At 39.3% G+C, this 72,089-nt stretch overlaps 4 protein-coding genes across 6 annotated transcripts; 1 reads left to right on the forward strand and 3 right to left on the reverse strand.

Moving 5' to 3' along the window:
- Window positions 1-20,717: 20,717 nt before the first annotated feature.
- On the forward strand, window positions 20,718-22,968 carry klf2b (Kruppel like factor 2b). Its single transcript, XM_083907529.1, has 3 exons — window positions 20,718-20,905; window positions 21,085-22,042; window positions 22,152-22,968. Exons 1-3 carry the CDS (start codon window positions 20,834-20,836, stop codon window positions 22,325-22,327), a joined length of 1,206 nt encoding a protein of 401 aa, XP_083763655.1. The 5' UTR covers window positions 20,718-20,833; the 3' UTR covers window positions 22,328-22,968.
- Window positions 22,969-23,932: 964 nt separating this feature from the next.
- Window positions 23,933-46,188, reverse strand: LOC310942340 (epidermal growth factor receptor substrate 15-like 1). Of its 3 annotated transcripts, none has more exons than XM_083907717.1 (23): window positions 46,140-46,188; window positions 45,700-45,741; window positions 42,985-43,074; window positions 42,860-42,907; window positions 42,675-42,770; window positions 42,477-42,536; window positions 42,256-42,381; window positions 42,081-42,140; window positions 41,431-41,709; window positions 38,986-39,143; window positions 36,502-36,661; window positions 34,592-34,677; window positions 34,097-34,169; window positions 33,744-33,905; window positions 33,332-33,529; window positions 32,897-33,061; window positions 32,536-32,644; window positions 31,942-32,081; window positions 31,680-31,740; window positions 28,559-28,644; window positions 28,224-28,290; window positions 26,051-26,067; window positions 23,933-25,579 (listed from the first exon to the last, which is right to left on the reverse strand). In XM_083907717.1, exons 1-23 carry the CDS (start codon window positions 46,164-46,166, stop codon window positions 25,433-25,435), a joined length of 2,457 nt encoding a protein of 818 aa, XP_083763843.1. In that variant the 5' UTR covers window positions 46,167-46,188; the 3' UTR covers window positions 23,933-25,432. The 3 variants fall into 3 exon arrangements, with proteins under 3 accessions (XP_083763843.1, XP_083763842.1, XP_083763844.1); XM_083907716.1 differs by lacking the exon at window positions 26,051-26,067 and adding an exon at window positions 26,836-26,969; XM_083907718.1 differs by lacking the exon at window positions 26,051-26,067 and having other exon boundaries at window positions 25,438-25,579.
- Window positions 46,189-48,144: 1,956 nt separating this feature from the next.
- On the reverse strand, window positions 48,145-52,197 carry calr3b (calreticulin 3b). The gene is made up of 9 exons (XM_083907934.1): window positions 52,067-52,197; window positions 51,280-51,381; window positions 50,476-50,679; window positions 50,298-50,392; window positions 49,976-50,185; window positions 49,680-49,793; window positions 49,415-49,558; window positions 49,234-49,326; window positions 48,145-49,107 (listed from the first exon to the last, which is right to left on the reverse strand). Exons 1-9 carry the CDS (start codon window positions 52,152-52,154, stop codon window positions 48,886-48,888), a joined length of 1,272 nt encoding a protein of 423 aa, XP_083764060.1. The 5' UTR covers window positions 52,155-52,197; the 3' UTR covers window positions 48,145-48,885.
- Window positions 52,198-61,959: 9,762 nt separating this feature from the next.
- Window positions 61,960-65,714, reverse strand: rx2 (retinal homeobox gene 2; the record flags this gene model as incomplete). The annotated part of the gene is made up of 3 exons (XM_083907432.1): window positions 61,960-62,397; window positions 63,112-63,368; window positions 65,432-65,714. The coding sequence occupies 3 exons, from the start codon at window positions 65,712-65,714 to the stop codon at window positions 61,960-61,962; spliced, it is 978 nt and encodes a 325-aa protein (XP_083763558.1).
- Between the last annotated feature and the right edge of the window lie 6,375 nt (window positions 65,715-72,089).

Here is a 72,089-nt window from a genome sequence, read left to right on the forward strand (position 1 = left end):
CTTTAAGCTCAAGAGACAGCACCAACAGTCCCACTTTCTAAGTGTAGATAGAGATATTCCCAGATGAGGCTAAGACAGGCCTAACCCCAGAATGATGAATTAGGTTATTCACCTCTCTGGAGTCCACACAGACCTCTGTGTGTTTTGTCACATGAAAACACAAGGTTGCCTCTTGTACCCCAGGCCCAAGTATGTAAAAACAGAGGAAATAGCTGAAAGAAAAGGTGTCATTTTTCTTCATCTTTGTGTGTGTGTGTGTGCTGAGACAGTGAGAGTGAGAAGAAGTGAGAGTGCCTACATGCGTGAGAAGCATATGGATGAAAAGTGAGAGTGCGAAGGGAGAAAGAGAAACCGGCCTCCAATTTGCTGATCTCAGCTGATTACATTTTCCCGTCCAGACGGTAGACATTCCTTCAACCTGTGGCCGCAACCATCGGGCCCCTCGGTTTTTAACTCTGCAGCAGAGTCCTATTAGACGTAAACAAGCGTGAGTATATGCAGGCTGCAAAAACAGGTAGCTGTACGGAGAGAGACTGGTCAGTGGTCAGCAGACAAAAGCTTTTTTTTTTAGTTTTGAGAGATAACATGAGGAAGCAGGCATCAAGGATTTTTTTTTTACCTTCAATACATCAAATTTTCTCACAGACATCAAAAGAATAAAAGATCCCCTGTGGTTTCTCTCTGTTTAGATGGCTACAAAAACACATCATCGCCTCAAAGAGTTAAACACCAGATCTGTTGGTTGCTGTAAATACAACCTTGGAATTTCATCTGTCGGAGTTGATCCAAGTGAAGCTGTCACTCCCACAGGGAGAAAACCACTTCACTTCTCTAAGGTTGGCACTGACACGTGAAACAGCAGAGTTTGCTGTCAGCCTCGACTCGTGACACGGCAAAGCTGTTACATGGCAGAAATGAGTCAGATTCACTGTTGAAAGACGACTGATATCACATCAGAGGTTCACACTGTCAGTACATTTCCATGCACAGGTAAGGTGCCTTTGTCCTAGTGTAAAAGCATTCGTGGGGAATCAATTTATTACATGATCCATGGTGGGTTCCATTTAGGAACTCAGAATTTCCAAGGTTCTTACTTTTACCATCAATAGCACTTCTGTTGTAATTGTTTAAAGGTGAAGTAAGTAGTTTATAGTCACATCTAGAGGAGAGGCTGAAATTTACAACAAAGAACTGCTCCTCTGCTCACCCCCTCCCTTCCCTGAGCGCTACGGTATCCTCAGCTGGTCAAATGTCGTCCTCTTCGTCTTTCTCCGTGTCAGCAGATGAGGTTCGTGAGGCGAGGGAGAGGGCGAGCTACCGCGGCCGTAGCAGACGAAGCGGAGAGAGTGGAGGCGGGACTTCCGCTACAAGTAAAGCGACGCTTGATTTGTTCTCTCGCGTTTGTCCTTACTAATCCTAGTAATCCTAACAAAGACTCATTGTTCTTGTGGGCACCAGGAAAATAGTGACTCAGCGCTGGGTTATAAAACAACCCAAATTGGGTTATTTTTAACCCATCATTTTTCTGTGTGATATCAGTAATCGTTAGTGTTGATAAAATTAAAAAATACCTCACCTTTTTTTGTCCTTTGGTAGAAGGATGATTCTCTCTGAAGTCTCTGTTTGACCTTTGACCCAGCTCACAGTAAAAAAAATCCATTCATGGACCCTTAACCAGCAATGGTGACCAGCTCGATTATTCTTCCTTCATCCTTGAACTACCCGGATGTCTGTCACAGTGATTTGAATCTGAATTTTGAGAACTGAATCTGAATTTTGAGAACTGAACGCGAAGACATATGGAGTGTTGAATTTGAAAAATTAAGATTCAGATATTAAGATTCAGTTTTTCGTTGCAATAATTCAAATTAAACAATAAAAATTCAAATGTAAATGATTCAAACTCAGTTTTTTTTAATGCAATTATTCAAGTTTAGCAATTCAAATTCAACTTGAACAATTTTGAAAAAAAACGGGAATCCCTCATTTTGAAAAATAAAATAATCAGCTTTTCCTCGTCTTTTGCACTGGGCCGACTTTCGCCCTCTTTAAACCAACTAAAAAGTCCTGTTTTAGTTGGACTTATTTAATCATTTTATTTTTTCTTAATGATATGTAAATGTACTGATTGAATCTCATTTTTAAAACATACATTTTATAAATAAATGTCACATTCAAACAATTCACTTATAGTTTCCACCATTGCTGTACACTAACTAACACACATACACAAAGCATTAAAACACACACTCCAACGACAGGCATCAGTTTTTCCACCATGAAAGCCACAAAGGTCAGAGAAACACTGGCCCCTACCCCTCCCTCCCCTCTGCTCCTCAGCAGGCCACACATTTACTATCAACAGGAAACATCTTTCACGGTAAAGGAAGTGTTACTCTCTAATTGGCCTGATGTGATTCAATGGCCGGACAGCTCTCAGCCAATGGGAGGGGGGCTTATTTTAAGAGGAGGTATATAAGGGAACAAATGGCCTTCCAGAAAGCTGAGATGACACTGAGTTCTCACACGGACTGCATGGTGTGTTCTCAGGCTCCACTTCTGCAAAGTTGCTAAGACTGTACACAGACACATTACTAAGCACATCTGGTTTCTTTGTTGTTTCATGGATCCCATAACACATCGTGAAACCACAGTCTAAGCAAAAGAAGTGAGTGGGGGGAAACCCAGAGTGTGAAAAAAAAAAAATATATGACTTCATTTTGATTATTCAGTCTTGGTGAATGAGTTTTTCCTCACACATTTTGTGATCCATGTATTCAGTGGACTCACAATGATAAATCATACAGGAGCTAACAGGCATTTGAAGGTTAGATTAAGATGGGTTTACTTGAGTCTTTATTTCGTTCATTTTTGGAGCTGTGCCCTCTCAGCTGCCACCAATGTCACAACCTCTTTTTTTTACCCTGCACATTCCTAAAGGTTCTTGCCAACTTTGACTTTTTTCTCTTTTTTTTACTTCAGCAGACTGTGAGAGGCATGAGAGCATTGCCAAAAATATCATTACACAGAGGGTGACATTAGAAGAGAACGGCTGAGCGACGGGGAGCTATGACGGAGTTCCCTGATTAGTGACTTACCATACAAAGACAAAGGGCCTCTGAAATCACAGGAAACAGAAACAATCAAAGAGCCAGTGCACATTCCAAGAAAAGCAGCGTGGCACAAAAACACAATGTGATCCAGGACATTGCTGTGTCTGAACATCTGATGAAAGCTTAAGCTTAGCAAGTACGGAGAAAACTTTGTAAAGAATGACACCAAGGACGGCGGAAATCAGATGCTATCTTTGATCACTGCGTGTTACTTGCATTTTCCTGCTGAGAGAGGGAAACTTCACAAAAAGAAATGAAACAAAGTCATAGTTGGAGAGGAATAGACTTTAATTATAACCACTGCTTGAATCTGTCTTTTAATTTCAGGTATTTTTTAATACACATGCAGAAGCAAAATCTCCAGACTTTCAAAAGTGTAGGGTCCAGTCCCCCCCATCCCCCATGATGCATCAGATCTCAGCCTGGACACAGGAAATAACTGGCTCCTTCCCTTACTCCAAAATGGCAGCTCTGTTTCCGCAGCATTGGTTTGCTGGATTAGAACAATTCCTCTACCAGTCCATAATTTGTGGGATTCTCATAACGGGACACACCCTGCCATATATTTCCATTATAATTCCATTCTCTTCTGTGATGAGGATATTTCAGTATAATAGTAGGCATATTATCTACTTTCTGGTGAGGGACCCTCCAGTTTGTGGGGGCCTGCTTTAGGTCATAGGTTTCCCCAGATGAGTGATTTCTCCTGAGTTGTTTAGTTAGCAGGTAACAGCATCGTTGGTTAAAAAAAAAACCCTCCAATGTGGTCACAAGCAGAGATGAAGGGGATCTATTTTCAGTCCTGTGCTGTTTATCTCTGTGTCAAACGAGTGGGGAACCTCTTCCCCTACAAGTCAGGCCCACTTCTCTAATTTGTGGTTTTTGTGTTTCTACCTTTGTGATGCGGCTGCTCCATTATCTGTTTTCTCTTTTTTGCACAGCCAGTATGATTGGCAATAACTGCTTCAGTATAATGTGAATCTCTCACCAGATGCAGAGAACAGAACAAGCTGTGAGGCCTTTCTCTGTATTTCCTCTCCAACTGTGCATCAGTCAGGCTTGTGCAACGCAATGGGACAGGAGCGAAAACTGCCAGATGAGTATAAATCTTAACACGGTCGACCTCAGAGTCTGCAAAAACAAATTAGGGCCCAGTGGCTCGCCTGGCTCAATGGCACTCACACAATATATACACAACTGGTGTACATGTGTTCCTGTTAATCCCCAACTTTGAAAGACAACATTCAACATGGACCTGAGCGTGAGCAAGTTGTCCCTGTTGGGTTTCTGCATGCACATGGCTGAGCTGACTGTAGCCAAAAGCACAAAGGAGAGGATGAAGAGAGAAGAAACAAACACAGATATGTTTAGTGATCTAAGACTAGCAGGTTTCATCACATGTCACTCAGCAGTAAAACCTTGCTCGTTTTATTCCATTACACCATTACTTCAAAAACACAACCACATCATTCACACATGAAGCTGCAGGAGAACTTACATTTGCATAACTGCATAGGCACAAGCAAACACATACACACACACACAGGGCTAAATATAATAGGTGCATTCGTCCTTCGACTTTAGATTGCTCCGAAAGGTGCACCACACTGGGTAGCGGGGAACTGTGATTGTTCATTGCAACGTGCAAGCCACCTCAGTTTGCGTTAGGCCACAACACACAAACGCTCACACACACACACACACACACGCACACACACACACACACACACACACACACACACACACACACACACACGCACACGATACTCACACTTCAGGAAATTATGGCCAAACTGTGAGAAGATTCACTGTTTGAAAAACAGGAAGTGGTAAGCAGCTGCATTAAACCAGAGAAGACTGTAATACTACTTTTAAAACACACTGACAGTCATTTTTCCACACCCCGTCACATCCAATGTATACTTGATTTTTGTTTTATTTGAACAAAAGACAGGTGAATGTACAAACAAGCACTGTGATTAAGGAGTCTTGTTTGTGTTGGAATGCAGCCCCCTCAAGAAGCTTTCTTTTGTCACTGGAAAAGTTGTACCCACTTACAAGCATCCAGGCCTTTGTTAAGGAACATTTCTATCCCTTTAACAAAAGAATGTCTGAACTGCATAAAATGCCGGGCAGGTAGATTAGCAGGGGCTTATTCTCCTTCACCGTGTCTGTGCCTCAGGTTAAACAAAGCAGCTGCATCTGAGAATGTCACCCAGACCTGCAGGCTTTCCTTCCAAATGAGAGCACATGCATTTATGGATCAAGTGTGTTTATCCACTCGCTCTGCTGCAGGTTGAAGTGCATGACCCGTGCTGTTGCAGAGAAGTGTCCAGGCACGCTGTGACAGATTTGTGGTGGGGGGGGGGGGGGGGGGGGGCGGATCGGACTGGAACAAAAACAAGACGGGCATCAATTGAGCCAAGAGTCATTACCTGACAGGATAATATTAAAGGACAACACAGGCAGCGGGTCGTGTGACAGGCTGGTGTGGAAACAGGTTATGACAGTTAAGCTGAGCTGCAAACAAGATGAACCTGATAAGTGCTTATGGGAGAGCTCAGGTGAGTTTTAAGTGGTCAGTCAAGGTTGAGAAGGTTGGGACCTCAAAGCCTCTGGAGGTCATGACTCAGAGAAGCAGCCACTTTGACCTATGACCCTTAAAGAAGCCTTCGAGATATGGTCACAGTGCTCAGATGTTGTTGAGAAGTGAGAGTTGCTCTGTGTGGGCTTCCTCCACATGCCGCGGTTGCTAAGCACTGTGTGTGTGTGTGTGTGTGTGTGTGTGTGTGTGTGTGTGTGTGTGTGTGTGTGTGTGTGTGTGTGTGTGTGCACATCGTCTTACACTAGTAGCTGTGACAGCGCTAGACAGTGAATAGTTGGTGATGAATAAGACATCCACTCACGCCACGTCATGGGTACGTCAACCCTCCCTCGATGTAGTAATAACCTCGGCCATTACCAAACAGACCTGACCTCGCCTACACAGATTACCAAAAAAATGCATTGAAACCTGAATGTGGACATGCTGGTTAATTATACAGCTCTGTAATCACCATCTAACATATGTCAAATGATTTCAACTGTGCTCTTAGGTGCTCCTTTCAACCCCACTAAAAACGCCCATAAATTATAGCCTGATCAATGGTGGGCCCCATTCAGGAAGTGAGTGAGGAGGTACAGATGATACAAGAGATACAGGTTATTAAAGAGCAGCAGGAAAGGGGGGGGGGTGAAGTTAACCAGTTTGGTGAGGCCCCTAAGCCATTGCAGTAGGTTAATTATACCTTAGTTGAAGTGTTAAATAGACTAGTAACCTGTCCTTTGGTGCCATTCATTGAAGCCAGGTGTAGTAAATAAATCAATTAGGTGTGTGCCGTCACCCTACTCCTTGGGGGAGATTTCAAAGCTGCCTTTGACTTTTGTTCAAAAGCGTCTGACTGTTTTCAATGAATATAACATTAAATGAATCAGAAAATACACTCTATACATTGTTAATGTGGTAAACAACTATTCTAGCTGCAAACGTCTGGTTTTTGTACATAGGTGTACAGAGGCCCATTTCCAGTTCTAATGGTACATTGTGTTTGCTAATGGCATTAGAAGGCTATTGGATGATTAGAAAACCCTTGTGCAATGATGTTAGCACAGCTGAAAACAGTTTTGCTGGTTCTTTGACAAAAGTATTTTGAAGAAAAATCATTATTTCTAATCTTGTCAATGTCTTGACTATATTTTTTCGATTCATGTTGCAACTCTTTTGATGAATAAAAATGTGACTTTTAATGGAAAACACGAACAAATTGTATAGGTGACCCCAAACTTTTGAATGGTAGTGTATATTGAGCACTGTGGGTATTTTCATTTCCCCACTACAGTATTACACCACCGTATTTAAAATAGATGGAAATCCTCACAACTGTAAACGTCTTTCTACAGATTTAAATCAGGTAACATCATTGCACTGCACACATCCACAAAAGCAACAGTTGAAACTTGGAAAGGAAACCGACGTGTGGCTCTCAATAACCACTCTCTCCGTACTACACTTCACTCGTGATGAACTGACTCATTTGCATTGGTGTGGCTTCACACTGTGCATCGTGGACCCACCTGGTTAGTTAAAAAAAACCACACTCATAACATCAATTCCTGTCAGCAGCCTCAGAGTGAAAGAGGGACACATCAGAATCTGAATGCTGCGCGTGCCAAATGGTCGCAAAACACCGGATCTCGTTTGTTTTTTAACCACAGATGTTATCCTCTCTGCATTTTTGCAACCCAACCCCAAAATCACAATTACTCAGTGGAAGATACACCCTTAACACCTGAACACTCCCTTTAACTGTTCTAACTGACTATATGTTTTTTTTGTTTTAAATATTCAGATGTAGCAATTTAAAAATCCGATGCAATCCCATATTGCTGTTACCTCACACTGTGAAACCCAACAATAAATGATACTCTCTGTCAGCATCACCCCTCACCCACATTTTACGGTAGTTTGACTCAGGGTTAAAGTCCTTGTGCTCCTTTGAGATCGTATCTGTAATGTTCAGGGTGATATGTCTGCTCCCCTAAGTGCCACAGCTTAGGCACTTATCAATGCTGAATGGCTTGCAGGTAAATTTCACGATGTGTCTCATCCTTGAAAGAAAGAGGAGAACAGACTTCTACCATGTGGATTTGAATTTGTTTTTCTTTTCTCTTTTAACCAAGGAAGCTAGAAGAATAATCACATTCAAAATGTTTTTTCTGCATTTATATTCATGATTGAAGTATAGATATCACCATAGATTACATTCACATTGACTAATCATCAATATGTTTACATGTTTTTGTTATTTGGACACACCAGTATAGATACTACACTTGCACACACTCACATGCAAAACAATGTCTAATGTCTCCCAAAGACTATCTGGATTAGTCCAACTGCTTTTTCCAATTCATTATTTCAGAGTTTAGAAACCATAGCCATTCTTACAAACTAACATTAAAAAAAACTATGATCTTTTTGTTACAAGAGAAAAGTGGAGTAAAATCAATAAAGATCAGCACATGAGACTTTGAAGAATATGATGGTCCATCTGAGGCATCCAAGTTAAGAAACTCTCTTCAAACACATTCAGGCATTGTTTAGACTGCAGACCAATTTGTTGAAATCTGATCAGGGCCCGTATTTATCAAGCGTCTTAGAATTACTCCTAAGAACCCTGCTAAGAGTAGACGTATGAGTAAAAAAAATTATTCGCTGAAAGTTGCACTTAAAAGTTAGTTATCAAGCGTCTTACTCACACTTTCAGCGAAGTGTAGGACTGAATCTTAAGTGTCACTCTCAGAGCTGAATTACGACAGTACTATGTGCCGTAAACTGAAATTTAGGTGACGTCACTTCCGTGTCCATAGAAATGACCAATCGCGGAAGGGAATCCCTTGTCTAAGAATAAAGAAATATCGCCAATATTCACTTGATATTTGGCGATATACAAGTATACAGTAGGCTATAACAAGTGTCACTCACTTGTTATAGCCTACTGTGGTACTATGTTTTAAAGGATGTGTCGGAATGGTTTTGAATTGTGGATTTGGTCCATGATTTGCGGTTATTTGAGCCGTTTTGCTGTAGTTTTGGTGGTTGTGATTATTTCTTTCCTGGTGTGTGTAGTTAGTAACACTTTAGATTTAACCTACATTTGTGTCATTAAAGCCAGTTGTGATCCCAGTTGTGAACCCACCAGCAAAAACATAAATCGGTGCCCCTGACGTTTGATCAGCTGCTCGTCATCTAACAAAGTCAGGACATCCTTCTCACCTCAGTGCCATCCCCTGCTGGCAACTCCTAACCACTTAAGACACCTCTGCAGGTCTCTTAAATATCTGGGAGAGTAGGAGTGATTCTTAGACTTAGGAAAGTTGATGAATAGCTTTTATTCTTAAGTTTGAGAGTAGGACTAAATTTCACAAATTCTCAGGACTTAAGTGTAAAAATGGCACTCTAAGACACTTGATAATACGGCCCCAGACTTTTAGAGATCTGTTTCTATCTGAACATCTCAGTCACTCAGACTGGATTTCAAAATGTGTCCTGTGTCACTCACAGCACGACTCGAAAGACAACAACAACAATGGTGTAGATCCCGAGAAAAGGAAGTCAGTTGGAGGTGCATTAAACAACCGACACAGTGGAAGACAACAGTTTTAAATGCCATAAAAGCGTGGAAGATAACAGCATTGCATCAAACGTCCAAACCACGTGATTTCAGCGGGCATCGCTGGTCTTTCTGTAACACACACCCTGCTCCACTGTCACTCCAGTGGTGATGGCAGCACAGACAGCGCCTCAACTCAGCAGTCTCCTCTGTTATCGCGGCTCCACATAATCGTTTGGGACAGAAACAGGTACAGATTTCTTATGGCCATTTTATTTTGTTTAGACTACAATGTTTTTCCAGCACTGTGCCTCTCAGCAAGAAGGTTGCCAGTTCACGTCCCGGTCTGGACCTTCCTGTGTGGTGTTTGCATGTTCTCTGGGATTTGGACACTCTGGACGAGTGACTTGTTTCGGGTGTATCCCGCCTTTCACCCTGAAGACAATGAATTGGAAACACTGCAAATCTTTGATTGATCAAGAGCACGTCGATGGCAAAAAAAGCTTCATGGATTCCGAGAACATAATTGTTCTCACCCATGTCACATATATACAAATCGTATATACTGATCAAGGACCACATACTGAAGTGACACGGATCTGATTTCTGTGTCCACACAGTCGTGAAAAAATCTGATCTGAGTCAGTGGAAAGAAAATCAGTAGCCTTAGTAGCCTTAGTAGTGGTTGTAGCCTTGTCATATTTAACACTATGTTCCCCCTCACTGACCTTTTGACCATTGAACATGACGCTCTATCTCCACTACGTAGTTCATTTCACCATCACCAACTAACTCATAGTCACTTGCTTCACAAAAAAACCCCAAACACACATCCACCATTAACTCCTGACAGCTTGGGCTAAAATTGCATCAGGCTTTTTGCCTTTTAAGTGACCCACGCTGTCAATGTCATTCATTTAGCAAAACACGACCCTGTTCACGAGTACAGGATCAGTATCCACTCTGAAAGACCATGGTTCTGTAAAAACAGACGAGTGCACTCAAGGAATCGTAACCAGGTGTAGGAAAGGAAATACCTGGAGCATTCCTTACTGCAGGAATGTTTTTATTAGCCTTTTACAAATGTCGCCATTTCGAGGTGTGTACACTATAAAGCGCACTGCAGGCTGGATCACTCAATCAACCAGAGCATGGTTTCAATGGGTAACCTGTGTTGAAGCCGGGGTTATGCTATTTGAACAGCTGGCACAGTTTAGTTCGGCATGTTCAAATGTGCACCGGTCTGAGGCTGTCGTACCACGCGGAGGGAAAAAAACACAGACCTACCCTGCAGCTTTCAGCAGCATAGACTCCCCTTTATACACTGTCTTTGTAGTCAAAGTGTTGATCGAACAGTTGGGTTAACATACTGACACTAGATGGGCAGGAAAAAGAAAAAAACAGAAGGAAAAAAAAGGGCCAAATGTTTAAATGGACATGTCTTATTTTCACCAAAATTATTTTCACATTCACAGTTTAAAACTTTAACTTTAAAGGGATAGTTCAACACAATTGCTTTCACATCAACAGTTAAATCAGAATTATGCCACTTTGCCATTTATGGATACAGCCATCAGCTACACAGACTGGACATGTGGGGAAAGTCTCATTCTTTCCCATTAAATAACATTGAATACTGTTTTTACACACAGTTTAAACAACAAGATATAAAGTGTGTAACAGAGGGTTTACTCACAGAATTGAGTATAACTGTATTATCACTTTTAAATGAAAAAAAACAAAAAAACTGGTTATTGTAGCCCTAGAATAAGTATTTTATATAAGGCAAGGGCCTTGCTTTAAAGAGGCTGCCATTTTGTTCTTTTTTTTGCAGCCCCAATGGACATTTTGAAGTGGAAACTATAACTACACATGCACTCACACAGTATATCCAGGACTTCAAATCAAAATGTCATGAAATATAACGAAAGTCAGATTTTCCTGATTTCACTTTAAATAGATCTCTCATCAATTAGAAAAACAGTATAAAGTGACTTAAAGGGATAATATGTAGTATTTATGGGTTTATATTACCCAAAATCCACTTTTGTATACATATTATGTGCTCCTGCATTGTCTAGTCGCTGTATAATATTCTTTGTTTCATTTTCGTAGTGTTTCAAAAAGTCATGTAAAATAACATGGTCACGGGCCGCGGTTGCATAGCCACTGTTAGCAGTGAGACGCCATGTTTCTACCGGAGCCTGTAAGGACAAACGCGAGAGAACAAATCAAGCGTCTCTTTACTTGTAGCGGAAGTCCCGCCTCCACTCTCTCCACTTCGTCTGCTACGGCCGCGGTAGCTCGCCCTCTCCCTCGCCTCACGAACCTCATCTGCTGACACGGAGAAAGACGACGAGGACGACATTTGACCGGCTGCGGATACCGTAGCGCTCAGGGAAGGGAGGGAGTGAGCAGAGCAGCAGTTCTTTGTTGTAAATTTCAGCCTCTCCTCTAGATGGCACTATAAACTACTTACTTCACCTTTAAGACTGCTGATTGAAGGGCAGCGTTTTAGAGGTTGCAAAACTCGCTAACTTCAGAAAACGCCAAGTTACCTGTTTCCTGGTGTCCATTCATTTTAAAACATTGGCTCCAAGTATGAGAGGGGCCTTAATCGCATTTTCAACTCTTGCTGAGAAAGAGACGAACTATTCAAGGGGACATGACAAACATGCTGAATGGTAAAATAACTTGTATTTCTTGACGTGTGAGTTGAGCCTGACAAACTCTTGGAATTGTCAGTCTGAAAATGTTGTGGGTTCTCTCAGAGTGGCCCACTTCAAGCCCTCGCTAACCTGCCCTTTCTCATTTTATCAAATAAAATGAACATTTCTTTGCACATTGGAGAGAAAACAACATTTTCATAGTCAGTGAAGCCATGTGTGTGTGGTGTGGTGAGTGGGACCCGTATGATTCCTGGTGTTAACAGCTAATAAATTGGGGCCCATCCCCCTGGTGCTCTTCTGGCTCAATTATATCCACATGTAGCCATTATCCGTGCCATGCTGGCCAGAGTGTGCTGCATACCACATAACACTTGCTGAAAAGCTACCCTGCTTGTTGAGACATACTGTTTGTTTTGGTTCTGTGGAAGCCAGACGCTTGCTCTTTTCATGGAGGGGCTGTGGAACACACACATATATATATGTATATTTAGTGTATCTTTAGTTATATCAGTTGTTAGTAACATTTCTGTATGTGATTCCATAACTCTACTCTCATTACCTCTATCAAAGAGTTGTGTGTCTATTAGTAATAGTTATTAGATAGTTCAAAAAGTAAAGGCCAGATTTGAGTGAACACTTCTGTGAATGTAGGTGATAAGAGGAAGAAATTATTTGAATTTATTGGTGATCCAGATTCGGGATTTTATTTAAACTGTTAACCTTGTAAGAATGGGGAGCATGCTGACACTGAAAGTGATCGGCCTTGGCAGAGGTTTGCAATGGTCTGTTAGCGTTTTCTGTTGTTTTTGTGTGAATTTCAATCAAATATAAGAAAGAAACCTCAAATTCAGTTGAAGTAGAGACTTACAAAACGGTGCAAGCATTGTCTGATTGAAGATATGTGGTTTCTGTTTGAGTGTGTGTATCTATGGTCCCCAGTATCTATAGTTTACTTTGCTTCTTTACCATGTAAACAACCCAGCAGTGTCATGCAACACATTATTCAAATTATAACAGTGCAATTAACTATTGTTTATATTGTCATTTACTGGTAGCAGTGTTTGGTGACAGTTATCTTAAACAGTGAAACTCAACTGTCCCTTTTTCATGTTAATTGACTAAAGAAACAGCTAAATGCATCTCAGCAGGTTTAATGTGGGCTCCCAGTGCTGTTTTTTTAACCACTGTTTGAAGGTATTTGAAATGAGAGTAGGACTGGAGCCAGCTCTTTGAGTGTCACAGTGTTGGCGCGTGCCAACCTTTTCTGCTGAACATTTCTCCCCCCCTCTCTTTTTCCTAAAGGGGGGATGGAGAGCCTCAATGGTATCATTCTTTGATTCTGTTTGAATCTGGCCGCGTGTGAGCAGGAAAAGGAGCCAAACGTGCTTCCTGAGTGTTCCAGGGGGGAAACGCTGTAATAAGCGAGGGGTGGGTGGTTAAAAATAACTGGGCTATATAAGCCCAGAGCAGGCTCCCTCTCACTCTCAAACTCTCACTGACTCTCGCTCAGTCAGGACGTCCCTCGCAGGCCCAGCGCTAACTCACACTTCCACACTGTTTTTCCATGGAGGTACGTGGAGTGTGCCACATGAGGCACCGCTGATGTGTCCAAATTCTCAGGAAGGTGACGGCTCACAGACCTGACGTAGACATGATGCAGGCCTGTGTTCATGTCAGTGACAGATCAATAACAGTTTATGACACAGGATCTCATCATGGAGAATGTGCGGCATACTGTAGACCAGGGGTTGGCAAATAATTGTAAAAGCTGGGCCAAAATGTCATATTTTCATCAGGGAAAACTTTAAGAGATGTGTTGGTTCAAAAAGTAACTTGAATTTTCTGTCAGAATGTTAGTAGTATCTTAGAACTGCTCTTTTTTTCCAGAATAAAGGTTTAACTTTTTTGGCTGTTCATTTTAAAATAGAAGATTTTAGATTTTGCATTTAAAGCCATAAATTCCCATGAGGTCAAAGGTTACTGGTTGTCCCCAGGTCAAGATACAAATGGTGGGGTGACCATTCCTTTGTTGTTGCTGCTCCTAAGCCTCTGGAACAGGTTATCCCATGATTTGCTTTCCATTACTCACCTGGGAATTTTTAAAAGTAAACTCAAAACATATTTATTTTGAATGGCTTTTAATATTCAGTGGCACAGTGTTGCATATCTGAGGTCACTGAATCCCTACCATCTCCAATGTGTTTGTCCTATTTTTGACCTTTGATCTATGTGTTGAAACATTAATGATTATATATTCATTCCATCAACAAATTTGACCAGTTCATGGACATAGATGGTTAACACAGGATTAAAAACATTGTCTAACACCAACATCTGGCTTTAGACTTTGGTGTGAAAGGGTACTTACTCTGAGGTCACAGGTGTTTATGGGCTGGAGCCATGATTAGAATGATGTAAACACGACTCTGATCTCCCCCCACTATCCAGCTCTGACGTCTTTTTGGTTGCACTGTAAACACGACTGTCACCTATACGCCTCATTTTTTATAGTCTACACACAGCACTGCATGGTTGTGCTAATGATGCTAGTCGAGCTAACAAGTTAAATGCACGGCTCGGGGACCGACAGCAAACCAGAGATGTGACACAGGACACTGGTGTGTGGCAGATCACTGCCACTCCTAACAGGAAGGAAGATCACAAGCATTAAGCAGGAAAGGAGTGTTTTTACGGACCATGGTTTGTGTAGTGGTGAGTACTCCACAGCCTTTGCAGCAAGAAGAGCCAAGTTTGTGGCCCGGTTGACACAAGGGCCTTTTCTGCATGTTCTCCCCATGTGTGTGTGTGGTTTCTGGATTGGCACCAGTGACCCCTGTGACCCTCATGTGGAGGATAAAGCTGTAGAAGATGGATGATGGTGTCTTTGTAAAAGCTTTTTGAAGTTTGTATAATGACGGTGCAGGCTAATTTTGGTGTTAATATTTTACTAGATGCAAAGGTCAGTCATTTTTACCAAAGATTTTGGAAATGCAATAAATTAGCCACAATAGAAACCATACACAGGCGGTGCAGTGTTGCTTTATCTAAAATACAGAATGTACTGTATAATATTTTATTTTCTCGACACATATTGCCCATGGTTCAATTCAGGAACTATACTGTTTATTATAGAACAATTATGTTCAATTTGATTCCTTTACATTTAATTCAATGCCATCATATTTGATATAATACAATTCTTTGTCTTTTTAATGAAGCCTTTTATAAAAGCATCACAGTTTACTTTCAGTTGATATTTCATAAAAGTCCAGAATTCTATTTCAAATCTTTTCCACTTTATGACACACGAAAAAGGGAATACAATTATTTCAGTGCGACCTACATGTCATTGTGTGTATTACTTAAACACAAACAGAAAAATAACATCTTTGTCGTTGGGAGGGAACAGACTCCTCCTCAGACAGTTCAGTCAGTAATACTTTTTCTGAGGAGGAATGACAAGATACAAATCTGATTCCAAGAAGGTCAGCAGTGGATTAAGTTCCTTAAATGTAACTTTCGGAGCATTACAAATCCTTAAAGGTAGTCAAAATGGGAAGCGAGAGATTGCTCACTCTCACTGGTAACAGAGCAGAGCAGGACTGCTGCACAGAGCAGGGGTCAGAGTCAGTGGTCAGGGGTTCAGACATCAGGCCGGCTGCTTGCTCTGCTGCCACTAAACACACACTTCCTCTCCGGCCTTACTGGACTCCTGCCGTGTGACGCACTTTACACAGAACACACATACAGTGCAGATCAGGGATCAGGATGTGGAAACCTCACAGCTGCAGCAACAGGGTTTGATGGTGATTGTGGTTGTGACAGCTCAATGAGAGGTGATGGATCTGACATGAGGAGCAGAGCTTCGCTGTTTTCGACCTGTTTGTTCAGATGATCACACTTCAGTGTTTTGTTTTGTTACCTTTGACAAGCAGGTTATGTTTTTACCCACTTTTGTCTGTGTTTGTGAGAAGGATAACACAAATGAATGATGATGATGATGGAGTTTTCTGAGGATGTTTATCATGGAAGGAATTATAAATACATTGGTGGTGATCTGGATATTCGTGATTAATATTGAATAATATTTATTGATCTACTTCATCAACTTGGTTCAATTGTGTCTACATACATGTGTTCAGTTTTCAAAAACAAAGCAAAGTTCACAGCAGTAGCAAACTTAGGATTAAGAATGAAATCCCCTCATGAATGATACCTTCATAATGTATCATAATATAATACGAATCCAAAGCACTATCATATTTTCAGAGCCTCTTCTATGTCCCCATTTCTGATCAATTCCAAAACTCCAGTAAAATTCAGCGATCATCTTCCTCATTTCATATGTGAGTTTCTCAAGCACCAAACTTGATGTCACGTTTTTTACACCATAGTCTGATAGAGGAGCCAATAACATTGTTCCAACACAAAGCAATTGAATATCTGACTTGAAGTCAGCACAGGCAGCACACATTTACTTTCCCTCATTTGATAGAAGATAATTCTCAGAATAAATGCTAATTATGCACAGTTTAGGATATAGACACAGTGATGTGATTTCATGTTTCTTCTTTTAAAAACAGTTTAAAATTGTCGCTTTCCATTATTCAATATATGAAAAATCAGGTCGTACCCCCGAAACGAAAAGGCTACCCAGCTCCTAGTACAGGCTTTGGTCATCTCCCCCCTCGACTACTGCAATGTCCTGCTAACAGGCCTCCCAGAACGCATGGATTGGCCTGGTCTTCAATCAGCCTAAAAGGGTATGTCACCCCTCTGTTCATTGAGCTCCACTGGCTACTCTTAGCTACCCTCGTCTGGCGGTGACACAAGACAACCCAGACTCTTTTCGTGTGTTGCTCCACGCTGGCGCCCCATGTCAACCCCTTCCATGAACCATCTCCTTCTGCACTTGGATCCACCTCAGCACTCTCACCCTCTATCAGTCCACTGTTCATATCTAGTGGATTTATCTCCAAGATTTCTTCTATGTAGCTTATTCTTCTTTGTAAGCTGTTTTGGATAAAAGCTCCATGCTGAAATTTAAATGTAAACTACAGATAGAGGAGTGTATTGTCACTGTGGGAAACTGTAACTGCTGCATATTGAATGGGTGTGTGTCCCTTTGTGGAGTTCCAGATTTAATGATGATTTGCTGGTATGTACCGTGTTCCAATTGGTGGTAATTAGGACACGTTGACATGGTGTACTTTAAACAATTAAACTTGTACCTCACCACCGTTCTGTACTTTATAATTAAACTTTGAGGGAATTATAAAACACAAAGACAATGACATGATTTATTGGTGGATGTAAGACATGAGACGAACTCATTACCCAAGACATTAAAATAGATTTTAATTAGATTTTTTTTCCCACACTCAAGCATTTATGCAAATTAGAGTTTGTTATTTTTGCACACACACACACACACACGCTAATTAGTGATAGTGAATTTGACCTCTGCATGTAAGCTATTGTTATTAAACACCAGCCAGTGAGCACTTATCTGCCCCTGGCGAGCAATAGGGGGGAGAGGGTGCATTGCTCCAGGTTTGATTTGAACCAGTAACTCTTCAGTTACAACCCCAGTTCCCTTCCTCTTGACCATAGCTGCACATAAATGATTGTTATGTTACCTACAGTATGACAGGTGCTGTTCTATCAGCATAATCATCATTTAAGCGCGTTTTCTGATTCAAAAGAATTGTTGAACCAGGAATCTAAACTCTCCCTCCAAGTTTCTGATGGATAAAATAAAACTGAAATCAATGAAAAAACATGAGCTTACTTACATGTATATGTATACATGTATATATATATATATATATATATATATATATATATATATATATATATATATATATATATAACACATATATGGTATTTTGATGTGTTAATTCTGGTTATCTATGATGATGATCTTAAGTGATTTCAAATCACAGGAAAACTGTTGAATATGTTTTACAAAAAAATAAAAAATAACAAAAAATGAAGATCCAGATCCCTCAGCAGAAACAACAACAACAACAACAGGGAGGCGGGGAATGTTGGTGACCACGGTCGAATCCGCATTCCCCCACGACACGTACACACGTACACACACACACACACACACACAGCCATTTACACCTGAATGGGACGTGACCTCAAATAATGTTTACATCACGACAGGTTAGAGCATTAAAACAGCCGTGAAAAGCGCTTTCAGACGACCGTGGCGCCTGTTTGGACAAGCCTGCTGCGGGACAACAAAAACCCATGTTCCATGAATGATAATGAGCCGAGAGCGAGACGCTCGTTAACAGGTGGAGACACCAAGAAAAAAACAGATGACATGTCTCTGTTGTCTCTGTTTGAATGCGCTGCTGCCTGAGACTTTAATCTCTATGGGGCTTTGATGGTTAAATAATACATAATAAATGACATGCGTTTTTAGACATTGATCTGACTGAAAGGACAGAAAGATTCTTGCCGGAACTGTACGGTGTCGTGCCAAAAAAGGGATCGGAATCCTCAAACTGATTCGGAATCCGTTTAAGGATTGTTATTATTATTATTATTGTTATTATTATTATTATTATTATTATTATTATTATTATTATTATTATTATTATTATTATTATTATTATTATTATTATTATACATTATTATTTATTGTTAAAAAACACAATCTATTAGACATGCTTCCAGACTTCTAGCCTCCATTTGACAACATCATAACAGGACACCCAATACTATAGATCAGGGGTCACCAACCTTTTTGAGTCAGAGAGCTACCTTAAGGGTAAAAAATAATATGGAGGGCTACCATATAATATTTTTTTGTTTGTTTACCATTTAAATGATTAATATTATGCATTCAACTGCATACACATTCATTCCAGTGCTTACTCCTAACGATTACCAGTTTTTATAAACAATATCAAAGATATTTTACTGACAAATCATACGGATACATGCAAGTGAGGTGAAGTGAAGTAAGCCCGCGGGCACCGTATTGGCTGCCTGCGGGCTACCAGGTGCCCGCGGGCACCACGTTGGTGACCCCTGCTATAGATAGACTGTGTGAATGAACTTTGAAGTCCACCTTTTAATAATTATTTTAATATGGCCTAGATTTTAAATACAGATCAGATCAACATGGACATCTTCTGGTATATTTTATGGACTGAAAATGTCGATCATTTTGTGTTTAGTCAAACTGACAGGGAAGAAGATTGGGCAGCTTTTGTCATTATAATAGAGAGAAACATGCTGACCTGAAACTTGTCTTGAGGAGAAACTTGGGGAGAATTAAAGGTCCAGTGTGTAAAAAATTGAAATTAAACTGTATTGAAATTATTGTAATTTAACAGAAACATAATATAAAATAATTATAATGATTGTTTTTGTTGTTGTTGTTTTTTAATAGGTGTCTAATCACCTAATTGTACAAATTTTTGTTTTTCATGACCCCAGAATGTGGTCAGCTCTGTAGGGACCACCATGTTTTAACAACGGATAAAGTCAACATCTTTTGAGCTTTGATGCTAACTGAAAGGTTTCAGGTGAGGGATCTGCTAATGGCTTTTCTGTTATACAGCATGACTCGGCTCAACTTTTCTTTTTTTTTTCGCTTTCCATCAGTGAAAGTACCTGGTGCTTTTTTCTTAGTACCTGCTCTGGCAAGGTTCCAACAGAGCTGTGACGTCAGCAGATTGCCAGTTACTGATTAGTCATAGAGTGTCTCACACAATAATGATAATAGTAATAATAATAATAATAATAAGACATCTGACACAAGAATCAAGCACACTATTTTTACAAACTGGCAAGATTGTTACACATATAAAAGGCGCAGACATGTGTTTGTGCTGTTTATGTGTCGCGTGTAAAACAATGCCAGAGCAGGACAAAGTGATGGAAAACGACGTGCCTGATACCAAACCGAGTAGAGCCAAGTAGTGCTAGAACTGATAGATAGAACCAGATATCTTTAGATACAGTAGATACCTTTTGTTTTATTTTGAAGATTTTTTTGGGTCATAAAACTGGTTTAAGTTCAGTATCAGCACACTTGCTGCTTCACTTTGAAATTGAAAAATGACCACTTTTGTGATGTTACTGTCCGCCAGGTGAGTGGACACTGGTTTGATTTCATTTGTATGAATAACAGTGAAGTAAGGGCTCCTCTGAGCTGGAGGAAGGGGGAGCTCAAACATAAAGCCTTGGGTCAGCGCTCTTCAGCTTACACACTGTACCTTTAAGATCAGACAAATAACAGAAGAACATATATGCCGAGTTTTCCCCTCCTCATATGAATGCTATTATATTGTTATTGCTGCTCATCAGACATCAGTCTTATCTGCTGTGTCAGGATGATTTAGAGCAGCACTGACAGCCTTTATATGAAGTTATTAGTGTGGCTTGGCCTCCAGCTCTCTTCTGTCATTAGGCTTGTTCTTTTCAGCATATTACGTAAGTATCTCTGGTTGCTATATTGCCTGTGTGTTTGTGATTTTTTTTTTGTTCCAGCCCGGCACGGCTCAGGTGGGCAGGTCTGCGGAGTGCGTCAGTGCGCAGGGGGAGGATCCGCGCTTTATAGGCTCCTCAGCGCTGCGCTGCTCTGTCACACTGAGGCGCACTGAGCCCCCGCTGCCTGCTGGAGCCGCTTTATATAGCGCTAAATTTACCGAACTCTACGTTGTTTCCTGAGCGCTCACAATTGGCCAGGAGTGCTGGCGCTACAGAGTTATAAAGTTGGGAGACCTCCTTCCACTTTTGAAACTTGTTCATGTCTTTGGAGCGCAGACGACAGTGACGGGCGCCACAGACACAGACGCCACTGAAACAAGAGATATCCTTATTATTATTATTATTATCATTATTATTATTATTATTTTCGAAAAACCAAACGATGGCCTTATCCGGAGTGATGCTGCCGTCGTTTTCGACATTTTCAAACCAAAGAGAAAGACCCTGGGAAAACGTAAGTAAAAACATTTTTGTATAAATGTTGAATTAAAAGTTACTTTATTGTTTTATCTGCTGTGAATGACAGTATCTGCTGGTTGTACATAGTTGGAACTGATTAGTTTGACTTAAAAAAACGGATTTCCATGAATATGAAGGCTGTATAACTTATGACTTTTATCTTTATTCTTTCAGAGATGGAAAGGAGAGATGGACAAACTTGTCTCCAGCAGCTGCTCGATGGTACATAACCTGGACAATCACAGCAAAAAGGACGACGAGGATCTGAGTAATTATTTGGATCTGGATTTTATTCTCGCCAACACCACTGGCTCAGACAGCGTGGCGGAATACGTGGGCATTGTGGAAAACAACAGCATGTACACAACTGGAAACTCGGTGCCATCCTACCCAGCAGACGACCACCGCTCCCCTCCGCCCCCGTACGGCGCCAGCCTCATGACTGAGCTGCTGCGCTCCGATGGAAGCAGCAGCAACTGCTTTGGCATTACGCGCACCCACGGCGTCCACGGGAGATTTTATGTCAACTCCGTGCCCTTTCCACGCCCGGAAAACATTAAAGTGGAGCCATCCATGGACGCTTACGGTCCCAATCTGGGCATGGTGCCCCAGAGCTGCAGCAAAATCAAACAAGAAGGGAACGTTTCTTGCATGATGTCCTTCGAGCAGCCCCGGGTCGCCATCTCCCCGCGCGCAGCCAGCAACATGACACCGCCGCTCAGCCCCGATGACCAGGGAGCCTCAGACTGCCAGACACAGCTGTGCCAGCCCATGAACTTCCCACAGAAGTATCACACGCCGGCGGGTTTCCCGCACCAGCACCAGCACCAGCACCCGCACTCGCACCCGCACCCGCAGGCTCCGCCGCTGCAGATGTCCTACCACGCTCCGCACACCGCCTTCGCCATGTACGACGAGGGTCTGAGCCTGCAGCAGCAACAGCAGCCCGGCGCGCAGAGGGTGATGCTCACACCGCCCTCCTCTCCCTTAGAGCTGCTGGAGTCCAAACCGAAGAGAGGACGGCGCACATGGCCGAGGAAGCGCACGGCCACGCACACCTGCAGCTTTGCAGGCTGCGGCAAGACTTACACCAAGAGCTCCCACCTGAAGGCACATCTGCGAACTCACACCGGTAAGTTCGAGCTCATGAATCCGACTGTTAGTGTTCCGCTCCAGTCAACCTTGTTTCCTCTGTAAACACAAGCCAGTGACTCATCCAAATGTTTCTCTCTGTTACGCAGGTGAGAAGCCCTACCACTGCAGCTGGGAAGGCTGCGGGTGGAAATTCGCCCGCTCCGACGAGCTGACCCGTCATTTCCGAAAACACACCGGACACAGGCCATTCCAGTGCCACCTGTGTGAGCGCGCCTTCTCCAGGTCTGACCACCTAGCCCTGCACATGAAGAGACACATGTGAGGAGGAGCCCACACATAAGGACTTCATTATTTTATTGTGATTCAACTGATGTATTTTTTTTATTTAAATCGTTCTACACATGACCAAAGTCTTTTATATATATATATATATGTGTGTATAATTTTGGATTCGAAAAGCTTTAGTGTTATTATTTTCTAATGATGTAGCTGGTACTACTTTGGTTCTATGACAGCTTTAGAGAAGCTTTGTTTGCTTTTCACAGAGCAGGCAGACCAACAAGGGGCTGGCCCTGTATATACTACTCTTCTCTGACAAAACTGGAATGCGGTGTTTGACACCAAGTGCCTTTCTATGACTGTGCTACTGTAAAAACTCTCCAAGTGACAGAAAGACATGGCCACAAAACAAAACAGAAAATGTCCCTGTTAACAGGAGTGAAAAATGCACATACAGTTGCCTATCGTTGCAGACAATGTTTTATTTAAACTGCCTCAATGTCTGGACAGCCTCAAACTTTTATTTTATTGCCTTTCTTCTTCCTGTGTGGAGTGATTATTGTCTCCTGGTGTGAAACTCTTGGATCCAGCCCCTCTGTACACTATCAGGGCTTGATGTCCTGTGCATTATTGTTTTTTTTACTTAAATTTATATGAATATGTAAATGGATTTTATACTGTAAAATGTGTATTTATTGTAAATAAATAAGTAAAAAAATCAATGAAATGGAACGTTTGGCTTTCATGCTCATGAATTTCTATTCCCGTTGACCATCACATTAGTTACACTGAATCAGTTACACATGCTGCCATTGTGTACCCGCTTTAACTTGAAAATATGGGCACTGTGATGTTCTGCAGCTGCAGGACAGAAGGGCAGCCACTTGTGGGCTTAGCCTATAAATACAAACACTCCATCTCCATAATTACAGAGTGAGCCAGGAGCCGTCTGGACAGAGGGGAACAGCAAACCCTCATCAGGGGAACCTTCGACTCCATTTCTGATGGGTAGAAATTACAGAAGGACATCAAAGGGCCTTAATACTACAATTACACAGAGTCACTCTGCACTACAGTTTCAAAGTATCCCAAGTCTGTGCATAATACGTCTGTGTGGTGTCAGTATTTGTTTCACCCACATCAAAGGCAGAATTGAGTAGATGCATCAAAACCACATATCAATTTTAAAAGTAGGTGAATAATTTAACATTTTAAAATGGGTTGTTTGTGATCCTCTCGTAACAAACAGACAAACACGTATGAGTTGTAAAAATCAACAAAAACAATAATGTGACCTGTATTGATGGAAACTGTGCCACAAAGCATCATATTTGGAAAAAAAAGAAAAGAGGAAGTACACACCAAGTCAAAAATATCTTCAGTGGTACATGCAAATGTATCCATCTCATTTCACTTTTTTTGTTCCAATATTAATGCAAGTCTTGTTATAAAACCAATATTGAACTACAAATGTATCATTTTTAGGAAGCATATTACACCTAAAACTAAAAACCTTACACAGCTATCACTGTGTTTTATTGTACAATTACCACATCATCTATTCTAAAGTCTAACAAATAATACTTTAGTGCTATAAGACAGACTTCCTTCTTTCTAAACACAAGGCGTATCAAATTCAGGCAATGTTTAAAAAATCCCTTTTATTCAATCAAAAGTTGGATCCAAGTGACTTAAAACTAAAAGGATTTTCATATGCAGAATATAATCACATACATACTGTGCAATATTATGTTACAGTGTTGATATGTTGATAAATAAGGCATGTCCAGTCAGCTCTGGAAGATACATCGCATCCATACATTATGTGCCAAATAAACCTGATTAGTGTTTTACAGTTACAAGAAAGAGATTTTCTGGCTTTTACAGACGTCCTCCAAATGGATCATGAGACGCTAACAGACAGAGACACAAATCGGCAAAAGCGACTTTTAACAAAACGCGAGTTTAACGGTTGACTTGCTTGAAGAGAGAGATTTGGAAGCAGGCCGTCACTGTACATCAGTGGTAACGTAAGGATGGAGCAGAAGAAGTTAAAAAGAAAAAAAAGAAGGACAATAAAGGTAAATGTAACACCAATACTATAAACAATTTACGTTTACACATTTCTCCATTGAATAGTAGAGGCTTTTAGTTGTATGGGAGTGCAAATCGCTCAGGGTTTTCACCGCAAGGCAACCAATGAGAAACCATCTGACACACTCAAGCTTCTGACATCGTAACAATGGCGCAACCACGCTCCAAGATAGACTGAGAGACTTTGATCATAGGAAAGGAAGACATCACTGATTATCACTAGTGTTTTTATTTTATTTTGTAAAGACGAGAGGCAAGCCATAGGACAATATTTAACCAAAGTCTTTGTTAGTACTAAAAAGCACGTCACCGATTGCCAATACACCCCACTTCTCTACACTCAGAGGTTTATTATATTATTTAATCCATGAACTTTTAAGGCCATAAATAGTAGATTAAAAATCATAACTAACAAAGAAAACATTTGATATTAAAATCTAAATCATGCCGTTTTCATGCTGATAACTCAAGGCTTCTTTTACAGATGTTCTAAGGGCTAAAATCATATTATATTTACAGTGAAGACATGAAGAGGGTTCTAAAAAACAATGTAACTTTATACCCAGGCTAACAGTTAGCTTGTATGGTTTGACTTTTTTATTTTAAATGAATTCTTCGGAGTAATTAAAGGTTATATATAAAACTGTTTACAAAGTGCATCTTGCAAGCTTTTGTACACAAATAAAATATTATTTTGTTTTGCAACAAACAGGCTTTTGGTTAAGGCAGGGTGATTACCAGAACAAGATATGGAGCTAGGCTTAGGTTGTAGTCATGAACCCTTCTGGTTTGTGTTGCGTTAAATCGCTATGTTGCTGCAGGATGAAGCCAGGCTTAAATCAACTGGCTCCATATCGTCCCTGATTATAGTTGTCATGTAGTTTGGGAGCAATGAACCTTAACTGGTGGCTAAACGTGGAGTCATTTAACATGATTCCAGTCACGGCGGGAGACACTGGTGTCTCATACAAATTGGTAACAGGAGTTGATAGTCATGTTGGGCCAGTGTCGACTAAATGAAGAGGGCTGAAAAGCTGTGGTGGGGCATGCTTGGTCAGACGCTGGGCATGTCGGCCCTGCTGAGAGCCATGGCAAGATCCAGGTCCTGCTGCTCTTGGAGCCGCAGCCTTCTCAGCCTCTCCTGCTCCTCACGCTCGCTCTCCCGCTTGGCCCACTCCAGCTGCTGGCTCTCATTTCCAAACTAGAGCAGGGAAACAAACATTAGATGTGGAGAAAAACACAGGAATGTAGGCTGAAAATGTCCAACATACAAAGATACAAATCTCTGGACAAGGAAGGCGGATGTAAATCAAACTCTGGATGCAAATTCCAAATTAAGAGTTTAGAACGAGGCAAAAATGATCTCCAAAACACAAAGCTGAAATGATTTTATATGCAACAGTGAGGTGAGGAAAAATACAATTCACTTGGACATCACCAAACAGCTGAGAAATCTGCACTAAAAAGTTTCAGGAATTAAAAGACTCCTACAAGTGCTACATTGGCACAATAAATTACAGGTCACATGTTCTTGGAAATACTCTGGATCAATGTGACTGTGGATGGATACTAAAAATAATAGTACTGATGAATCACTCGACTCAGATTATGCTGTGTGGACAATTTTTTCTCATGCAAAGCATTGACCACCACACCCTCAGTAGAGTCTTACCTTGACAGGTTCAAATCCTGGCAGAAAAACAAAGATTACAATACAGAGCTCTGTATAAAATAAACACACACACACATAAACCCCCCCCCCCCCACAACTGTCATGCATGGTATGATGGATTAAAAAAAAAAAAAAATCATGTCGTGAAATGATACAAACATTAACAAAACAGCCATGCATCATCTCCTCACACGAGAGAGCGCTCAGCTGTTAGCCTATACACGACGGCAAAGAAGCGGAAGGTGGAAGACAAAGAGGCAGATTTACTCTGCTGCTTCCAGGCATATCATGCTTTGACAGAAAATAAGCCTTTAGCTTGTACTTCGACACCTGAAAAATGCTCCTCGAGTGCTACCTGACTGGGCAAGTTCACTACCACACTGACTCTGAGTATATGAATTCTGACTTCCTGCCAAAGGCTAAAGCCAGAGACAAGCATGCAAGCCCCTTTTACCAGACAAACAAAGGTTAACGGCCGACTAGAAAGACACAAACCCTGGATCTGGTCCATGTCAGTCATGCAATATACGAAATGTATTTTTACTTTTATTCAAATCCCTCATAAAGGTCTCAGTGGTTTGGTGAGTTGTTATTCGACAGCCAGTAAAAACAGCAGTCCTGTGATTCCCTTCTAGAGTCACCATGTGAGGGACAGTGAACAGAGAGGTGACCCCTGTGAGCCTGCAGCTCCACAGTCTTAAGAGTGAAGATCAAGAGATAGGCAGCTCATGCAAACAAAGAGACTACATCCAACAGAAGACTGTAAGTAGACTGACTTCACTTACAGAAGAAAAATCTGCAAAACCAACAGGACCCTCTTTGGATGTTTTAATGGTTTCTGTCGTAACAAAAGAGTCTTTACTGTCTGCAGAGAGGCAAACGCCCTGGGACGACTCTGACGCATCCAAACTGAGCAAACCTACCAGAGAAGAAGGACGCATCCATGTCATTACAACAGTTTTAGTGACCCGAGTTTAGATGCTCACAGAGTGCTTGCCCCTTGGGAAAATAATCTCACACTTAAAAAGGCGTGTGTAGTATTGTTGTTGCTAAATGTTTTTGCAGGAAGCCAAGAGCTTAAAGCTCAGAGTAGTTAACCACAGGTGATATCAGTTTTTTTTAAAAAGGTGCTAACCACATTTTGAGAGTAAAGCTAAATCATGCATTGAAGCTTAACAATCACATTGGTGCTTTTTTGGAAAGCAGAATTGCAAAACATGGACCCACCCTTGTCTACAGTAAGTTCTGTAGACATTTCCTGGAGTGACATTTTATTTAATCTGTCAAAGATAGAATAGCATTCATTTACTCAGGAAAACAACTGTTTACTTACTCGTCTACAGTCGACACAAACAGTTAAATAACATCGGCATTACTAATTGTGCAATTTGCTTCTGCATGTGGTGCAGAAATTGAGAAAAGTCCATGGCTTTGAGAGTGGGCATTCTCAATTCCCCATCATGTACGAGGCACGTCTCTAGAGCTGACTTGCTGTTTAACAGTCGCTACTCATCTCTACCCTTCTCTGTGTGGTGAGGCAAAGGGGAAGACCAACTTTCTCACGCTGTGGCTTCTGCTAAATGAATAAGTGCAGGGTAAAAGCGGAAGGGCATATGCTGGGCATGTCCTTTCAGCTGTGTGTGACTTCGAATTAGATGAGCATGATGCTAAAAGCATCCAACTGGCTGATAAAGACTACTTTCTTAATCGGAACACACTAAACTGTTAAAGACAAAGATAAAGTGATGCCTTCATGACACTAACAGAGTCACATCGCTTTGAGAAACCATTTGCAATCGTATTTACAGTTAAAACTTAAAAAAACAGAAGACTTATTTCATGCAACCTCACACCTCAGTCGGGATGTTTTCCCACATACCACCATGGCACCAACATCCCTTTTCAGTAAGACAACAGTCACAGAGAGAACCAAAATATGTTGAGGCTGCTACATTTTTGTGACAAGTTGCAACCAATAGAAGCAGAGAAGGGCAACCAAATGTAGTACCGATAACAATGTGGTGATAAATCATGAATGATATTAATTTCAACTGCTTTCAATCAACAAAATGTGCTGGTTATGAACAACAATAAACCATTAACACCAAAACAGGCAGCAAGCAGAGTCATGTTTAAACACACTCATAAACACTTAAATAAAACCTGGGCTTACCATAGGGAGGAGGTGCAGGTCGGTTAGGCACATTCTTCTTTGATGGGAGCACAGGGTTTTCTGATTTCTGTTCACACAGTAGAGAAAAGATGAAAACAAAAAAAAATGCTATCAACTATCACACGAAACGATGACTCCCTCAGAAAAGTCAGCCAAACTCTAAAGCCTCTGGCCTCATACCAGTGCATATGTTTTCACAAACGTAATAAACTGGCAGGAAAATAAAGAAATAAATCACGACGAGAGAAAATTAACACAGCTTTCTACAGCATCGGTGGAAAATGATGTTTTATGGTACAACTGCTTCATAACTCTCAGCAGACCTAGGTGCTTACCTTTGACATCTGATTGAAATCAGCAAATCCACCACCCTTGCCTCCAAAAGAGTGGCTTCGAAAAGGGTCAGCTGTCCCAAACACATCTGTGACAACAGCACATTCAAAAGACGTTTTGGAACATTTCAATAGGTTTATGGAAAAAGCCAGAAACTAATTAAAACGAAGTTCAGCCTCACACCACACATTCACAACAATCTCTCCATCTTGCTTAGGATTTTCAGGAAAGGAAATGTGGCATGACCGTTTAATTTTCCGTGACATTTTGCCGAGGTTTTGTGTAGCTTGACACGATATCTGATCAACAAATTAGAGGCGTCAGTTGGCATACTGTTAACTAGAACTGTGCCCGGCTTGTTTTCAAGCTCATCACTGAGCTTCTTAATGAAAAAAAAAAGAGAAAACACAACCTTCAAACTGCAGATCGTTATAGTGAAAAAACTAAATATTGTAATAGAATATGTTTGTTGTGAATGTGCAACCACAAGAGACTCCATTCATGTGAAGTATGCAGTGTTTTCTTTTACGCACAGTAATTCAGCTCAGGTCTACAGTTGCCTCAGTGTTCTTCCGAAGGTGTGTAGCATGGCAGAGCACTGGCCAGGACTGGCCACTAACTTAAAACAACTTGTGTGCTGAATGAGGCAGAGCAGTTCAATAGCAGCAGATATAAAGACAGGACAGAGGCAGGAGTGAACTGGTTAAAGGAGTGGCAGTGTATTCTAGTAGAGCAGGACCAGCAGTCACACAGTTTCTGTTATGCTTGGATCCTGCAAGCCTCCTGTTTTTCCAGGGTAGGGGGGAGTATTTTTAGTTGGCCGGTAGTTAAATGCGTAGGTAGTTGACTAAAATAGACCCAAAAACCACAGGAAAAAGTGAAGCCACAGTGAGTAAAAATTGTTTGCCCCTCATGCCCCCAAAAATATAATCTAAATCTAACACGTCACCCAGAATGGCAAAGAAAGACTCTTTGAGATGAGTTTCACAACAAGGACATTCTCTCACGTTGACACTGCTGTTAATAGAGACACTTTCTGGGAAATCTGCTTGGAAAATCTGGACAGATTTAGCTCAGGGATGACTACGTATTAGTGCTTTTATATCACAAAGTGACATAGCAAGTAAAAAGTACAGTATTCTACAGCAGTGCCATCATACCTTGGTCAGGAAGGTAGTATTCAGTATGTTGTACTAAATAATACCTTCTTGACTACAATTACTGTCACAAGACTGAGGAAAAATATACAACCTATACATTCAAAAAAAGATAATCTTTGACTAGCTCTTTTGTACTACTAGTTGACTTAAAGCGGGGGTAGGCAAACCTAATATTACTGAGCTATAATACTATGAGAGGCCGTTTGAGAAATAATTCTGTCTTGTGCTCACGTTACGTCACACTCTCTCACAAACACAAACATAGTCACACACATTTACTATTATACTATCTCACAAACACTGTCATACTTGCTCACAAACACTATCATACTCTCTTACACGCTATTATGGATGCAAAAACATCTCGGGCTCAGCGAGATCTCTGACAAAACAGAGATCGGACACAGACTCTGGGTCTGACTCCGGGTCAAAATCATAAAAGGGACTGCGGCTGGGAGTCGTGAGGAAGCTATTTTTAAACACCGTTAAAACAATGTTTTGATAATGAGGAGCAGTGCAACCACCGTTCCAGAGGGGGGAGCTGCGCTTCTGAGAGCGGGTGTGCTGAATATGTCACTTCCGGGTATTGGCCAATCGCAAGACAGTTGGGAAGGCTCTACGCTGGCTGGCCAATCACAACACACTCTGTCTTCTGGGTTTGAGAGTTCAGTCTGAAATATCGCAGCTGAGGACAGCATTAGAAAAGAGGGATTTCTATCGGCTCGTTTACAGCAACTTTGGAGGTTTTTGACCATAAAAACAAGTTAATGTTTGTAAGTAGACCTCCATAACTAACATATATGTGCAACAGGACCACTCTATGTGAGCTTTAATAACATTTTATGTGGCTAACAGTTGTCAGATGTACAGCAGCCTCAGGAGAGGATCCGCTCCGCCCTGATACACCTGTTGCTCCAGGCCTGAAGATCCGCTGCAATTTCTCATCGACCGCGTTCCAGAGGAGGTGGGACACTGTCCTTGAGATTTCGGCTGGAGAGACATCCTGATAAGCCAATTAGAAACTGGGAATTCAAGTTGACTTCAGTTTCAATCAAACTCACTTACACATACTACTATACTCGCTCACATTGCATATCATTCTCTCATACATTCACTATCATGTTGTTGCATCCATAATAGCGTGTAAGAGAGTATGACAGTGTTAGTGAGAGAGTATGATAATACATGTGTGTGACTATAGTAGTGCTTGTGAGAGAGTATGATAGTAAATGTATGTGACTATGATAGTGTTTGTGAGAGAGTATGATAGTGTTTGTAAGAGAGTATGATTGTGTTTGTGTGCGACTATAGTAGTATTTGTGAGAGAGTATGGTAGTAAGCGTGCGTGACTATAGTAGTGTTTGTGAGAGAGTATGATGTAACGTGCGCGCAAGGCTGAATTATTTCTCAAACGGCCTCTCATATAATACCATAATAATGTGAATCAAGTGATATAAAAGGGATGAGGACTTCTGCACATGCTCTGGCTTCTATTTCCAGCCTTTTGACCAAACACAGGGCCGTTCACAGAGAGCGGCCCGCGCTCCTGTTGGCTCTTCTCCTATGACCCCGTTCAGATCTAGGTGGTCGGAGGACATGTGACCACAGTCCTGAGCATACATGACTACAATCTGTTCTCAAGATCTCCTCAACTGACTTCTTCTGATCCACTGCAATTTACAGGTTTTACTGCAACTGCATGTATACCAAGACAGAGAGTCTCCCTCCCTTTAGTGTTTAACAACCCAGGAATGAGACGTAACCAACTATTTTTTTGCGATTCTGCCACTCAATTTTTGAAGTAACATTTAAAAAAAATAATAATAATAATAACAATAGAAAAAAGTATATGTTTTCCAGAGACAAATATGCCATGAGATCAACCTTTACATTTACAACTAAGATGATACAATCTTTGTATACTGACATCCAATGTGTTTTGCATGAACAGTAAACCTGTTACCTGAATTGTTTGGTTTTGGGTTCTTTGATGAGAAGGGATCGCCACTGCTAAAGGCACTTGGCTGGGGAAAAAAACAAAGAAGCAAAGCACAGTAAGTGAGCTATTCAAAACATCTTTTGATTCAAAAAACATAAATAAACTATGACCACATCTGCATAACTACAAAGGTGACAAGTCAGAGTTGACATCTACAGCATTAGATGGAGAAAAAGGAAATAGCATTTTAAAGTCAGGACAAGTATAAAGAAGAGGTGTTTGATACCTTGCTTGGCAGTGATGGTTTTCTACTAAAGGGTTCTGTGGATGGAAACGGTTCTGACTTGTCTGTCCTCTTGAAAAAGTCTTCAGATGAAGTGCCTTTGAATGGATCACTTTCTTTGAAAGGATCTCCTCCAAACGGATCTAAAAAAAAAAAAAAAGAAGGACATAACAGCCATCTTTAATATCTGACCATCAACATCTTACTGTTATTAGTGAGGTTTTCTTTTCATTTGTCCAGATTAAGAACTCCAACAGAAGGGAATGTTTAACTTTTCCATTTGCTGCACAATTTGGCACCTACAATGGATTTTAGGTATAAAGTGGAACTGGTCAGGAAATAGTATCCAATCAGTGATTTGCTTGTGTCCCTCTATTTATTTATGTTTGTACTTTTTAATACATCTTGTACTTGAATGATTCTAACTTACAATATTATCTATAAAATAAGTGGTCTTTTGTGTATTATGTGAGGAAAACTGGGGTTTTTTTAATATGAAGACCATGAATATTATTAATATAGGAAATAATAATAAAAAAAATAAAAAAGAACGAAACACAGGATCAAAATAAAAAAGATACAAGAATGTGTTGAGACCTTGAAAGGTGTCAGACTTGAACGGGTCTTCTGTTTTAAAGGGGTCTGATGGAGCTTCCGTAGCACTGCTGTTGTTGAACATGGCTATCCTTGACTTGAAAGACTCATCCTAGTGAATTAATGCACACACAAAAACACAAATTAAATAATCATGTTACAACATGTAAAACAAGATTAAAAAACAGGAAAATAGAAATGAAGAATACATTTAAATTAAAGGAACTACTACTACTGTCTAAACAGCAGTTAAGACGGAGAAGAGTTGAAGTGAGGAAAGTGTTGGTCAGTATGTCCATTCTCCTGTTGTCTATTTAGTGGATACAACCAGAACCAGGAAAAGTTCAAGCAATTATTTCCTCACCACAGTCCTGAAACCTCCATTCTCCTTTGCAGGAAACCCCTCACTTAAGTCTGGCAGGTTGGTGAAGTTTCCTCCATTAATGTCCCTCAAAGCGTTGTTGTACTGCTCAATGGTCTTGGTCACCTCTTTTTGGTTATCCTGGATCAGTGTCAACTTACTGCGAGCCTAAGCACACAAAAAATACTGTTGTTATCTGAATCCATCTCGTATAGTAGTATAGTAGTTTTTATAGGTTATCGACACTGGAGCATCACAGAAGCACAAATAAAACATATGCATTATGTTTGGGATTCCAGGCTTACATTTGTATGAACTACTTAATCTTTCTTACTGTGCAACACTATCTTCACATCACACAAAATTGAACTAATCAGTTACTAGCTAAACATGGCAAAACATCCTCATGTAACCTGTTGCCTTTCCATCTGCTCTAACCTGATTGATCTCTTCCTGGGTGGTTTTTAGCGACTTAATAATACTGTCCAGCTGGACGCGACCGGACAGCAGGCACTGCTCCAGCTGGGCCTCCTCCTCCTGCATTCGGCCCAGGTCTGATTTGGTGCGCCTCATTTCATCCTCTTGGCTCTGGAGGTCCACCTCCTGAGAGCGGATCTGGCCTTGCAGGGATGAAATCTGTAGGGTCCAAGCAAAAAGAAAGAGAAGGGTTTATGCTTGTAGATTCAACAACTGTGTGACAGTCAAATTGCATGTATTACATGCCTCTAAATATGCTATTGTGAGTACAAGGTAAAAAGGTTTCACCACAATAATACAAGAACTGCACAAGTATTACCAGAAACACAATTTAGAGCAGAATGTCTTGTTATAATCTTAACAGGTCACTTACCGTCTGGGATTCTTCCTGACACTTCACCTTGACGTCATTGATCATCCCTTCCAGCTTTGAGCGCTGCTGGTCCATCTCCTCTAAACGTTCCTGGGCATCCTGCTTTTGAGACTCAAGGTCCTGCAGACTGCTGCTCTCTCTGTCCAAGTCATTCTGCATATCCTGAGGGTCGGCCAAACACACGTTGACAGGTGTTTGTAGCATACATCAACAGCATCTCATGTTTTTGTCAGCTTTTATTTCTACCACATTAACTCCGGATTGTATAATTTGGGAGAAAAACAGCACTTGCACCACGTCTGTAATCCAAGCACTTAATCGTTCATGAAACTGTTGCTTCTGTTAAGCCTTACCTGAACATCACTGTTTTTCTGCCTGATGGCATCCTCCTTTTCCTTGATCTCGTGCTCAAGGATGAATTTCTCCCTGAAGGTTAAGAATGTGTGAGAAGAGCCAAGGAAATATGACCATTCTGATATCATGCCCTAAAAAAGCCCATGCTGGTAAGATGTAGGATTTAACAACTGCGAAATTGCATTTATAGGTCACAAAAATAAGATATTAGAAGCAATTAAAAAGAAGTATTGTACCTCATTATATTTACTCCAAATGTAAGACAGCCTACATATTAGCAAAGCTTCATGATGACACTGTTTTCTTCACAAAATCTCTTGTGAAATGGAACAAAATATGAAGGAGCTTTTGGTTAAATAAAGTATAACTAATGGATAAAAAGAGCTTTGATCTATAGCCTCAATATAACCTCACTGCAACCTCTCCTTCTTACTCTCTGAGGAAATTAAACAAAACTATCCTATCCACCTTGTACTCAGGGTGTAGGGTCTCACCTCTGCAGCTGTGCTATTTCCTTGCTGAGGTCATCGAGCTCTTTGATGCCCGACAGCTCCACGGGGTCTGCGGAGCTGGTGCTGTCCTGAGGTGAGAGACATTGAGACACATGAATGAGACAAAAAGAAAAGTGGGGTAAGACGACGTGAAGGAGAACACCAAGACATAGAACGAGATTAGAAAAGACAAGTATGGTTACAGGTAGGACATGAAAATGAATTAAATCATTGCAAACAGTAACAGAACAACAAGGGAAATGGTCCAATACAGAAAGGAGGAAGGAGGAGAAGAGCAGAAAGGACAGGAGAGAGAGGAGCTCTCCATCGACATGTCTAACAAAACAAAAGACACAGGAAGGAAATACAAACATCTCGCACAGCCAGAGAGGGAACCAGACATCCAAACAATACATGAGGAAAAATGCACACAGGACAATAGAAAATAATGCATCACTGGAGTGAAATGTGTTCTCTATTCATTATTCAACATCCGGCCAAGATCACATTAATAACATTCAATAGAAAGTCAATAATAGCCCAATTTTACAACAGCATGTGTATCTCTTCTGTATTATAATTGATTACACATAGCATATTACCAAAACTTTTAGCGCCACTTTAAACATAAAGCACATGATGTTAACACTTAACACTAATATAGAGGGAATAAGAATTCACAAGTTAATAATTGTTTCAATGCTATTTTACATATAAAAGGCTTCTATAATTGATGAACCCTAAAATAATACTTTTACCTCTGGAAAACTTTGCAAACAAGTAAATAAATGAAGTGAAATTCATTATTCATTTGAATTGATTATTCATCATGAATATGTGTAGTACTGGAACTAGTCAGGAAGTACTATATATATATATATATATATATATAGATATAGATATATCTATATCTATATATATGATCAAAATGTTAAGACCAGCACTACCCTACTACTTGATTTAAAGAAATATCTGCTGTAAACAAATGTCTATTATGCCAGGTTTATTCAAGACATGCTTGAGCATTACATAAACAGGTTGCATGAGTTAAACTCATTGACAGTTGCTAATATATCAGTCCATCTTTAAGTCACATCACTTCATTCCAAATTCCAATGATTACAGAATTTGACAGACAGAAAAACCAACAGAGCTGGTGGTGCCTGAAACTTCCACGTCGGGACAATACACTATATTTGAATTGGTTGACATATGTTGATGAAAGTACTGCTGATAAAAGTAGTTGGCAGGGTAAACCATTAAAAAAAGGTTTAGGAAAAGACTAACTTTGAGGAAACAGCAAACAAGTTGAAAATAGCTAACAATATCTTTAAAAAAAAGTGTGTTCCGTTCTGTTGTGAAAACAAACAGTGAGACAGATGTATAATAAGTGAAACAGTGATTACACAACGTTTCTGACAGAGATTGACAATATGAGAGAACAGCACCACCTTGTGACACAAAGAAGACATGAACCCCACAATAAGAATGTAATTTAACTCAGAAGGTAAGACAGAGCCAACATACAACATAACTCACAATTTAAAGTACTGCTTTGCAACTTTTTAATCTCCCAATAACAAGTTAAATTCATTATTGATGGTGAGTGAATAGGAACAATGTAAGAAGCATAAAACTCTATGGCAGTCAAAGGTTTAAACTGTCAGAATCATGCCCAACAAGTTCCAGGGTAATCCTGACCTGAAGTCAGATAAAAAGACTTGGACTGTTACTTTTGTAACAGGCTTGCTAGGACAAATGCCGATTTAAAATGCACAAAGTGAAAAGAAAACTAACTCTTAAGGCACAGACTAAAGTAAATATATAGAAAATAATAATTTGTTTAAAAAACAAAACAAAAAAAACCCTGAAAGATTAAGTGTAAGGTGTAGCGAGTTTGAGTAAGGACTCACAGTGACAGTTGTACCAGTCCTTTCTGAGGGGGGAATCATGTCCGGAGTGAGATTGGAGGGGGGGTCTATGCCTTTAATGACCTTCTGCTGAATCAGATACATGGCCAGCGAGAACTGCTCGTGGTTCAGCTTTCCCGTCTGTTTGGTGTCTGCCAACCCCCTGTAGACAAGAAGATCAACATCACTTAAAGACTTAGACCTGTGAGAATATTTGTTCATTTGCAGGAAAAAAAAAAAATGCTATGAACATTTGATTCCATTGCATTAGAAAAATTTAAAACGGTCCTTATTTGTAAATATCTCAAGCAGAAGTAATCATTTAAACTGTCCACAAGATTCTTAATTATGAATGACTCAGTCCTTTTTTCGATTAATCAATTATTAAATACTGGAACTATTTTGACAATCAATGAATGAGTGTTTTTTCCAATAATTGAAATACAGTTGTCTGATTTTCAGCTTCTCACATGTGAATATTTTCTGGGTTCTTCACTCCAGCTAACAAATAAACCATTATATCTGAATAATTTTGGTTTGTGGACAAAACAAGACATTTGAGAACATCATAATTTCCAAGTTTGAGAAACAATGATCCACATTTTCAACATTTTATGGACTGAACATTTACTCGATTATTCGAGAAAATAATCCACAGATAAATTCATAATCACAACTGTAATCAACAGAAAAGGATGTAATATTTCCAAATATATACTTCGTGAGTGACTGAAAATTGTTGTTGTAATGGTTGCAATTAATTTCAAACATTTAATGTGTTGTGTGAAATTGACAACGTTTTGATCAGCTGTTTAAGACACAAAACCACTCGGTTCATATCGAGCATCTCTGAAATGCTGACACTGACGTCTTTGGGTTTTTTTTCTGTTTGCAGCACAAATTAAAAACTTTTACTGCCGCTGCTTAGTAGAGCAACCAATAGAACCTCTAAACATTGCTGTGATATTTCAGTTTCTCCCCAGAGAAGATGCAGAAATCTAGTTCTCTCAGTCTTCTTGATTAACATTACGCTGAACGATTTATTGCTCAATGACGGCAAAAACATGTTGCCTAGCACATCTTTAAAAAATAAAAAATAAATCAACTGAAGTATTTGACAACACAACGGATATATGCTGATAAACACTGTCCTTATTTCCTTGTTTTTATTAAGACCCTTAACCACTTCTTCCCTGACCCTCTTTTTGGAGTCCCTGCTCAAAAATGACATGACCAAACTAAATAGAGTAAATCTCTGCAGTTACAAGCTCTATGTGGATTATCTTGGTATCAAAATAAAGATAACACTTGAGAGATTCCACCAGAGGTGTAAGTTTCACTGTAGATGCCACTGCATCAGAGTAAATGTACATGGAACACAGCATAAATGAAGGATTTTTTTTCTCTCGCCTAAAAACATTTTGCATTTTAAAGCAAATATCCCCTTTAAAATATGCAGTAGGAGCTTAAAAACACATGGAGGTCATGTAACAACATGTGGACATGAGCTGTGCAAAGTCTGATGCTGCGGAAATGATACAGAGTGAAATTTTAGTTTTTAGTAAAGAGCCGTCTAGGCGTTCTCTCTTTTGGCACAGCTTGGCACCATCTGTGGTACCAAATTATTAAAAACCCATTTAATTTTATTTCCATGACACTATTGGTATCGATGCTCCCTGTGCGGTGCGTAATAACAACTCTGTGGCTCTGCAGCGTCTTCAGTTACGCAGCGCCATAGCTCTGGCTTACCTTGGTCAATTAGGGTGATTGACGGTTCGTTTTAAACCTCTAAACCGGTAGAATCAGACCTCGGTCTCCAAATGCGTGTGAATCACTTCATTAGCGAGCCAAAAGGACATAAATGCATATGACGCATTTGTGCGGACATTCGCCCTTCTCTAATCAGAACGTTCTAATATCGCTTTGTAATGATCAATCACACCAGGATTTGTTCCCAAAGCATGCTTGAAAGTGTTGTTCTTCATTAGAAGTGGTTTTGTTCTGGTGGAAATAACTTGTTTTGATAAACAGCAAAGATAAGACGACATTTCTGCTTGTATTTCTTGAAAGTCAGTTGTTGTTTTGCTCTTATTTTGGGGCTGGATCCGTGAATCTTGGTCGTAGAATGATAAAAATGGTACCGCTGGAATCTGTGGGTTCTCCACTGTCCAGTCGACACATATTTTCTTTATTTACATATCCTGCTGGTTTGATCTGTTGGTGTTTCGTGAACATAAGAATGGTTTATATGAGCTTTTAGCTGATGTTCTGACCTTTCTGTGGGTATGCAGCATGTCTGTGTTTGTTAAAGTTAGTCATGGTTTTATGACGCTTTTGTCGCTGCGTCTGACGCTGCCCCCGGTACTGAGGGCAACCGTGAAGAAGAGGTTGAACGTTATGTGGAAATTAAGTAATGTTCTTGATTCATGGGGGGGGGTGGGGGCGTGCAGTAAGAGCAAAAACATATAAACTGAGCTGTGGTCTCACCATATCTGGGCCAACATTGTCTGGGAGAGATTGGAATGCATGAAGATCTCTATCACCTCGGTGCCATTGACCAGTCCATCACAGTCGGTGTCTGTCTGCTTGAAAATGTCCTTGTATCTCTCCCTGTCAGCCACAGGTACCACCCAGTTCACTGCAGGCTATGGGCAATAAAGGAAATTGATGTTAATTTAGATTTAGGGGAACACATCTGCATCAAACAAGCAGCATTTATTTTCCACACAGGTTAAAAGTAGGATATTAAGTAAACCGAATGAGAAAATTATATTCTATAAATGCCACAATTGTTTCTAACATTTTACAAGAATCCTCCCCTAAAGGAAAGTGCACTGGTTTGCTGGTCAGCTGTAAATATATCAAGTCCTTAATATATGTATATGTATATGTATATGTATATGTATATGTATATGTATATGTGTATATATATATATATATATATATATATATATATATATATATATATATATATATATATATATATATGTCAACTTGAGGAAATCAAAAAGAGCTTCTTAAGAATAAGGACATCAAAGTGGGTGAGAATGATGGCAGGTAATTATGGTAGAGGTGTGAACATAGAACACCACTTCCCTTCCCTCTCTGGGAAACCTGTTTCTCCAAGTGGCACAAAGGTTGAAAGATCATCGAACAATGATTAAAACAATGTGGCTAAACAAGTCTTCCCAAAAAACATTAATATATGAAATGTTGGTTTCTTTCAAAGACAAGCCTCTGAAGTAGCAGGATTTGCAGGTTTATAGTCACAATAGCATTTAGAGCCATACATGATGTATGCATTTTTTCTTTTCAGTGTTTCCTCTTGTAGTGAAACTTAACCCTCAATTTGGATCTGTGACCAATTATTTTTACAACTACATTAAAGCACATTTAACTGAATGGGCATGGCTTGGCAATTACTTAATATTAGCATTTATTTAACTTAAGAAAATAAATATACCTAAAAATAAAACAAAATATTGTGACTCAGGCCCCGTTTACACGAGGACGCTTGCGGGTAAAAACTACAAAATATTTTAACGGAAGTGCCTCTCGTTTAGAGGATGACTGCGTTTTTGGGGCTTTAAAAAATCTGAAATCACACTCCAGAGTGGAATACGCTCCGGCATAGCATTTCCATCTACGCTGCCAAGACGCAAAACTCTGCTCAGATCTGCTCACGTCGCGTACGTGTTTACGTCACACACATGCGTCTGTACAAGGAAATAAACAGACATGTCCGATTATTTCCATGCGTCAGACCTTCAAGCTGCTCTGGCAGCTCTAATAAAAGGAGAAATGTATAGGATATGTTCAGATAGTATTACTGAACAGAGAAGGATCTGTAATTACCTCTATCAAATGTTTGATGATAAAGGCTCAGATAAGAAAAGAACGAAGATTCTACGCATGCGCTCAGACAGGGCGGTGTTGTGTGATAGTGTATCACAGCACCACCTAGCCACCTGGTGAATTCCACACACTTTTGCGTCACCATATGCACACAGATTTGAATGAAATGCTTGTCTAAACGCAGAATAAAAAGTGAAGACGCGACGCCACTTTTGCGTCTTCTGTTCAGACCATCATCATGTAAATGTAGCTTAAATTATTTATTCTGCACAATTTGAAAATCTTACAATTGTGGTTTTAACAAGTCTGACTGTAAAGATGTGTGTCATGTCAACATGTTCAAGAGAAGATGAGTGAGTCAAAGCTCTTGTGCTGAAAAGCAAGTGTCATCTATACGAAAAAACAAATCATGGCAATCAGTTTTAATATTGTGGTGGTGGCTACAAACAAATTAACTATGGGCGCTGATTAGAGTAAAAAAAAGTGAAACTACTGCCAGTCCGATGACATCAACTGAGGAGGCTGTCTCTGATCCATCCTGAGGACAGACTGTACTCTTCCAGCTCAGAAATGTGCTCATATGTCCCACAGAAAGCTGTGATGCTACTTCAGGGAGTGTATGACCGACTACTACCTACTTCTCCGCCACTCTTATAACAAGGTTCCCTCACATTTTTACCAATTCATTATCAAAACTTTTCCATACATTTTCCACAATATTTTACTTCCAAGACTAATTGTAAGTAGTTAAACACAGGGAGACGCCTATTATGACTATAGGGCACAGAAATGAAGCTCTTACTTTATTGTGCTAGCAGTTGCAGTTGGAATGTGTTCATCAACATCCACAGTTGACCGTCTCTCTTTTCAGCCACATCTTTTATTTGTCAATCCAGAGCCACAGATATTTAAAAACACATATGTATCACATGGCAACAAGTTTTAAAACCGTTTTAATGATTTAAAAATGTTTTCAGGAATTTCATGACCATGTGAACCCTGTTATAAAGATAGCGATGTGGCGATGTTAAAATGACACCTGGAGAGAGAAATAGGTGAGCAAGGGAGGCGACATACCTGTGAGCTGGATTTAAAGGAGTGTTTTGGAGAGAGGACAACACCACTGATGCTGAGAGGGGATGCACTGAGAGGAGCTGCACTGCTCAGAGGTGGAGTACTACGCAAGGCGTCTCTGAAAGGAGCTGGACCAGAGAGCCCAGAGAGAGCAGGCAGGACCGCCACAGCACCTGGCAGTGCACCTGCAATCTTTTTCCTTTTGGAAGGGGGGATGAGGGAAGTGGGTAAGCTAGCTGGGATGGGCTCCTTCTCCATGGCTCGATACACAAGATGCATGGCCTAAGCAACACAGAAAACATATAATTGAAGTAGTTTGTTAAGACTTTTCAGGATTTTTTCTACAGCCATATTTCCGTCATGATATGGTTCAGATTTGTACAGTACCGTACGGTGTGGAATGGTAAAGCCCTGGGTCAGGCCTGCATTTCGACTGTACAGTAACTTTACCTGGTAGGTGTGGGCTGTGCCCGATGACTGCCAGGGTAATTGAAGACATCCAGCAGCCATTTTATTCCTGCTCGATATGTGTCTGTTTGTTGTGTTGTTGGGGTCTGGTTATTTTTGGTACTATTCGTGGTGGAAATGCAAAAAAATACCGCACTATACCGAACCGGAGGGGAACACAGCATATTAGACAACCCCCATCTTACCACTGTGAATTCCTCTTTGTCCAAATGTCCATCTTTATCAACATCACTTAGGTCCCAAACCTACAGAAACAAGTAAAAGACTGTAGTATGAATATTTATTTAAAAAAAAAAAAAAAAAAAAAAAAAAGTAACATTGTAATATGTATGAGAATATGACTCTAAAACATCATGTCACCTTCCCCAACACATCCAGAGGTAGCTTGGAGTTGATCAAAACTGGCCTGACTTTGTCCCCAGAGAGAAGACCCTTTACTGGAGTCAGACTCTCAAAAATGCCCTCGAACTTCCCTTTTTCATCAGGCTGGGAAAGGAGGAAAAAAATTGAGATCACAAACTGGGCTTGAATAAACTTGAATGTCTTTTTCAAGAATGTACTTAAAAGTGATATCTTCTCACCCTTATTGCCCACTGTGAGTCTGCCAATGTTGCAGAAACACTTGGGCTGTTAGAGTCTCTCTGTAAAAAAAAGAAAGGGATGATAATAAAGTGGATAAGACACGAATAGGCAGGGCAGACAAATATGGCTAACAGCAGGATGAGGAATTGACTGTTGAGACAAAATTGACTCACATTGTCATGTTCTAAAACACTTACAAACTTGGGTGCAGCTACGATTTTGTGGAGGTTGCTAAGGCTGATGTCATTTCCACCTTGTGCTGTGGCCACGAGTCTCAAAGCTATGAAGAAACCCTACAAAAGAGGAAGAGAGACAAGACCAGTGCTTAATGCAAACTCAGCATCTTCAATTACAGCAAATTTACAGAGAAACTCAGTGTTACCCTCTTGTCCAGGAATCCTTTTCTTTCAGAATCAGCTAAATCCCAGATCTAAAAAAAGATGATCACAGAATTTAGATACTATTCATTGAATATGTAATCTTATTTTGGTTCTAAATGAGACCCACCTTTCCCAATGTACTGTCTGGCAGGCTTGACTTTTTAAGAAACAGAGCTGCATCTCCAGCTGATATTTTCCCTGTGTGTCCTGGATCCAGCTGCAAAGACAAAAGCAGACATCACTGACTTTATTAACCCATTGACGCCGGGAAAGCATTGCCACATTCCTACCATGGACGCCGGGAAAGCGGATACGTCAATTTTCTGGGGGTATAATGGTTACTTGTGACATTGTTTTGAAATTTCTCCGAGCAAACATGGAGGACTTAGACAGCGAAGATATTCCTGAAAGCACTGATTTTGTGGAGTTTTCCAGCTTCAAAGACATCATTGGTGATTTACGGTTAAGACATAATTATGTTTGAAGACGACGAGGTCGGCGATAGCGCCAATGAGTTTGAAGGTTTTGAAGTGACGGAAGACAGAGAATTACCACCGTAATCGACGGAGTGCTTCAGATGAAGCAAACTGTTACAGTCATAACATGCTGTTCTTTTTCTTCACAATCCACCAGGACACAAGTTGATATTACATCATTTTCTTACTGTCTTTTAATTGAAAATAGTTATTCACTTTACTTTTACATTTTTTGTGACGGGGTATCTAAATAAACTTATTAAAAAAAAAAATCCCAGGAAAGCCACGTGTAAGCTCTCAAATACTTTTTGAATTGTGTTCCTAACATCTGCTACAGAGGCTGAGAAATCAATCATTTAGTAGGCATTGAACCTCAGGTTTTAGAGGTCCTTTCTGAAGTCACCCAAAGGTTTGACAGGTATTTTTTCCAGGCATTTCAGGCCTTAATGGGTTAACTGATTTCATTGGACACCTGTTTCACATTTAAATGAACACTAGACGAGCCTGTCTTGTGATAAAAATCTGTTGAGGTGTGTAAATTAACCTTTATAACCAATAACCAAAGCAAATTTTATCCTAATCCAGAGTTCACTAAATGGCAAATTACGGTACAAATACAGACCCGGAACCTGTTCTAACCAGATCAGGATAAATCAGCATGAAAGAAAAGTCCAGAAAATTCACACGAATGACATACTCTGTAAGTGTAACACCTATTCAAATCAGTGAATTCCTATGAGCACCTAGAGTAGTAAGTGAGACATGCATAGAGACGAGGGGAGGAAAAACAGAGTGATCAGACTCTTACAGCCATTTTGCATTTTAATCTAGAATTAAACGGTTTCTTCCTAAAATATGCCATTTTAGATGACCGTCTTTATTCTCATTTATTCTAAATATTTATATACGATGTTTATTTATATTTATATATTTATATTTTCTGACACCAGAAGAAGATTTATTCTTTATTACAGTACTTACCTATAATCTCTCTAGTTCAGTGTGAAAACTAACATAAATATTGTAACACATTTCAATCAGTTGTTGGCTTCACACATGTTCTAATGCATATATTTAAATATAATCTAGATACACATGCAATACAATACACACAATATGCGATAATGTGATAATAAAGAAATAGGAATACATTGTGAATGTCTTTGTGCTTTGGATACACTGCAAATACACACTCAAATTACTGTACATTTATCACACTACCGGCGGTCTTTGCAATATGCGCGTGTCTTTTGTAATGTAAATATTGTGCATGTTGATGTAGGGTTGCAGGCTCATGCAGGTTGGGCAATTGCCAAAAACATTTTCATGATAAATATAGATTCAAATCAATCAAAATATATTACTACAGTGAAAAGAAATCAGTTAATTTTCATAATAGTTAGACAAACTTATTTTCGCAATTAATCAAGCACTTGTTGGGTCTGTTAAATGTCAGAAAATGTTGATCGTTGTTTACCAAATCTGTAAATGATTGTTCTCGAATGTCTTGTCTTGTTTTGTTTCGACAAATCAAAATGTTTGGAACAAAGAAACCAGAAAATATTCACAGTTAAGAAGCTCAAAAATCACAGAACTCCCAAACTGCTTTATGAGACTACTAATCTGATGTAATATGATGTTCTGGACCTTGGCATGAGCGTTTTTTTCTCTCCCTGGAGCTTGGCCTGGTGTATTAAAAATGTTTCATTATAAGCATGGATTGAAATAAATCAACATCAATAATTGTAAGAATTTGGCCAAACACGGCTATTACATTCAAATTCAAAATACCAAGGTCTTTTTGGTTTCGTTTTCTGAGATAACTGGCAACCCATGGTTGCTCGGCAGCTGAGACTCTACTGACTGCAATGATTGGTAGACGGCGGTAGGTGGCGCCGCAAGCCAAAACATGATTTCAAAAGATAAACATGATTTGCAGTCTGCAAAATATTTTTTTCAATGAAAATATTTTGTCTGTACTGCTGTTGTTGGTGAGTTCAGTTTGTTATATGAACATTATTCCTCAGTCTCTGTGACATATTAGGGGGATTTTATGGCCAGTTGATTTAGATTTATTACATAATGTACCTTTAATTCTGTATCAGCTTCTTAATAAACATAAAACAACAAACATTTTATAAATCTGAGGTAAAACACAGAAAAATAGCAACCGAGTTTGCACAATGCATGACAATTGCCTTAATTTTCGTTATTTTGATATTGAAGAAACTGATATCGTGATAAATAGTGTGATTGAATTATTGCCCAGGCCTATCTGGGTGAATGCCACTGTCCTAACCCTGTCCCAACAGGGGAGGAAGACACACATCGACATAGAAACAGATCCTGATGAAACACCTTCTTACCTGTCTGTAATAATTCTCATATGCTGGGTTTCCACTGGATAACTGGAGAAGAAGCACATAGGAGAGAAACATGACACCGAGTCAGTCAAATAAGAGCGTGAGATATAAGATATGGATAAACAAAGCTAACGTAAGCTAACGCAATATTTGATTTGGTGTTGGTTCAATTTTAACACCGAACTGTTCGTGTTCAATGGCACCATCCTCGCTACTGTAACGCTTCCTCCTTCAATTAAATCCATCAGTAACTTGGTAAATGTAGCCAACTATGTTTACTCTTATTTTGACAACGACAGGTCACAAATGCGGCTTCACAGGTCAACATTCAGCACAGCTTACACAACAGTGCTATACTGTAGGCTAACTGGCGCTGTTACTGTCACTCAATCGAGATTTATTTAAATATTAAATGGCTTTTCTTCAGATATTGAAGCTCCTACCTGACTGAGAGTCATGAGCGCCGCCATATTTCCTGGTGTCTCGGGAGCGCGCAAACGCCCCTTATGGGAGCGGGAGCGAGCGGAACAGGTCGGAGCGAGCGAGCACTCTTCACAGGAGCGCGCGCCACCTTTTTAAAGGTGTATTGCACCGTTGATGTACACTATCCATCTACAGCTGTCTTTTACCGAATAATATTCAAACATTTCCAATGATTGTGTAGTATTCAGTCTTGTATAAAGTACCTAAAAGGGATACTTGTGTAAAAGTATCTTACAGAAAATGATAGGGGAAATGTATTGGGGTAAAAGTAATTGTGTACTTTTACTCCAGTATATTTAGAAAATGTAGTGGAGTAAAAGTAAAGTTTACTAGAAATGAAGAAAGAAGAAACAGTAATGAAGTATTTGTACTTTGTTTCATTACAACATGTAGTGTTTTACCTTGTCCTCTAGATTATAATCTAAGTAGTCACTCTAAAATACATGTTGGAATAATAATAATAAGAGAGCACATTTAGCAGCATTGTGTCCATAGTTTAACAGATATTAGGTCAATGTAATCACATGTGTAAAAAAAACATGTGCATAAAATGATTATTTTTTCATTAAAAAAATAAACAATGTGAGCTCTTGAATAAAAAAAACAAATATTTGCCATATTTAAAACATTAAAAACATTAAAATAAATAAAACTTAACACTAAACACTAAAACAAGCACTATAATAGCAATACAAGAATAAAACACAATAAAAAAGTGACACAAATATAAAATTAAATTAGTAAAATATATATTTTTTAAGTGTGTTTAAGTGTGTTAAAAATAGGATGCAGTGAAGGAATGAAAGGCTGTTGCACTGATGAGGAGCCACAACTGAATAAGAACAAAAGAACACCTGTAGTTTTCAGTCTGATAAACAGTCCATAAACAGCTCAAAGGTCAATACAACCAATGAACTGTTTTCACTTGCCAAAACTAAGTGATTACAGTCTGTCCCACGCAGCTTCCGAGTTCGCTTATGCCAGCTCTGAATTGCAGCAGCGTTTACCCTCAGACGGAAAATGTTATCAAAAAGGGATTCTTAAGACAAATCATAGTCTATGGCTTTTTTTCTTTCTAAATACAATAAAGAGCCAATAAAACAGGTACATTTCAGTTTTTGCAGTCACCAAAAAGTGATTTGAAGGTTGTTTCCTGCATTAAACTGACTTGATTTCACTTATGACAGTATAACCCAATATATATTACCTTTAACAGCTGAAGTACAACCACGAAATTTGTCACTTGACACTTGCTTTAACCCTGTAACTATGTTGTTTTTACCTCATGCATTAAATCATCTCGAGACAGAATCAACAATTCAGTAACAAAGTAATTGTGTTTTCTGTTAAATGACATGAAAGAGACTGCAGACCCAAAGTTCAGCGAAGCAGCGTCCACTCAATTTATGACTTCTTCTAACTAGGGCTGCAATGATAAATCAATGAATCAATCATTAATGGATTACTAAATGAATCGTCAACTACTTTGATGACGGATTAGTTGGTTGTTTTTATGTTTGTTTTTTACAACTAAAACAAGTGCTCCGATTTTTTTATCATCTTATATGGAATATTTTCACATTTCTTTAATACAAAGTACTCATATAAAATAAATTATTTTGGTTTGTGGACAAAACAAGACATTTCAGAAAATCATTTTGAAGTTTGGGAAACACTGATCAACATTTTCTGACACTTCTGACATTGATTAACATGTCATTCATTACTCCATTGGCTTTATCCCACATAAGGTTCACAGGTGGTCAGTTTAGAGTTAGAGTTGGTTAATTAACCTCTGGGAGGAGTGTAAACCCACACAAATGGAGTCTTTTTACTGTAAGGCAACAGTGCAAGCAACTACACCAGTGTGTCCCCAACATGTATGTGTGGTCGTATAAAAAAACAGTTTTAGAAAAACAGACAGGACAATTTGTTTATAATCTTTTAATAAAAACTTTGGTTTCATCAACATTCTGTCCAATAAAAAGAAGTGTGACCCTTAGTGATGTCACAAGTCAAACCAAGGGCTCACTCACCATCTGTTTCTCCAGACTTTCTAAGATACATGCACGTTGGCACAAATGACTTTGAGGACATGTTTAATTTATTCCAACACAGAAAAAAAAACATTTGCACTAGGATTTCACTCCGTCATATGTGTAGACAGGAAAATACAGACTCAGTGCCAAAGACGTACTGTAACAAAAATAAGTTGCATTAGTCTTGATTTCTGTCTGCATTCTGCGATTGTCCTGGTTATCCTTGCACTTCATGCATCTTTATTTATGTAGATTTATTTTAACAAACACTAATTGATTGTATATTATCATCTATTAATTTTTCTCTGCAGAGCTACTTGTTACATTAACCACATGTTCCTGATGAGGAAAAATGTGAAAGGAAATCTGCAAATTAAAAAGTATGATGTGTGGATCAAGAAAAATCAAGAAACAGTGGATGTTGGTGCCTCCTTAAGCTCTGTTGTTACACAATGAGGAATGGACTTTGTGGGAAAGAAAATCTTACAATCAACAGGGAAACATCAAGACCAAAACTAAAGGTGAAGTCCAGTAACACCCACCTGCCCCATTTCACTACAACTGCCCCGAATGTTGGGCTGTGTCCAGATCTCAGGGAAAGGATGCACAGCAGCCACAATACCCCTGGAAAATACCGGACAGAGTTTCTACAGGAGGCCATGCCTCCTTAAAGCTCATCTTTAAGCTTTGCTTCCTCATCCTCCATTTCTGAAAGTGCCTCTTCCAATTCATCCTTTGTTTCTTCCTCCTCCTCTTCTTCTTCCTCCTCATCTACATCGTCATCTTCATCGTCGTCAGCTTCAGCTTCAGTATCTTGTTCCTTGTTCTTCTCCTGCTCCTCTTTTTGTTTCAGGTCATCTTGCTCCTGTTTCATTTTCCTCTCTGGTTCCTGTTGGGCGAGTCAACATCATTACAAAACATGTATGCGAGTATAATCACCATCTTACTGGCAGTTTATGCATGTGTTGTGCAAATGACATGATAAGGCTTAAAGATAACATCAGCAGTAGCATACCTTGGTCACACCCCATGTCTCATTTCCAATGTCTTCTGCTTCCTTCACGTCATCTGAGATCAGGAAGTTGTCAAAGATGGTACCAGATTTCACCTGAAATTAACCATAACAAATGTTACACTTTAAATAGCACTACAGCAATAACTTTACTATTTTAAGATGATCTCTCTTTCTTTCTCACCTGCCAAAGATCAAGACCCAAAACACCAACGCTTTCAAACTTGTAGATGTTGGAATCAGCACTGTATTCAGGATTGTCAATCTCAGGATGCACCCATGCTCCTTTGTAGTTGGGGTTGTCAATCTGTTTGGGTTTCCATTCACCCTATAACAGATAAACTATTTATTCAGCTGTGAAGGCATTGGCAATACATTTTTGGCAATGCTTAGGCACAGTTGACACTAATATAAACTCTAGTGTTACCAATACATTTATTTTAACCAACCTTGTATTCTGGGTTGGGGATCATGGGTGGCTCCCACTCTCCATCCATATCCTCGTCCCAGTCTTCTGGCTTTTTAGCATCTGGGTCAGGAATGTTTTCAGGTTTCTCCCAGTCCTGGAGAGGAACATATTATTCCAAAATTAGAGGTGAACTAAATACCCATGAATGTGGGAGATAAATAAGTGAATAACACTCCATCTCTCTGCACTTCAAAGTCAAGTCAACATAATGCATAGCAATAGGAATAGATTAGGTTGACAAAATTAAATCCTTACTTATAGCTGAAGCTTATTTACCTCAGGAATGGCATCTTCAGGATCATCAATCTTGGCACGGTCATCCCAGTCCTCTGGTTTCTTGGCTTCAGGATCTTTAATTTTCTTTGGAGGCAGGAAGTCCCAGTCTTCCTCCAGACTGCCAGATTCTACCTTCTCATTGTCAATTTTCACCTCATAGGTCTGATCTGGATTCAGGATCAGTGTGTACAGGTGGGTCAGCTCATCATCCTATAAGAGAGGTGGTGAGAATCAGACACTGGCGCAGAAGATGATACTTGTTTGTATTGTGTCATCATCTTAGTTATTTCTTACTAATTAAAATTAAAAAAGCCAGAATTACCTTGCACTTGACCTCTTTCTTGATGAGGTGATTCTTGCCCTTGTAATTGAAGATGACGTGGACTTTCTTGGTGCTATAGCCACAGATATCAGGACCTGCAAGAAATACATTTTAATTTATCAAAATCGTGGTACTATAACCACTTATTATTGCCCGTTACTGTGACATCACTTCTTACCAAACATGATATAATAAGTGGAATCTCCATGCATATCTGTCTGTTCTAAATCAGCAGGGAACACCTTCACGTAGCCACCACCACAGTCGATCTTCTGCTCGTGCTTGACTGTAAACTGAATGACCAAGCTCTTGCCCTCATTACTGAAAGGATCGAAACGTGCAGAGGTAGCATAGAAACGAGCGTCCTGGCTTGTCTGCAGACCTTTAAATGAAATTACAAAAGAAAAATTGAGCAACAAAACCACAACATACTTCCAAAGCTCACAGTATTAAAAAGAAGATATCAATTGTTTTCCTAGCATGTTGTTGATTGTAGTTTGACTGTATATGTACTACATAACTCTTTTTTTTTTTCAACCAACCAAGAATGAATCAACGTTAATCGTTAGTTTCAGTCCTAATGTAGTGTTTTGGTTTATTATTACTGTAGATTACAGCATCAATAGGAACAAAAGCAGGTAAAGAGGTGGAGAAACAGCCGTTTCAGGCTAGTATTTTTCTCCCACTTTTCTCTTAATTCATTCTTAAATGCATACATCCCTTTCCTAGTGCTCAAATTAATGTTCAGTATATCTAACTATGTAATGGCAGTCGAAAGGTTAATTCAACCACTGTAAAGCTAGTTCCTGATTACAATCATTTGTTTAATTTGAAGAAAAATGCCTTTAAAAATCTTTAATTTTTTTAAACTTCTTGCCAGGACTGTTCTGGGACCAAATGAATACAGGATCCACTTTGAAATGTTAATATCAGTCACATGTGACTCTTGTTCTGTGATCGGTGGAGTGAAAAACTACTTTACCTTTGTCATTCTCAGCATCTCCGTAGAAGTTACCAGCAGTCAGTTTCCATTCTCCATAGTCAGACTTGTGTTTGGAGTTCACCCAGCGACTTCTCCATCCATCTGAACACAAAAACACCATTAAGTTTGAGCAGGATATTGACACCAGAGGAAGCTTCTCTCTCTTACACAACAGCTTTACATCTCAGACCGCACGTTGTGCTCTTTTAGGTATATTGTCCATATTGTCACATACTATACACATATGACACAGACTACTTGGACTGCAGCTAATGCTTATTATTGCAGTGACTAAGCACCTACCATAAGGATAGATGATTTTGACAGTTGTGTTGATCATCAAGTATAGACTTGATAAAATACGTTGCATTTCTCATACAAAGATACTTATTCAGTTAAGACTGACTTGATTTTTTTTGCTTTAGGCCTCGATTTATTTCACACCAATAATTTGACAATGAGTAAATAATGTAAAATTGAAAACGAAAACGAAAACATAAAGCCCAGATACTTGTATAATGAAGTTTCAAACTTCAGTGGCACAGACTTGTTCATCTTTGCTATTTCTGTGGAGCTCCTGCTAGCTCGTGCTCAAGCTAGCTATCGAACAACACGGTCACATTTTGAGAGAATGAGAAAGACGGGATTTTTTACTTTCATTCGTGAAAACACGAAGACACAAGAGACGTTGGGAATATCGTATGGATTAGTAAAGACAAAATTGAAGGCGAGAAAACCCTTCATGATTAACTCAACAAGGTAGTGTCGTAAAAATGTCCAAACTCACCGCCGTCCAAAAACTCCTCACGAAGATAAACATTTGCGTTTACGCAGTAAACTGCAAATATCACTGTAACTATACCCAACAGCTGCATTTTCACTCCGCTGCTTACTGCTGACAGTGTACAGGTAACTGCCGACAGGGTGATGAAAAGTCAGAGAGGACGAGGAAGAAGAGAAGAGAAGGGAAATATTTTAGAGTCGCTCCGGCGAACAGATGTCTGCTTGTCATTGGACAGCGGGCTGTTGCGTGTGGACCAATCAGAGTAGACCACGAAACACACACGTCTGCTCCACGTCTGATCAAGGGTTGGACTGGATATTCAGTCCTTTCAACTTTGTCCTTACATTCACCCTCCAGTAGAGGTCACCAAATATCAAATATGGACAAGGGAACAGGAACTGGGGTTATGAGGCCATTATGAAACAATAGAACATGCACACAATAAGTAGAATAAAGGACAAAAAACAACAACCACACTTCTTTCTTTCTTTCTTACTTTTAATGTAAGTTAAAGTAAGTAAGTCAGTTTAAATATAAACACCACATAATAAACTGTCACTGATCAGATTAATGAAATACATATTTATGTATTCTGCCAATAAAACCTCCTAAATGTTTTTTTGTTTTGTTTTTTACTTGACATTTCCTTTAAATTTGAAATAAATTATTCAGCATACTTTCAGCAGAATGTGCAGCACGTCAACTGTGTTTTAGTTTAATTTTTACTGAAACTTTTCTCCTCATCAGTATGTGTCACAACCACTTCATCACATCAGCCTCAGGCTACGTTTACACTAGCTGGATATTATTATAAATTATATTATTTTCTTCCCTCCGTTTTCCAAAATAACTTTGTGCACACATCATCGTTTAAAAAAAAAGAAAAAAAAAAAGTTTCCGTTTATATTAACCCCCATAAATATGCTGTCGAGAGCCAAGCCTGTGGGCGGCAGTGTAGGAAGGAGAAAGCCATACAAGCCAATCAGAATCCTCATCGACAACAACAACAACGACTGACCTCTGACCCTTGATGTATGGACGTAACTCATGGATGTATAATCATGGATGTATTATATGAACTGGATAGAGCACCGCCCCTTGCTTCCGTTCATTCCTATGAAGCTGTTCACCCAGCGCGAGACATTGACACAGACTTTTATAAATCTTTGTATTCTATATGTTTAATTCATGGAGTTTCATGTTTGAAAAACATTCCCAAAGGCCATAAAAAGCCCAGACAAATCTTATTTCCTAGTGTGACGTCACAGCTGTGTACGAGCACAGCCAAGCGCGGTCTGGAACGGCGCTACTGTCGGGGAACCGTACAACATGAAAACATTATGAGAAATGTGAATAAATGAAGACAATGACAAATATTATGACAAAGCAGGTTTTAGTTATTTATTCGTCACTCATTAATATTTATTTTCAAACGTGTTATCGGTGTATTAGCGAGCTGCTGTGTGGATTCATTGAGGAGAGGAGACTGACATGCTGCACTTTATCACTGTGTTCAGTCCCGGACATCGAGACACTGATGACGGTGTGGACTACGGAGCTGTGACCGTGTGATGTACTGAGACCTGCGGTCACTTCACCACTGATTCCCGGGGAGGATGTTTGTCTTATCGTCACTATCGGTTCATAAAGTTACTGTTAAATGTGATGAACACGCAAATTAGAGTTGAATATAAACATGTTGAGTGAAGGAATCTGGAGTTATAAACCTACTTCAACACGTTGTTATTGTTCGTAATAATAATTTTATAACGACGTTGGTGTTCATGAAATCCGCTAGTGCACGTCATTAGCGTACTCCCATCATGCCTTTCGCTGTTCATGTCAGCAAGTCGATCCAAGTAGGTCTAACTACATAGCCGAGAGGCATTATGGTAGTGACACTACTGCGCATGCTCTATGGGCCCCATAACCCCGAAATAAACACGGAAGTCAAAAACTTTTTTTGGCATAATGCGCAGGGTGAGCAGCTTCATAGGAATGAATGGAAGCAAAGGGGCGGTGCTCTATCCAGTTCGTATTATACATCCATGACGTAACTGTTCAAGTGACAGAGTGACAGCAGCGATGATCGCGACATTCTAAAATTCTCACACCACTCATCCGGGACAATAACCTCATTATCAAAGTTCTCCCACCAGACAGCAGTCTGCCCGACAGGGAAAGGGGGCTGAGAAGGGACGGCGAGGACTTTGGAGAAGCGCGGAATTTAAAAACATTTGACACAAGACGGTAATATTGAATCTTAGATCTGTACAGTGAATGTAAAGTGGATATGGAGGGAGACTCTGGTGGACACTCAAGAGATGATCTTGATGATATGCCTTGGGAAGAAGATAGCCGAGTGAGGAAACTATCCCAGAGGGATAGTAGTGGAGATGAGTCTGTAGCTTCTGTTGTTAAACAAACCAGACATCACGGTGGAACTAACACATCTAATAACAGACCACAGGATTCACTAGAAGAAGTATGGAAATTAATTATAGTGTTTGTTATGTCTGGGAATTCTATGAGATAGTTATTGAAGTGAAACACTTATTAGCTAATATTAGAAATCAGGAAATTACTGTTCAGTTTCGCTGGGTACCAGATCATATTAGGATCAAAGGTAACGAAGGGGCTGACAAAATAACCAAAATAGCAAGTCAACTTGATCACATAACAATTCATATTCCGTTGAGGAAAAGAGAAGGAAAGGCTATAATTAAAGTGGAGATTGTGAAAAGATGTTAAGAAGAGTGGGAGGCTAATAGCAATGGAAGACAATATTTCAAGGTTCAGAATCAGAAGAACAGAAGTAGTGTAGACTGAGACTAGGACACACAGGCCTTAATTCAACCCTGCAGATATTAGGGAAAAGTGATGGTCTATGTATAGAATGTAAAATTAAGGAAGATGTGGAGCATGTATTAAAGGGACACTGTGTAGTATTTATGGGTTTATATAACCCAAAATCCACTTTTTTTATACATATTATGTTCTCCTGCATTGTCTAGTCGCTGTATAATATTCTTTGTTTCATTTTCGTAGTGTTTCAAAAAGTCATGTAAAATAACATGGTCGCGGGCCGCTACTGCATTGCCACGACGCCATGTTTCTATCGGAGCCTGTAAGGACAAACGTGAGAGAACAAATCAAGCGTCTCTTTACTTGTAGCGGAAGTCCCGCCTCCACTCTCTCCGCTTCATGTGCTACGGCCGCGGTAGCTCGCCCTCTCCCTCGCCTCACGAACCTCATCTGCTGACACGGAGAAAGACGACGAGGAAGACATTTGACCGGCTGAGGATACCGTAGCGCTCAGGGAAGGGAGGGGGTGAGCAGAGGAGCAGTTCATTGTTGTAAATTTCAGCCTCTCCTCTAGATGGCACTATAAACTACTTACTTCACCTTTAATGTACTGTACAAAATATAATGTTTTCAGACAGGAATGGAGTGAACAGGAAGTAGAAACAGGTATGCAGAGGAAAAGCCCTTATCAGTTACTTAAAGGGGAAGTAAGTAGTTTATAGTGACATCTAGAGGAGAGGCTCCGGTAGAAACCTAACAGGCTCCGGTAGAAACATGGCGTCTCGCTGCTAACAGTGGCTATGCGACCGCGGCCCGCGACCATGTTATTTTAAATGACTTTTTGAAACACTACGAAAATGAAACAAAAACTATTATACAGCGATTAGACAATGCAGGAGCACATAATATGTATACAAAAGTGGATTTTGGGTAATATAAACCCATAAATACTACATATTGTCCCTTTAAAGAATACAAGATTAAAGGAAATAATTTAGTTAAATGTATTTATTTGTTTATTTATTTATTATTATTATTATTATTATTATTACTATTACTATTATTGTACTTATTAATTTAGTTATCTTTTTATTTTCTACTTACAGGGTTAGGGTCAAATGAGAATGTGAGTCTATCCCATCCAGTCCCTTTACACATTCCTGTACAGTAGGTGGCGGTATACGCAAACAAAAGCTGTAACCCACAATTAATAAGAAAGTAGAAAGAGGAAGAAGCAGTCCACCCAGGTCGAACCCCAAACCGGCGATGCTGAAGCGGTTTGGCTCATGGCAGAAGAAGTTCTGAAATTACTAGTATTTGCAAGTGCAAACATGTAAAAATGATCATAACAAAATGTAAAAAGGTCTTATTTTTGGAGCGTAGGTTGCCTAAAACTCTGTTCTCAGTTTTTCTCCATCTACAAACGCGAAAACTGAGTTTTCCTAAATCTCCACTTTTGCCGGCGTTTCAGAGGCGAAATCGCAGTTTGTGTGTAAACGAAAGGCACAAAGTTTGAAGATTTTACATGAATAGAAAACAGCACTTTGTTTTTTTTTCCATAACTTCTTGACACTTTAACTTGCAAACTGTATTATTTTTCATTGAAGTATTGTATTTGGAGTCATTCCCTCTTTATAGGACAAGGATTTGTGAACAATAAGCAAACTGTTCATTCTTATTAGTGTTATGTACGGTGGCCCTGAAGTGCACATCACCAACACACAATGGGAAAACACAACAACCAGTTTCAGTTAATGTTGTTGTGTTTCCGTGGATGTTGTTGTGTTTCCATCGATATTGTTGTGTCTTCCTATTTGTGTTGGTGATTTGCACTTCAAGGCCACCTCAGTAGAGCTGCAGCTAAAGAAAATAAAGATTCGATAAATCGAGTCAATGTTTGGTCCATAAAATGTCAGAAAATATAGAAAAATATTAATCAGGTTTTGTCAGAACTGGAAATGATGATGATAAACCAGAAAATATTCACATTTAAGAAACAATCAGAAATCTTGTTTTAATAATGAAAAACCGATAAACTAATGATCAAAATAATTGATGATTCATTGAGCAATTGATTATTCGAGAAATTGCTTCAGCCCTTAAGTTTTTTGTATAACTAAATGCATTTTCTTTCTTCTGTGTATTTGCTTTGCATGAAAACTGCTTTAAGGAAAGAGTCTGATTAATTAACCTACTCCTATTTAAATGTTTACTTAAATCTTTCTACTTTTTTTTAATAATCTTTTTACCTTGTTTAACCCTTTTAAAATTTGCTTTATACTGTTTTGTTTGTGACTATTTTCTGCTTTGTATGTTGTTGTTTTTTATGTCTCTGCGCAACATTTTGTATGCTTTCTGCCTTTTGTGTAAAGAAATAAAAAAGTTTCATGAATAAACTACATTGAAAATAACCTGGTCACTGTCATTTTTTTTTATTACGCCAGCCATGCACAGACCCAGCGCCATGGGCCGGGCATTGGGGGCCCACGCTGGATGGTATGGTTATCCAGAAATTGTTCCCAAAAAAATGCTGACTCCGCCCATGTTGAGTAAGTACTATTTTTATTGTGGAAAACCAACCTAAACTGTGCTGTGGCGAGCTGAGTCAAGTCGAGCTGGGACCATTGGGCCAACAGAGACAACAACCATTCACTCTCACACCGACGGTCAATTTAGTGGAGTGTCCAATTTGCCTAATCCTCAAATCTGCATGTCTTTGGACTGTGTGATAATAAATGGGCAAACAAATATATATAAAAAAAAATATTGAAACAAATGTCTAACCAACTAAAGACTTTGCAAACCCACTGCAGGACCACCTGTTAAAGATAAATGAAAGCAGATATCAAAATAAAAACATTTTGTGTGCTTTTCCACTGCCATGTACAAGTGTGCAAGGCAAGTAACACTGTGCTGTTTGAGTGTCGTACTTTTGCCCCACAGTAAAAACTGGGAAAAAGACGAGCCAATGGCACCAGTCATCACCCACTTCCCCCCCTCCACATATACACACACTGAGAGATCTGCAATTATGTGAAGGGGGAAAAATGGTGTCCCCTTTGAAAAGTGTTCTTAATCAAACCCAATTATTTACGCTCATTTCCCTTATTATTTCCACCGTAGACCACGTCCCACTAGTCAGCCTGTTAACTAGAGCCTGGGCCCCAGGTCACACTTGGCCAAGCAAAATAACATCATAATGTGTGTAATTAATTACAAGTTCTCAGTGTGTCTCTGGCAATTTCTGGATGTCGCGGCATTTGACAAGGGTTTGATGAGAGAGGGCTATGACTAAATGCAGCATAATCAAGCACTTTTCATCTATACTACATGCTTCCGATGATTTATTATGATGAACTGCTCAGGCATATGAATGCTGTGAAAGTCCTGCAACTGCTCTCCCTGCAAAACTTAAGTGTTCCAATTAAAATCAGGACAGAGAGAATAAAAGCAACTTTACTTGCTGCATTGGAATTTACAAATGCAGTTTTACAGTGCCTTGTTTATTTATTGTTTATTTTGTTTGTAAGAGCAAACAAAGCTTTTTTTTCAACAGACTAGCATATGTACTGTTTGAATTTCAAAAGTGCACTCTAAAACAGTGGTTCTCAAACTTTTTATACCAAGTATTCTGAGGAAATATTGAGCACTCAAAGTCACACCGTTATCCCCAATGTTAAAATACATTGGTGTAAATAGGTTGAGCAAAGAAAGCTACAGATTTATTCCCTATACTTTGCGCTTTCATTTTTTTCTCTTTTTTTGGTTTAATTCTCTAAGCACTCCTTTTAAAATCCCCCTGATCCCTCTGATCCCATACCCTGGTATATACAGTGCAACAGTATTTCTGATTTTCCTCCGAGTTCCACCAGAGGTAGCTCGCGTACCACTGTTGGTACACATACCACAGTTTGAGAACCAAGGCTCTAATATAATCCAAGATAAACGTCATGATTTAATTCCTCTCAGTGGTGTACTACTACAACCCCTGGCAAAAATTAAGGAATCACCAGTCACTCAATTTAATTTTGTCAAATAAAATTTCAATCATGTGCGTGCATATGCAAAGTTATTTTCACTTCCCTTGAGAGAACCTGTACACACCAATGCTCCATGTTATACCAACTTTAAATGCATTTTACAATAGAACTAGGGAATTTTAATACCTGCATATAATGTCAATTAAAAATAGTAACTGAAAATAGCATTACATTTGGATTTAGGCTTTCACAAAAAAACAAACCACTGCTCCTGAAATAAATTGAGACACACAATTAAGCCACACATGCTACTGGAGGGCAATTAGAGTTGGAGCCCTCGTAGCCTGTGCAGTCTATATGCAGGGGGGCCTCATGACACCCCATGGTTGGGCCTGATGGAGTGGAGCCTCATCTGCCTAACGGCCTGGCAAAGCTCCACAGGCCTGAACGAACACAACAGGCCTCCATCAGAGCAGCTTGCGCTGTCACAGTTTACACAGGCCCATCATATGCCAGTGCTCATTAATAGCACTAAGTCATGCTGGTGGCTGACTAATGGATGTGTGGAAAGAAAAACAAGATCCACAATCAGAGTGTTCCCACAGTAGTGCTAATGTAACTTTATTCTACTTTGCTCATGTTTTCACAATGGAAAATAGATCACCAGTCAAAACAAACTGAAGAACAAAATAATGTGTATACTGTGAAACAAATAAACAACCATACAAATGTACAAAGTTTCCCCCCAGTAAAAATACATGTTCCTTTTGATTTCTTTGGCCTTTAGGTCCACTGTTGTCAACAGTGATTATAACAAAATGAACAACAAAAGCTGTAAAACATTACAGTTAGGATGTAGCCATTTCTAAACGCTTTGATAAACAGAAAACAGACACTAGATCTTGTCAGTGGAATATGTTTGGGTATGTAATATATATTCATATATGATTTGGGTTTTGATAAATATAACTTGATGACGCATGAATTGAGGATAAAGATGCTTTACAAGATCATATTTGTCAGATTTTGTGAAATTAAATGGAATTCCCCATAAAACTGCAATTTTTCAATTGTAATGCACACACAAAATAAAATATGGTAAAAAACAGACATAACCAGCATCTTATGTCATCTCCCTTGTCGTCCAACAGCTAGATTGAACTGCTATTTCCACGAGGCAAGAGAGGCTGCCAGCATCCATTTACTTTCCCACTCTAAATCCACCTGACTTAAGAGAATATTGTGTCAACAACACAGAGAGGAATATCCTTCATAGGTAAGGATAAAGATTTAGGAATAATAAAGAACAAAACTGCAATGCAGTGTTGAATCTGTAAATTAGAAGTGATATTAATGAGCAAGTTTAGGGGGGAGATAATCGGTTCATGAAAGGGGGTTTTCAGGGTTCTCTGAGGGCATTCTGTCTATGGCTGAAAATCCGAGGTTAATCGGTTTAAGAGCAGTAATTAGGTGTTAAGAGGTATGCTTGTCTGTTTAAATTAGCCTCTAAACCAGATTATGTTCTGTGACTTCCGATAACCTACCCACTCAGGACTCCGTTCCAAAAGGCCATTCTAACAGGGCTGCAAATAACAATTATTTTAATCATTGATTAATCTAGTACTTGTTTGGTCCGTAAAATGTCAGAAAATGTTGATCGGTGTTTACCAAACCTGGACAAGATGAAGTGCTCAAATGTCTTGTTTTGTCCACACACCACATTATTCATTTAAAATTATTTATTTGTTATATGGAGAGAATATGGAAAGAAACAGCACATAACCAATTCAAGAAGCTGCAAAAATCAGAAAGCTTGTTTTAATTATTGAAAATCAAACAAACACTCAAACCGATGAATCAATTATAAAAAATAGTTCTTGAATAAACTTAGTAATCGATTAGTAATATTTAATTGAATGATCGTTGCAGCCCTAACTTCTAATGATTGAAAAAAAAAATTAATAATAATACTAATAATAAAAAAACATTGATATTGCTTTTGGCTCAAATAAAGAATTAAATTGAGGTTGGTCGGTTTTAAGCTACAGAAGTTTTGCCACATAATAGTATCAGTAGAAAGTAGAAATCTTACTTCCAAAGAAAGCTCTTGTTTGTTGGGGGGAGAAAGGCCAAGTTAATACTAATACAGGATACAGTAAACACACTTGAAGTGCACTACAGTGGACATTAACCTGTCATCATCATTCATCATCATTCAATGCAGCGAGAAGATATAGAGAAGGTCAAACCATCACAGGATTAAGACAGCAAATGTGCGTATTTGTATATTGTATGTTTAGTGTATATTTTTTCATTTTCAAATGTCAAAACATTCAGGCTGAAGCTCAACAAATATCAATGAACTGCAGAGATTTAAACATCACAAAATGGGTCATGTAAAAAAAAAAAAAAAAAAAAAAAGTCCAACTTGAGAGTCACTTATTATGGTACGCTCCATTCACTGTTGGAAATTGGAATTTCTAACTCAGAAACTGGGAGTATCCACACCAACCTCAACATGGGATTCCAGCTGGCTGCCACCAAAGAAACACTGCTAATTTTTCTGTTAATAGCACTTCTGTCTTCTTTGTTTTGCAGTAAATTAATTGAACACATTGCACTGTTTTTTGCATTTTCTTTTACCATAGACATGTTGCACACGGTTGATGCACTGGTTAGCACTGTTGCCTTTGAAGCAAAAAGAAGGTCCTTTCTGCATGGAGTTTGCATGGTCTCTCCATGTGTGTGTGGCTTTTCTCCAGGTTCTCCAGGTTCCTCCCATAGTCCAAAAACATTCACACTCTAAATGACGATAGGTGTGAGAGTGAATGGACTGGCGACCTGTTCACAGTGCAGCCCGATGGTGAATAAATGAATGTTGTATGTCTATATGCGCTACTGTATGTGGAGCTAGCCCAAGATACATTTTCTTCCATGTTTGTTTCCAACTTCTTAACTGGAACACGGAGGGTGAAATCAATCCCAGTCCTGAGTTCCGATGTAAATCAAACTCTTTTGGTGCCACGTGTCTTTTACAAACACTAGAAAATCAGTCTGTAAACATTGAGGGATGAAGCGCAAAAATGTTTCTGTTGTTCCTCACAGATGAGATCACATGTGCTGCCAGGTTTTATCCATTGACTGGAGGTGCTCTTTGGCCTTCATCCTGAGTGCTGCAATGCTGGAACTCCTGTCGTCTTCCATTGGGTATTTATCACTGTAGCTAGGGGCACACTGATAAGGAGTCGGGCCCATGGTCTGCATACCTTGGACCATGCCAGCTGGGGTATTGAGGAAGCTGTGGCTTGGATAGGCAGGCTGCAAACCCTGTGGTGAGCCCATGAACCCTGGGATGGTATGCATAGGTGTGGCACTGGAAATGGGCGAGGTCAACCAGGGGTCTAGTGGCATTGGGTTTGTCACTGGACCAGTGTTGGGAGGCATTGGGGGACGACTGAAAGATAACACAGGGGAATCATGGAGTTTCATGGTGCTAGTGTCCATCTTTTCTTGACGTCTCCACTTGGCTCTTCGGTTCTGGAACCACACCTGGGTAGAAAGATATGAAAAAAGATGAGACAGTGCAGTAACGTGTGGCACTGAGACACAAAAGCAAGGATTTAAGTATTAGAATGAAAAAAATGTCATGGCGGGGGATCTTGTTATGTTTGACGAGATCTGCTAATACATTTTATAATCAATATCAGCTGTTATTGTGCCGATGATATCTTGCATCCCAAGTTTAAAACAATTTTATGGAGCAAACTAGCTTCCTTTTCAATAACTGTGTTTTATTGTAACTGGATAACTATTTTTATATGTACTGGATGCACACTAATTGTTAACAGTTTTTTAGTGTTTTCTTTTCCTGATATATACGAGCCGTTCTCTACCTGCGGACATAATGTTAATTTAATTTATTTAAATAGCACATGTTCCAAAGTGGATTTGGAAGTTGGAGCAGCAATAGATTTCTTAAAAGTGCTTCCAACATGGCTCAAAATGAAAATAAATAATCATTATGGGTACTCCAGCTTCCTCCCACTGTCCAAAAGCTAAAATTGGGGATCAGGTTCACTGAACACTCTTAACTGACTGTAGGTGTGAATGTGAGAGTGAATAGTTTTTCGTCACTGTATGTTGGCCCTGTGATGGACTGGAAATCCTCCCACGACCCTCATGTGGGGGTAAAGTGATCGACAATGGATGGATGTGCTGATTAAATGTGTTACATTGGCAGTTAAAATATCGCACAGTCTTTACCTGAACTCGAACCTCGGGCAAGTTCACCTTCATTGCCAACTCCTCTCGGCTGTAGACATCTGGGTAATGAGACCTTTCGAAGGCCCGCTCCAGCTCATGAAGCTGATAGGTGGTGAAAGTGGTGCGATTTCTCCTGTGTTTCTTTTTACTATACTGTTCCTCTTTCATGCTCTCTGGAGAACCATCATCGACGTCCACGTTCTCCTGCAGGTCGCTCATTTTTTCGTCACACTTGTCGCCTGAGAAAAGTTCTGATTCTTGAAAGGAAGAGAGGATAAATGTGATATATTTTATTTATTTCTCCAATTAAACAACCCAAACTCATCATCATATTCGTTTTTTTTAAATACCTAACCATTGTCATACAAACTAGCATCTCTTGAATTTGGCAGGACTATCACTTTGACAAATCTTATTTGGCTGAGGGAAGTCAAGGACACAAGGCTAGAGGAAGAGGAGAATCTGAGACAGAGCAACTGTATATTCAAAAGTGCAATGGACTATCATTTATTTTACTGTGTCATCAGCAAGTCCTGAATTATTCTATGATATTCAAATACTGTATTTTTGGCTTTCTCCAAACTTGGCTGGTAGTATGTTAGTGGTTCATACTAAATAATGACAATTATTTCATGACTCAGGGTACTAAGCAAAGCACTTGTTGTGTAGTGATGTTTTTTGTTTTTATGAAACAACCCTTTAAACAGATATTAAATCCCCCATAAAAATTTCTCAGCAAGTCACCAGGTTTTAATCAAAAATTATATATCTGACTATATATGATGTTAAAATGCAGCAATGTCCAAAATGTTATGTATGCAATATTCTAGTAGCAGCGTATCACATTAAACCCTAGTATTAAACATTAAAACCTTCTAGTATTATGATCACTGACTGTTTTCATTCATATTTTTTGAATTGTGCTGGACTTGATCTATTGTACTTTATCTCAATTTAGCACAAAAACATGTTATTCAAAGAACATACGTGCTACCAAAATACCTTATATTTGTGTGTGCTGATTATTTAAAAAATCTGATCATGAGTATAACAGTCTGAACAAAAAGTGAAAACCTAACTGCTTAATAACTGATGAGCTGTTATACTGTCAATGGTTTGTGAACCCCAGGGGTTTGAGTCCAAACGACATTCTCTTTCACTAAATTCTTCCCCTTACAGTAATCCCATAGTAACAGATGCCACCAGTTAAAGCTGCGAGTGCACACCTCCTCTAATCTAACAAGGGACTTAGGTTGGCTTCTGCAAAGGCTGAGTAAACAGTCACAGTCCAGACTGTCCAAGAAATGAATGTAGGGCATGTGAGCCATGTGTGTGATGCACCAAAGCTTGTTAATCACACCAGGCAGTATGTTTAACATATCAGGGTGTTGTGTGATGATTAGCAGAATTGATATCTATCATCAATAAATAATGGCATTAACAAAAACAAATCTATTGGGGTGTAGTTTAAAGATTGATCAGACATCAGTTTTGCATATCTGTACACTGAAATAGGAAAATTTAAAAAAGAAAAAATGTTTTAAGTTTGTCAGCCATTTTCTTTTCTCTTTTACTGTAGCATGGCCATATAATTCCTTGCAATAAAGTAACACAACTTACTACTCTACATTGAACATAGGTTCTGAATGTGAGAGGGAATAGTTGTTCATCTCTGTGTGTTTGCCCTGTGTTGGAGTGATGACTTGTCCAATGTGGACTCTGCCTTTCACCCTATGTCAGCTGGGATTGGCTCCATCCACCCCTGTGACACTCATGTGTAGGATAAAGTGGTAGACGATGAATTAATTAATGAGTAATTAATGAGTGACAACAGGCAACAATGTTATCATTTGAATATCAAAATGTCAACAGTAGTAGTTACAGGCTTCTAAATCTGATCATCATGTGGTCAAACATAGTGTGACAAAGACAAAACCGACTGAACGGACCTTTCTCACGATCAACATATTAACAAGAACAAGGTATAACTAATGACATTAACCATAGCTCTGTGCCAGTCAGTAAGAACCAGTGAGCAGGTTCTGCCCAAATAGAGTTAGTAGTATTATTTAGTAGCAGTTAGTAGTAGATAAAACATTTACTAATGGCTTGACGTGTGTATGTCAGTATCTGTTTTTAAAATTAGATTGCTTGCATTTAATTCCATTATGAAAGAGCACTGGTCCAAAACTTTGACACTGACATGCTGTAGCTTTTAATTCAAAATGTCTTGCAGCCATGATGATGTTGAAGAATTGCATCACTGTCTTTGTCAATAGTTGTTGCCTGACAATAGCTCGTTCTGTGCAAAATCACTCACCATGGTAGGATGAATGTTGTGAGCTGTCGCCCAGTTCTGGAAGGTGTCCATATGGATCCAGTTGGACCTGCTTCTCAGGATGCTGTGGGTTTTCTTCACTGTCTTTTTGGCTATCGCCAACTCCTATTGAATGCAGTAAAGGGTCCTGGTCTTTAGTGAATCCAAGTATGACATCAATACTGTGGACCCGGCCTCCAGTGCTTGACCCAGCACCTTTTGCAATGTCATAGTTGTCTAAGCAATTATCGTCCACCATTCCCAGGGTATCCATTGACAAATGCATCCGATCTTTTTTTTTTAAAAACTCTTGAAATGAATGATGAAAATGAAATTGCTGCCAAGTGAAACTAGGCCAAGCAACTGTTTAGCTCTTTATGTTGAGTAGAGTAGATAAATGCAAAGCATGGGGGCAATGTCATTCAGGGAAAAAGTTCCGTAAGGTTCAATTTGTTGTCTTCAAAACAGGAGAGCAACGTTGCATGTCTACAAGAAAAGACAGAGAAAATTAAAAAAAAGAGAAAAGCAGAGGCAAAGGATGGTGAGAACAGTCACAGTCAACCCACAGACCAAGTCAAAATACCTACAACATCATCTTGCTGCAGATGGTGTCACTGTGCATCGTTCAACTATTCAGTGCACTTTACACAAGGAAATGCTGTATGGAAGAGTAATGCAGAAAAGGCCTTTTCGCTGCACCCGCTACAAACAGAGTCACTTGAGGTATGCTCAAGCACATTTGGGACAAGTCAGCTTCATTTTGGAATAAGGTGATGTGGACTGATGAAACTAGTTGAAAGTTGAGGGTCGCATGGATTCCACTCAATATCAGCAGATTCTGGAGAACAATGTCCAGGAATCAGTGACAAAGTTGAAGTTGTGCTGGGGCTGGATCTTTCAACAAGACAACAACCCTAAACACTGCTCAAAATCTACAAAGGCATTCATGCAGAGGAACAAATACAACATTCTGGAATGGACATCTCAGTCCCCAGATCTGAATATTATTGAAAAGTTGTGGTGTGATTTAAAGCGGGCTGGCCATGCTCGGAAACCATCAAACCTTCTGCAAAAGAAGGATGCACAAAATGTTTCTTTTCTAAACTTATGCACATGCCTAATTTTGTTTAAATAAATCTTGTACACTTTCTGTAAATCATATAAACTTAATTTCACTTCTTAAATATCACTGTTTGTCTCCTATATGATATATTTAACTGAAATTTCTTATTCAAACAACCAATGATTTATAAAGGAAAATCATGAACATTTACAGGGGTGCCCAAACTTTTGCATACCACTATACAGCGAGTATTACATGAGTTTACGTGACATAATGAAAAACCATGTCAACATGAACCTACATTAAAACCAGTTTCACTTGTTTTAAAATGCTTGGGAATATTTTCCATGTATTCATTGATATATTACGATAAGAAACTTCATAAAGAAATGGTATGTCAGAAAGATTGCAGTTAAAGACAATTAAAAAAATCCCACGTGTTTTCAAGACAAAGAAAGAAAAAAGTGAAATAATTAAATGAGTGAAAAGTCTTTCCTCTAACCCAGTTTAGAATCAGAAAAAGGTTTGATTAATTGTAGCAAGAAAATTAACAGTATTATCTATCTTGACATTGAAATTTTGAGCCTCAACATCTTTAAACATGTACGTTACAGTACATTTAAGCCTCTGGAGAAGCACCAAAAAACAAATATTGTCATCTTTAAGTTGAATGAACATTACACAAACCCATTGACCAATAAATGCAATATTGCATATTTGAAGTATATAAAATAACCTTACCTTCTTCCAGGTTCCTACTATAGACTGTGTCCCAGAGTCCATAAGTAGACTAATGACACCAACATCTACTGTAGGCACTTGTAACTCCCATTTAAATCCGTGAAATCCCCTGCAGACAACTGAGCAAAGGACATACTCTTGGACATGTATGTAATGTAATGTTGTCCTCTGCTGGAAAAACTCTTCTCTGTCGCACAAGACACCAAATCATCAGGGGGCAAATGGCAATAAAACCAAAGGGTTGAAGAGCTTTATTAATTGGAATCCTTCCCCTTTAAGAATGACTGACAGTTGTTTTCTGGTCAAGTAATTGCTCCAAATGTGTCCTGCATTCAGACCACAGAGGGAGGCCATTGCTAATGAAGCCCCGACAAAACTTTCTTTCAAAAAAATCTATTGTTTGAAAGATAATGGCGTGTACTGAGAGTGTTCGCTAATCCTTTCATTACAGACAATGTCAGGGGGAACAAACACAGGGATGGGCTTTTAGTTTGAACGGCTACACACTGTAGTGACTTTTGCACATGAAATGGTTTAATTCAAGTGGGCACCTAATTCCAAATGAGCACCACTGCTCCTGGGATGGCAGACAAAATTAATCACTTGTGATTTAAAGATTTCATTTCATCATATTATTTTGAAAAAAAACAAACAAAAAAAAACAATGGTTTCTTTTTTTATATAGGTTAAATACATGCAAAAGTTCAAAACAAATGAGATGCCCATGGAGCAATTATAATGACTTCTGATGCTGCACTTTTCATAGGTGTCTGAGAACCAACAAAAAAGCAAATATGAGTTAGAATAGAGTCTGGAGAAGCAATTAATAAAGACAATCCTCTACTTTAGCATAATTTAAACCAAATACAAGCAATTAGTGTGCAAAATGTATGTTAAATATCATCCAAACTCTCCTAATTTTAAAGATATTTCCAATGCAACTGTGACTCAGAATTCACATTGATTACTTGTTTAATACATTAAAGTAACACAAAGCAGGATTTGCTCTCAGGGTCCCCCTACAGTTGGTAAGCAGTATTGTTTGTCATAAAAAAAAAATTCTAAAACTGATGGACCATAAAAAAATCTTGGGGACATTATTTGAATCCAACATCGTGTCAATTTAACAAATACATTGACCTGCTAGACAAATATACTTGTTGCACTGCTTCAGGTAGTTTGCAGTGGAATTGAGTTGGGGTGCATGAACTTGCTTTTGCGTCTTAACAGAACCAATGCCTTGGCAGCCGCACAAAGTGTTGCAGAGATCAATCCCGATCCTTAAGGAGCCTAAAGACTTGACCAGAGGTGCCCTCCAACCTCACTCGTCTAACCTGAAGATATGTTTAGGATGTCTTTGCAGACAAAATCCAGCATGCAAAATTGGTGCATGGAGAATAAATTAAAATTAAATTAATAAAGTATAATGTGTGTATATGACAGTTTTAAAAAAAGCAAAAGAAAAAAAGAAAATTTATGTTTCAAGCATCAGCTAAACCACATTAAATATAAACTGGCATTTATTTTCAAATCAATGTTTCAATCAAAATGAGATCATAAAATGCTTGGTTTGATAACCAAGAAAGCAGTGTTGGATCATTGAAAGTATTTCCTTGTTGTCTCCTGTGGTTCCCTGGTGAATTTGCACTTTACAGGGAGAGCTTTGGTGGCAGAATGTGCAGAAAATGGTAATTAGTAGAAATCTATTAGTGACAAATGCACATAGTTATTGCAGCGACGGGTAACCCCAGGGTCACTTGTTCAAATCTGGAGACAGGTCAAGGGCTGGGGTTACTCCGGAGCAAGGTACCCAACCACAGAAGTGCTGCCATCTGTTAACTTCTCATGTGTAAAAAAAGGAAAGGTTAAATGAAAAGGTCAAATTCTACTACTAAACTAAACTAGAACTACTAAACAACATATATTAGCAAAAATATCACCATTATTATTATCATTATTATTATTATTATAATAATAGAATTAAAGTTGATCAGTATAACCTTTATCAACAATCTATGCTGCCTAAACTTATAACTTGATACAAGTTATGTTGCATACCAGCTTTTGGTCTCTTTCTTCTGTCTCTACCTCACCTCCTTCTTGTCCTTTCTCTCCCTCTTTTCTGTCCCCCACCTCTCCACAGTCCCCCATTTTTCCTTTCACCCCAATCGGTAGAGGCAGATGCTGCACATGCACCCATTTCATTCATGTAATTACATATTTGTAGGTCAGGTGCATGCAAACTTCACACTGTTGATACTGTGTCTATGAGGCTGAGTAATTGCAAACTAGTTCAAAACCATATGGCAACAGTGAGCTGTGTTGCCAGTGCTTTCTATAAGCAGAACGGCTCTGGGTTAAGTGGCTTTGGCTGTTGAACTTTTCAGGTCGTCAAGGTTGTTTTCCAGGAAACCAGAGACCACAAAGCTCATTACTTTTGCCTGTGGCGGGGAACATTTTAGAAATAGACCTTTAAGGTGGAGAAGTGAAAGTTGCCTCAGTGGCAGGACTTAAATAAGTCAGTGCTACTGTACATCATGACAATGACGTTTTGCAGAACTTAGCTAAATGAATAATATGTTGAAGATGTTGTGGTGTGTGTTCATATTCATTAATAAACAGCAGCATGTATTTTGAAATTACTGGTAGTTTTAAATCTATGTTGATTTAAAGTAAGCTGAGAGTAAGCTGATATCATAAGACAATGCACTTAATTAATGCTAATTGGGCTCATTAAAGAGGTGAGAGGAGCCACTGCATCTGTGATTGGATTAAGTCAGAAACCTCAAAAGAGCGAGCTAGAGTGGCATGCAAAAGATTTGTCATGAGCATAAATTTAGGCACCCTTGTCATTTTATTGATTTCAATACCTTAAGCACTGATTATTGGAACTCAAAATTGGTTTGGTAACCTCAGTGAACCTTGACCTCCATACACAGGTGAATCCAATAATGAGAAAGGGTATTTATTTTACAATTTTAAATTGTGTGTTTCTCCTCTTTGCATCTTCTCTGAAGAGTGGCAACATGGGAGCCTCAAAACAACTCTCAAATGACCTGAAAACAATGATTGTTCAACATCATGGTTTAGGGGAAGGATACAGAAAGCTATCTCAGAGATTTAAGCTCTCAGTTTGAACTCTGAGGAACATTGTGAGGAATTAGAAGACCACAGGCACAGTTCTAGTTAAGGCCAGAAGTGGCAGACTTCTGAGAAAAATCTCAGATAAGCAGAGGCAAAGGATGGTGAGAACAGTAACAATCAACCCACAGACCAGCTTCAAAGACCTACAACATCATCTTGCTGCAGATGGTGTCACTGTGCATCGTTCAACTATTCAGCGCACTTTACACAAGGAGATGCTGTATGGAAGATTAATGCAGAAAAGGCCTTTTCTCTGCATCTGCCACAAACAGATTCGCTTGAGGTATGCTAAAGCACACTTGGACAAGCCAGCTTCATTTTGGAATAAGGTGCTGTGGACTGAAGAATCTATGATAGAGTTATTTGGGCAAAACAAGGGGCGTTATGCATGGTGGAAAAAGAACACAGCATTCCAAGAAAAACACTTGCTACCTACAGTAAAATATGGTGGTGGTTCCATCATGCTGTGGGGCTGTGTGGCCAGTGCAGGGACTGGGAATCTTGTTAAATATGGGGTCGCATGGATTCCACTCAATATCAGCAGATTCTGGAGAACAATGTCCAGGAATCAGTGACAAAGTTGAAGTTGTGCTGGGGCTGGATCTTTCAACAAGACAACGACCCTAAACACTGCTCAAAATCTACACATCTATGCAGAGGAACAAATACAACTTTCTGAAATGGACATCTCAGTCCCCAGACCTGAATATTATTGAAAATGTGTGGTGTGATTTAAAGCGGGCTGGCCATGCTCAGAAAACATCAAACCTGACTGAACTGGAGATGTTATATAAAGAAGAATGGTCCAAAATACCTTCCCTCAGAATCCAGACTCTAATTGGAAGCTATAGGAAGCATTTAAAGCACACGTGGCAAACTCAAGGCCCGGGGGCCAGATGTGGCCCGCCATGTCATTTTATGTGGCCCGCGAGTGATTAATTGGTCTTACAAATCTGTGTTAAAATAGGTCTATGCTCCTTTAAGGCATGCGTTAAACATCTATAATGCATCATATTTGTAATGTAATCTAACACAAAACGTTTAACACTTGTTTAGTAAGGTAAAGTTTATTTTGAAGTCCAGTCCCGTGTTTTGTTAACGCTTCCTGTAATTTCCTATTTATCGGCTGAGGCAGCCATCTTGTTTTTTTTATTAATGAGCACACGGTGTGCAGGTACAATCTTTCGCCATCCTCTTAAGTGTTCCTTCTTTCGGCATCGCCAGTAAGTTATATCTTTGTTTGATAACGTTAGGAATGGAGACATGTTATTATTTAGTTACATTTGCTTTGTTTTATAGTATATTTATCGATGTTTAGATACTAACCTGTGTGTTTATTGTGTATTTCAGTTTTACCTTTTCTTCAATAAATCCTGCTAAATACATACCTGGCACATTCCTTGGAGGATAACTTTGGCAAATGAGTAACCTTGCTGTATCAAGCTGTTGAGAACAGTACATGTAAAGTTATTTAGCAATATGTTACGGAGTAGTTACCTTTAGTTTACATTATATTTGGTTACATTTATTCTGTATGGCAGTAGAGCTGAAACGATTAATCAATGAACTGATTATTAATCAATTACTAAATCAATCGCCAACTATTTTGATAATCGCTAATCGGTTTGAAGCTTTTTTCATGATTAAAACAAGACTTCTGATTGATTTAGCTTCTCAAATGTGAATGTTTTCTTGGTTTCTTTGCTCCACATA

This window comes from Microchirus variegatus (assembly GCF_963457635.1).
Source record: "Microchirus variegatus genome assembly, chromosome: 21".
NCBI lineage: Eukaryota > Metazoa > Chordata > Actinopteri > Pleuronectiformes > Soleidae > Microchirus > Microchirus variegatus.

Excerpts from the sequence above, each read along its gene's own strand:
- klf2b (XM_083907529.1), top strand. The coding sequence starts at position 20,834 with ATGGCCTTATCCGGAGTGATGCTGCCGTCGTTTTCGACATTTTCAAAC. Across the intron at positions 20,906-21,084 it reads GAGAAAGACCCTGGGAAAAC|AGATGGAAAGGAGAGATGGA; the intron begins GTAAGTAAAAAC and ends TTATTCTTTCAG. Across the intron at positions 22,043-22,151 it reads ACATCTGCGAACTCACACCG|GTGAGAAGCCCTACCACTGC; the intron begins GTAAGTTCGAGC and ends TCTGTTACGCAG.
- LOC310942340 (XM_083907716.1), bottom strand. The coding sequence starts at position 46,166 with ATGGCGGCGCTCATGACTCTCAGTCAG. Across the intron at positions 33,906-34,096 it reads AGAAAAACAGTGATGTTCAG|GATATGCAGAATGACTTGGA; the intron begins GTAAGGCTTAAC and ends GCCGACCCTCAG. Across the intron at positions 28,645-31,679 it reads CCCAAAACCAAACAATTCAG|ATGTGTTTGGGACAGCTGAC; the intron begins GTAACAGGTTTA and ends CTGTTGTCACAG.
- calr3b (XM_083907934.1), bottom strand. The coding sequence starts at position 52,154 with ATGCAGCTGTTGGGTATAGTTACAGTGATATTTGCAGTTTACTGCGTA. Across the intron at positions 50,186-50,297 it reads AGAAAGAGGTCAAGTGCAAG|GATGATGAGCTGACCCACCT; the intron begins GTAATTCTGGCT and ends CCTCTCTTATAG. Across the intron at positions 49,327-49,414 it reads TGGGTCTTGATCTTTGGCAG|GTGAAATCTGGTACCATCTT; the intron begins GTGAGAAAGAAA and ends GGTTAATTTCAG.